At 39.5% G+C, this 72,089-nt stretch overlaps 1 protein-coding gene across 1 annotated transcript; it reads right to left on the reverse strand.

Annotated features, from left to right (window-relative positions):
• Positions 1-1,491: 1,491 nt before the first annotated feature.
• On the reverse strand, positions 1,492-35,319 carry LOC147628040 (uncharacterized). The gene is made up of 3 exons (XM_086814296.1): positions 34,948-35,319; positions 34,695-34,860; positions 1,492-1,562 (listed from the first exon to the last, which is right to left on the reverse strand). Exons 1-3 carry the CDS (start codon positions 35,317-35,319, stop codon positions 1,492-1,494), a joined length of 609 nt encoding a protein of 202 aa, XP_086670422.1.
• Positions 35,320-72,089: the final 36,770 nt, after the last annotated feature.

Consider the following 72,089-nt stretch of genomic DNA (forward strand, 5'->3'; position numbering starts at 1 on the left):
AGATTGAGCTTGTGTGTGTTAAGTCTATGTCAAGGTAGTGGTGTTCATAGCATTCTCTCCATTTGTGGATAAGCTTTTGTGCACCGGTACGGGTTGAATCCCTAGCTCCAAAAGGGATGCAAATCCCATTGGATTGAGCTACACACAGATCATACTACTCATGCTACAAGTGAGTCTTCCGTCTCTCCATTGGCGCCGCTGCCGGGGAAAAGACTCAAAACCAGTTGAGAAGCTTGCATTACTACCACTATTTCTTTTTGTTTTTAGGTTTAGGGTTAGCACGAGTGTGGAATCTCGGAGCTAGTGAATAGAAGAGAAAAAGTAGATTAGTACTTGTGCGGTTGAGATCTACTCCTCCTAATGTTTTCTCATTCATGTTTATGCTTTCCATGGTTGTTTTCATTGTTGTGTTCATGTTTTGTTCATAAATTAGCAACGAAATTTGCATAATACATTAAGCTCAATGCATTATGTGTGAGCTTATTTATTATGCATTAAACTTGTGCTTAATGTATTATTGCGTTATGGCATAAGCTGAAAGCATGAATGCATAATGTAATAAGGATAAAGCTTATGCAATAATGCATTAAGCAGAGCTCAAATAAGGCATGATTAGAGTCTCAAAATCTTAGTTTCTTTACTTGAGATCTGGCACCTGATATGCATTCAAAGGGTCGTGTACAGACAAGCCTTTTCAGCCCACGAGCACCCAGCTATACATAGCTGAAACAACCCTTACATACCCACACAGGCTCAGCCGATTTCTCATATACCTGCGCTCTTTCACCTGCACACCCCAGCATCAACACACACATACACCACAATCCTAGGCTTCCTAGCCGGCTCCCACAGTCAACAACCCACGCCCTTAGGCTTGCACACACATCCAAGCACCGAATCCAGAGGCACACGGCTTGCTACACAGTAGCTAGGCGTCACCAATGTTGGTAACAAAAAGAGCTCCAAGGGTTGAAAAACAGGAAGAGAAGGCGACAGCTGCTGCAAGAGAAGCAGAAGGCGAAGAAGCGCAGGCGGTGGCTGTATCTGAGGTGGCCGGCGAAGCTAAGGTGGCCGGCGAAGCCACGCAGGGAAGGTGACTCATGAGGAAAGAAGGTGCGGCGGAGTCTGAGCCTGCACAGCAGCAGAGAGGAGTGAGCGGGGCAGAGCCAACCGGAGAGCTAAGGTGACTGCACTGAAGGCTGGCCGCAAGGAGGTGAAGTGGCCGCAAAGAGGGCGGCTGCAGCTGCGAAGGCTGCAGTGGCCAGCGAGGTCAGGTGGTTAGGTGGAGGCGGCGAGCAGAGAAAGCTAAGGAGTGGCCGGCTGAAAGAAGAAGGAGGCGAAGGCCGCGCCTACGACGGCAGAGCAGAGAAGGTGACTGCTGCTTGGCTGGGGAAGAGAAGTCAGGCGGAGGAGCCAACTGACTGTAAGCGAGGCAAAGGTTGACGGAGGCCGGCAGAGAAGGCGAAGAGGCGCCAAATAAAAGAGAAGGCGTCAGGCGTCAAGCGGTGGTGAGCTGGCCATTAAAGGCGGTGGGTGAGCTGACTCCGCGGCGGCGAGGGGTGCTGCAGAGCAGACGACGTGGAAGTGAAAGACCAGGCAACTGCAGAAATCCCGGAGGCGATAAGGCTGAAGGTTAGTATTTTTTAATTTTTTTATTTTTATTTTTTTATTTTTTGTTAATTTCCATGTTCTTTGTATTTTTTTAAAAAAATAAAAATAAAAATAAATAAAGAAAAAAACAATAAAACAATAAAAATAATTTTAAAAAAAAGAAAAGAAAAGAAAAGAAAAGAAAAGAAAAAAAATTCTGTAAATTATGTGTTTTATTTTGAGTCCATATTTTTTGCATAATCTGTATTTTTTTAATTTTCTATAAAAAATTTTGCATAATTAGTGTAACTTGCATTTTTTTAAATTTTTATAATTTTGTGCATAATTAGTATTTTTATGTAATTAGTAAAAAATATTAAAAAAATAAAATAATAATAATAATAGATAGTTACACACATATTCATGTTAAGTTGCATTTAGTGGTTAGGTAGGGTTTAAAAATATATATATATATATACATAAATATATATATATATATATATATATATATATATATAAAACCTTAAAATTTGACCTTATGCACTTGCGGTCGGGACGTCATATAGACACTGCCATAGGGCCTAGGGCACCTTCTAGAGTACCTACGCGAGTACCTACGCAGGAAAGTGAGACCCAATCGGTAGGAAATTTGGTAGATATTGCTGAAACCTTTTTCGAATCCCAATCTAATACCCTTTCTAGAACAACTAGCTCATTGTCCATGGACAATCTAGGGCCGTCAAATAGTCATCCCTTAGCCCCAAATAGGACACCCACAAGATCTTTTAATCCATTTGAAGCCGACACCATGGGGTTACCACTCAATGTGAGGCTTCAATATGTCTACACGAATGCTCAAGGAGCTGAGATCTTTAGGGATCCACAACAACGGTATCTTGTTAAGATCGCAGACTTTTTCTCAGAACTTGATAGAGCACCTCTAGTCAATGACCAGGGTAACATGTACATGGGTGGAGATGGTGTTCGCTACGAAGTCACCTATCATCCAGAGAATGTAGAGAAATTAGGGGAGCTCTCTAAAAGCGAGTTCTTAGACTTATCAAAGCTTTCCAGAGCAAGGGAGTCTAGAGATGATTGGCTCATTGAGCTGGACATGCTTGGACCATCCAATGCCCAGTCCTCAAAGCCATCCATAGATGATTTACTTTTTGTAGATCTAAATTTGGAAAGGGATAGGAAAGGCAAGAGCAAAATGGATCAGGGGGGGCTGAGAACCAATGGGGTTTGTACGACAAATTCCAGTGACAAAGGTCTTACAGGATGACCCACTTCAAGAGGTCTATAAGGACTCTTTAGAAGGATATTATGCCACAGGGTTGTTGCAAGATCAGGGTGTCCAGTTTTATCCAGTTTCTGCTGGACTGGGACAATGCTTGGAGAGCAAATTTTAGGGGGTAAGGTACTTAAAATGAGATCAAGCAAATAATAGAAAATATGCTTGCCCTTAAATTAACCAAGTATAACTTAAATTAATATAAATTAGTCTAATTAATCAAAATTAATTAAAAATATGATGAAATGATAAACAAATGATCTTTCCATACTTAGAGTGATCCAATTTATTTTTCCATAGATGCACCATTATAAGTACACTAGTCCCTATAGGTTTTAGATGATTCACATCAAAAATGTAATTTTACTAATTAGATTATTAATATTTACAGGCCTTCTGATAGTCTAGAAGAATTTTGAAAAAGAGATCATTAAAAATCCAACCATTGGATTTGCAATTCTCACTAACCACCACACTCTACTAATGTCTCAGTATCTACCCACTCTTTTGATCTACAAGATTGAGGACTTTAAGTGGTACCTATTGTGGGTACAAAAAGTGGCGTATATTATAACACTTTAAAGACCTTGAAATATTTAAAGAAAATAGACAAATATCTTAAAATTTTCTCAAAAAATCAAGTTAAGCTCCATATTATGTGAAGATCTAAGGTACAAAGTGGGAATCTCATATGAGTTTATATGTAAAAGATATTAGCATTTTATGGAATCAGCTCAAATTTGGGACAGGACATTGACTTTGTACCTAAGAAAATGAGGACTTTTGACTATCTAATGCTTAATCAAATTATGCAACTATATTTCCAACTTTGAATATGATGTTTCAACAAAAGAGCTTGAAACAAAATTCCTTCATTTACTAGGAGAGATAAGCCACTAAAGGTAAACAAATGCCTGTTTTTTTACTGTTTACAGGGTGCCTGAGTGGACAAAACTGGGCACCCTGATCTTGCAACCACCCCACAACTAGATTGCCAGAGCTAGATCTTCCTCTAGCACTTGTTGTGGTGGTAGTCGAGAAGCTTGCAGAATACAAGAACCGAATCGTTGATAAATGGGCCAATGAATACCAAACCTTAGATTGGAAGGAGATTCGGGAGCTCACGTGGAAAGGACAACCATTATTCATGGAAGTGTTCTCAAACAAATACAGCTAAACCAAGAGAGACATCCTTTCTTGGAGAAACTGCTGCTCCTCCCCTATGAGAGTTCATTAGAGAGGGACCCTCAACATCAAAGTGGACCACTGCAAGTAGCCCAACTCTAGCACCAAGATATTATCCTACACCAAAAGTGCGACCACAGATCACACCACAACAACGTTTCTCTCACTATGACAATCGGAGGGTAGGGGAGCCAACTCGGCCTCCCATAAATGCACCTCCTGAAATGCGGGTAACAAGATCTTTGGAGGGGGTTGGTGAGGCAGGTAATAGGGGACCCACACCAATTTGGGATGCATGTGGACCGCCTTACCAAAGAGAGGAACAATTCCCACTGAGAGTGAGAGGCCGTAGGCCCTATGATGAGTATTCAAGACAAGTAAGGCCATCAACTCTTCAGAAAGTGGTAAAGAAGTACGAAGGGTCGGGAGATCCATATGACCATGTAGCAGCATTTAGGCAAGCAGTTCGAGCTGAGCAAGTGACTGACAAGCATACGTAAATTGAAGGATTTGGGCTCACTCTTGAGGGAAAGGCCCTTGCTTGGTTTCAGGCACTAGAGCCTTCAGACAAATCTTCTTTACGAGTTCTGGAAGAGAGATTCATTGCTGCTTTTTCCTTGATGGGGATGCAACATGACACGGTAACAAACATCTACTCTTTCAAGCAAGGCGAGACTGAGAGTGTTAGAGATTGTGTAAATAGGATGAAGCAGTACATTAATCGTTGCTGCCCAGAAGATGAGAAGCCCACCCAGAGTCGATTAACCAGAGTCGATTAATTTCTCTCTTCTTAAAAGGACTCAAAAATTCAACACTGCATACACATCTCTATGCAAAGAAGCATACAAATTTCAATGAGTGTTGCCATGATGCTATGGATTTCACAGATAACTTCAAATTCCAAGATGGTTCTGGCCCTGAGGTGCAGCCTAGGGATCAGTGGGGTGATGACCAAAGTTCAGGGTCTAGTGCGCTAGTAAATCCAGACCAGATAGCTAACCTAGTACTAAAACACCATATTGGGGAATATGGGAATTTCCCACAAGTTTAGGACACGTGGTCAAAAGTTTGGATTAACCATAACTTGAACACCACTAATCCAAAATGAGCGCTTTATAGCTCTTTAGATTCCATTTTTCAAGCGCTTTCCAACGATAGGTCATATGATAGGGTTTTGAGAAACTTAAAAACATGTTATCCATGTCCCCTTTTTTAAGTATTCAAAAATAGGAATTGGGAAATTCCCAAATTCACTAATATGGTGTTCTAAGGAGATTGGGACAAACCTATCGCGCCCACCCATGCAGCCACAACAACAGTAGCAGCACAGCGAATGAGGAGTGTACTACCTACAGGTCCTCATCTTTGTGGAGCATGTGGCGGTAACCATAAAACCGAAGAATGTAATACCTTTTCTCCTCTAGTCACAAACCAACCCACAAAGAAGTGGTGCCAGGCCTGTGCTTGGAACTTTACCCACACCACACAGGAATGTACTCGCATTGCAAGAATGAGACAGGAGCGTGAGCAGCAAAGGGGTGGAGTGACTCCACAAATGCATCAACAGTATACTAATTTTGAACGTAAGCCACCGATGGCACAAGAGCAAGCACGACCTGTTCTTGGAGCTCAACCTCCTGCTCCTGGGACTACTCCTGTGAGGGTTGTTGACTAGAACAATTCAAATATGTGTAGAGACTTGGTAAACCCAGGCTATGTGGAGGAGGAATATGCATCATATTCATCGAAGGAAAATCTCTTTGAAAGTCCCGCATATCCAAGCCAAGCATTGGAGGCTCAACCAGGGGAACAAAATTCTTTGATGTTGCTAGGCGGCTACCAACCTAGGACTCCAGGCCCCTCAGGTCAATGGGCAGCAAAGGAAAGTAGAAGCCAAACTACTGGGCCCTTGTTATGAGTGCGGAGAACCCCATTGGGCTCGTGATTGTCCACATTGCTCAAGGCAAGCAGCTCGATCCAATACAACAGTACCACAGTTTCCACCAATTGAAAGATATTATCTAGGGTGTTGTGTAGAACACTTCCCAAAGGATTGTTTTACTGAAACCACATGAGGAAGGCACCTCTCAACCAAAGGTCTCACTCAACTTTGTAGGGGCAGTTCCATCGCCACCTTCATCAGAGAATGAGGATGTCATGCCACTTAGAGTCATGACTAGATCACAGACACGAAATGTCGAAATGCAAACTGATGAGACACCTCGAACTAGGGATGCAAAGGCAAATCTAGTGGACAAGACCCTACATTCCAATAGAAAAAGGACCACAAGGAGGAAAAAGAACCGCAACAAGCGAACTAAGAGTGCATCCACTAGTTCTCAAGAAGTCTATAAACAAAACATGAGGGATCAAACTTTTACATCCCAAGAAGTGCATGAGGAGTATCAACCTCAACCTGGGCCTAGTGCTAAACAGGATGAGGCTAGTACGACCGAGGATAGTTCTGGGGGTTCTGTTTTTGTGGATAAGGTGAACGAGACTCTAGATGCCATCATTGATGCTCATAGAAGTCGCATTGCAGCTTTATCTGAGCTACCCAAGAAGCTTCAAGAATACCCAAACCCTCGTGAGTGAGGAGAAGATCAATCTAGCTGTACATCAGTAACTCATTTAGGGAAGCTCAATCAATACTTGAGGGACCACCTCCACCTATCCCTCGGGGCCCAACCTCTCTTAAGCCAACATTAGAAACCATACCAAAAGTGTCATCAATTTGGGAAATGAAAAGTGAGCTCATCTCACAATCTCATAGCGAGAAGTGTGCACCAATTGCCACCCCATTGAAAGAAGGTATTCTGCCACCACCTAGCCTTGCCTTCCCATGCAATGATGAAGTTATTGATGCTAATGAGGACATGGCAAATGAGATGTGGGCAGCAGTTCATGAGAAAGTTAATGAGAATATGTCCTCTATTATTTCACCTCCATTCTCTGAGGTGGATTTTACCAGGAGCACAGAAAACAACTTTAGACGCCCAAGCATCCAGGAGGAAGTTCAAACAATTGTTTCTCCTAGAAGTAAGCATACAATGAAATCCTTACCATCATATTTGGGAGAATATGAGAACTGTTCTCAAACCTTGAGGATACCCTCCATGCATAGAAGGTTGACAAAGGAGATGGATATGGGTATCGTGCAAGCTATTTTGTCAGCACCAGTGGCTTGTACCTTGCCTTTGCTTGATTTGATAAAGCTTCGACCTGAGTTGTGGAATGATATTGCCACATGTTTGTCAGAGCAGGTATTGCTACAAAAGGGTCACCATCATTGTACTATACACCCTGAGACAAAGCATGTTATGCCAGTTCCTATCAACAAAGTAGGAAAATTTTGTGAGGACGATCAGGGAAATGCTACCCTCCCATTAGAAGTGCTACCCTCCCATTAGAAGTGCGAAAAGTAGCTTCAACTACAATACTTGATAGTGGTGCAGGAGTGGGCATTGTGACAAGGTCCATTTGGGAAAAGTGGGGCAAACCAGCTATTAGGAGTACCAGGATGCACTTGCAGCTAGCAGATGGAAGCTTAGAACATCCCCTTGGGCTGCTTGAGAACATATTGGTCACCACATGTGGGATTGAATATGAGCACACCTTTGCAGTAGTGGATTTTGGAAAACATCCAAACTATGAAGTGATATTGGGTAGACCATTCATGCGACAATTTCAAATGATTCAAGATTGGGGATACAATTATTTGTACCTCTCCGACATGATTCTGTCATCACAAGGGTCAACCTAAAGAATCACTCATATCATGATGTAACAAGGTCTCCATAGATGAGTTTGATTCTGCTTCATCTGAGGGCTCAAGAGTTACATTGTCAGATGGGCGAGAGATCTGTGGATGTGTGCAGCCTCATGTTGTAAGATCCCTGTTCCCACCGAGCAACAGATTTGGGATACTAGCAGCGGAAGTAGCACTTCTCGTGCGGGACAGGGGTCCCACATTCGGGGCCTCACCCACACGGATACCCGGATAAGAGACTAATCCGTCGGTTGTTCCAAAACCGAACCCGGAAAAACTTCCTTTACCGGAAAGCACGGGCGATTCCACCAGGATAATTTTTTACTCTAACGTAGTCAAGAACATTTCTGATCGAGCTGATCCAATCGCATCTATAAGATACATGGTCAGATTAAGGAAGAACTTGCACTTGGATCATTGGGATCAACGCTTTTTTCCCCATTCAAGAGGCACAGCCGTTGATTCCTATCCATAGAACAGTTATTGTCCGGGATTTATTTTATCTATCGTAAAAACAAAAGTTTGAGTCTCGATTTACGGATCCATCAGTCCAGCCTAACCCCATCCAATCCCATGGGTTAGCCAACTGCCCAACCACTGTAGTGATGGGATCCTATTAAGAATTTGGTTAGGTTTTGTCTCGGGTACCAAGGAAAAGAGTTCCAAGGCCCCCTAGCCGGATGTTCATGCAAAATAAAACTAGTCACACCACTCACACACCCAATATGAAATTGCCTTTTCACAGATTCAACCAGCTTAAAACAATCGTTTAATAAAACCATAGTATCACTGATCACCATCTTCCAATTTATCCAGTTGATTCTTAATTTTTCCATCATTCCTTCATCAGAGTATCTATGGCATCATTGGCAACTAGAATGCTCAGGGGCCGTTTCGATAGTTCCTAGCCCTTAGTACTCGGCAATATAATCACTTATCAAGATGGACTCTCGTTGAAGATCAGCAAGATCAACCAATAGATCCATATAAAGGGCCATGGACTCATCCATTGAAGACCAGCAAGGTCAATCAACCAGATCCATGCCCGATTTCAAAAAACAACTCCAACTCTGTTCCAATATCTTCCTCGACGCACGCGTGGGTATCCTAGGCGACCCAGAGCCCGAGCACCGTATGGTCAGTACCCTCTAGGATCCTTCGCAGATGACCTAGCGCTTCACGCATAGGCCGCTTCCTTGGCCCCTCATCCACCGTACCGGAAGCTCACCATTTTAATCGCACCGAGGCTGGTCAAGACCTCGGCCGACCTTGCTACGCGAGACGTCCTTCATTGACTCCCCGTCAGCAGGTTGCAACTTTACCATCACGACTTTAATCACAAGACGGTCAAAATGCTCCCCCCAGCATTCTATACATAAAACAATCATTTACAAACAGCATTTACAAATAATTTACAATACAATTTCTATTTTAACTTTCATTTCTCCACATTATTCCTCATCAATCTACATTACTTATTCCATATTCCATTTATATGTATACTCATCCCATCACATCATTTCCATCTCATCACTTCAGATTCCCTCACATCACATATCGTATATTCACATCCATACATCCACATCTATATGCATACATTCACATCTACATGCATACATCTACATCTCTATGCATACATCCACATCCACATTCACATTCACCTCCATACATCTACATCTATATGCATACATCCACCTCCACATTCACATCCACATCTATACATCTATATCTACATGCATACATCCACCACCTCTACATCCACATCTACATCTATACACCTACATCTACTTGCATACATCCACCTCCACATCTATACATCTACATCTACATGCATACATCCACATCTACATCTATACACCTACATCTACATGCATACATCCACATCTCCATTCACATCTACATCTATACATCTACATCTACATCATGTATACATCCACATCTCCATTCACATCTACATCTATACATCTACATCTACATGCATACATCTATATCTCCATTCCAATCTACATCTATACATCTACATCTACATGCATCCATCCACCTCCACATCCACATCTACATCTATACATCTACATCTACATGTATACATCCACATCTCCATTCACATCTACATCTATACATCTATATCTACATACATCCATCCACATCTCTATTCACATCTCATCTACACATCTATTTCTACATGCATACATCCACATCTCCATGCATACATCCACCTCCACATTCACACTCACATCCATACCTCTACATCTACATGCAAACATCCATATCTCTATGCATAATAATATTCTTTTAATTAATCTAGGATGATAGTTCCTAGAATATGGTAGGAAGTCCTCTTTTTATGCTTTGAATGAAATTATTTTATGCGTAATTTCTATAAAAATTTTGCCATAGCTCCGCTACTATGACTGATAAGTCTCAATTTTTTCTAAGGGATAAGGTTTATCATTAAGGAAATAATTAGAATGGTCTCTAATTGGATCATCAATCCATAATGGATTGAATCATCAATGTGCATAAGCTAAAAGTATAGAAAAAAGCCATTAATTTGGCCTCAAGCATAGCTTAATCTTGGATTAAGGAAAAGCCTTATGAAAAGCTTCATTTGGATTGAAAAGGGTCATGAGTATGATCATTTCTTAAGTGAGAGAGAGAAATTACATAAAAACCATTAGAATTTAAACATAAATGGAAATTAACTTCAATAGCATTTATTAAATTATGTAACTCTTCACTACTATTCACCAATTAACTTCAATAGCATTTAAAAAACCATACCAATTAAGCTTCTCAAGCTTGAGAGGGGTTGAGAAGAGAGAATCATTGAGAAATTATAAAAAAGATCAAAATTCAATATACTTACCTTATAATTTGCTTGATTCTTTATTCACGGTAGAGGCCCCCAACCAATCAATTGGTTTAGTATGTTGATGGAGCCACCAATGGGGATTGAAGAAAGAGAGAAGTATCAAAAACCAGTGAATTATTAAAGAATTCACAGTTCTTGGCTTAGGTAGAGTAGAGTAACAATGCATAAGACACTATATTTTTTTCAACAAGGGGAGGCTTCTATTTATAGGAAAATTTGAGCTCCTAACCAAACAAACTGATTCTAGAATTTTCCAAGTCAGTTTGGTCACTTTTTGACCATTTTTAGGTCAGTTAAGCTAACTTTTTGGAACTAGACTTGAATGAGGAGAGAGGAGAGATGAAATATCTCAATTTTTATGAGTTTAAAACTCATTCAAGCATGTGAAATATGCACCTCCTTTAAAGAACTCCCCTTCCTTACATATGTGTCATAATGGAATCATTTTAATATTGCTCATAGTTTTTTATTAATAAACCTTGTACATTTTCAACTCTTCATCTTATGTGAAATATGCACCTCCTTTAAAGAACTCCCCTTCCTTACATATGTGTCATAATGGAATCATTTTAATATTGCTCATAGTTTTTTACTAATAAACCTTGTACATTTTCAACTCTTCATCTTATGTGAGCATTTAAGGGACTCCCCTTCCTTACATATGTGTTATAATAAAATCATTATTCCCAAAATATCTCATATTTTTAATATTGCTCATAGTTTTTTACTAATAAACCTTGTACATTTTCAACTCTTCATCTTATGTGAGCATTTACTCATTTTTGGGTATCTTCTTTTTACAATTTGGATTTATCTCCTCCCTACACATGGATTGATGCTATTGGCCCATAGGAACCTTAATTGGACCATAATCCAAAGATTTATGAAAATCTAGACCCTTAGACTAAGGTTCTTTATACCTATTTCTAATTAATTCCAATTGCACATTGGAAAATTCTTTTTGAATTTTTGTTTCAGGAGAATTCATCTTAATTATATGAGATATTTTTCTATCCAAAAATATTCAAAATCTGAATATTCTCTCTCTAGAATATTTTCTCTCTCTAGGTTAAAACAGTTAGAAACAAGGTCTTTATATTTCTGAAGAGTGATTGATTACAGGGGAAGATACTAGACATCAAAAAAAAGGGGGTTGGGGGAGGAATCTTACATTCTACCCCACGTAAAAAACGCGAGATGTCCTCATCTCGCAACTTGGGATAATTTCGCAAGATGCACGAATATGAGACTTAGAGAAAAATTTTAATCAAGATTAACCACCAAGAAAAGTCTTAAAGAGAGCAAGATTCAAAATAAGAACAAAATTTAAACTTTATTCATTCACGGAACTTATACAGTAAAGATAGAAGAACTCTTTACACTTCCATAAGCCCGTCCATCATATGGTCACAAAAGCAGTCCTCACAAGCTGCACAAGTATAGGGTAACTCATCTATGGGAATGATTATGTTGGTTATTGCCGCACCTATCTCAGTGGTATGAGGTGATCTAACAAAAGGACCTCTGAGAGGCAAGCCAAAAACGGGGTAAAGATATTCTGGTCAACCCAACAGAATACTGGGATAAATATCCCTTATATAAAACTCATAATTAAATAACAATTCATTCAGATCTTATCATTCATATCTTTAACATGATAATGGTCCATTAGACTGAAAAATTTCCTTCTGAACATTCCTTCACGGGAATTTCAGTTAAGCTAGTCCTCAATTTGACATCCCTTAACTTGATCTACCGGTCAAGTATTAACAGTAGCAATCTGACAGCACAACCCACTAATCTCATAGTGATTTGCTGAATTCATTATCATCATTCTAGTTATGAATATCATCACAGGGACTCGTCCCATTCCCCCTCATTGTGGTTTCATTATATTTCAACTAATTTTTAAAAATCAACATTTTCCAATCAGCATTTTCAATCAGAATCCAAATCAATTCATCAATTCTCAAACAGAATTAAAATCATATCAATCACATTCGAAATCATCATCTAGATAGCATTAACGCTTATAATTTCAAGTCTTAGATTTACTCGTATATACTGTCAGTAAAGAGCTGCAGTATACTCTCGGTATATACGGGTAGTCACGGCCCTTGGAATTATAAGGTAAATACTATCATGTCTAGGCCTCAAGCAAGTCAGGGATTCTATATAATTGTGGTACTTCCATCTGAAGACCCAATTACCAAATTACGAGTTTCAGTTTGAATATCAAATTGTATGAATTATCTCACACAATTATAACCTTTTTGTGTTTCTTGATAAATTTTTGATATAATTGTCTTCTCAATTGATCTTTCTTAACCAAATGCTCTGATACCAACTGTAAGATCCCTGTTCCCACCGAGCAACAGATTCGGGATACTAGCAGCGGAAGTAGCACTTCTCGCGCGGGACAGGGGTCCCACATTCGGGGCCTCACCCACACGGATATCCGGATAAGAGACTAATCCGTCGGTTGTTCCAAAACCGAACCCGGAAAAACTTCCTTTACCGGAAAGCACGGGCGATTCCACCAGGATAATTTTTTACTCTAACGTAGTCAAGAACATTTCTGATCGAGCTGATCCAATCGCATCTATAAGATACATGGTCAGATTAAGGAAGAACTTGCACTTGGATCATTGGGATCAACGCTTTTTTCCCCATTCAAGAGGCACAGCCGTTGATTCCTATCCATAGAACAGTTACTGTCCGGGATTTATTTTATCTATCGTAAAAACAAAAGTTTGAGTCTCGATTTACGGATCCATCAGTCCAGCCTAACCCCATCCAATCCCATGGGTTAGCCAACCGCCCAACCACTGTAGTGATGGGATCCTATTAAGAATTTGGTTAGGTTTTGTCCCGGGTACCAAGGAAAAGAGTTCCAAGGCCCCCTAGCCGGATGTTCATGCAAAATAAAACTAGTCACACCACTCACACACCCAATATGAAATTGCCTTTTCACAGATTCAACCAGTTTAAAACAATCGTTTAATAAAACCATAGTATCACTGATCACCATCTTCCAATTTATCCAGTTGATTCTTAATTTTTCCATCATTCCTTCATCAGAGTATCTATGGCATCATTGGCAACTAGAATGCTCAGGGGCCGTTTCGATAGTTCCTAGCCCTTAATACTCGGCAATATAATCACTTATCAAGATGGACTCTCGTTGAAGATCAGCAAGATCAACCAACAGATCCATATAAAGGGCCATGGACTCATCCATTGAAGACCAGCAAGGTCAATCAACCAGATCCATGCCCGATTTCAAAAAACAACTTCAACTCTGTTCCAATATCTTCCTCGACGCACGCGTGGGTATCCTAGGCGACCCAGAGCCCGAGCACCGTATGGTCAGCACCCTCTAGGATCCTTCGCAGGTGACCTAGCGCTTCACGCATAGGCCGCTTCCTTGGCCCCTCCTCCACCGTACCGGAAGCTCACCATTTTAATCGCACCGAGGCTGGTCAAGACCTCGGCCGACCTTGCTACGCGAGACGTCCTTCATTGACTCCCCGTCAGCAGGTTGCAACTTTACCATCACGACTTTAATCACAAGACGGTCAAAATGCTCCCCCCAGCATTCTATACATAAAACAATCATTTACAAACAGCATTTACAAACAATTTACAATACAATTTCTATTTTAACTTTCATTTCTCCACATTATCCCTCATCAATCTACATTACTTATTCCATATTCCATTTATATGTATACTCATCCCATCACATCATTTCCATCTCATCACTTCAGATTCCCTCACATCACATATCGTATATTCACATCCATACATCCACATCTATATGCATACATTCACATCTACATGCATACATCTACATCTCTATGCATACATCCACATCCACATTCACATTCACCTCCATACATCTACATCTATATGCATACATCCACCTCCACATTCACATCCACATCTATACATCTATATCTACATGCATACATCCACCACCTCTACATCCACATCTACATCTATACACCTACATCTACTTGCATACATCCACCTCCACATCTATACATCTACATCTACATGCATACATCCACATCTACATCTATACACCTACATCTACATGCATACATCCACATCTCCATTCACATCTACATCTATACATCTACATCTACATCATGTATACATCCACATCTCCATTCACATCTACATCTATACATCTACATCTACATGCATACATCTATATCTCCATTCCAATCTACATCTATACATCTACATCTACATGCATCCATCCACCTCCACATCCACATCTACATCTATACATCTACATCTACATGTATACATCCACATCTACATCTATACATCTATATCTACATACATCCATCCACATCTCCATTCACATCTCATCTACACATCTATTTCTACATGCATACATCCACATCTCCATGCATACATCCACCTCCACATTCACACTCACATCCATACCTCTACATCTACATGCAAACATCCATATCTCTATGCATAATAATATTCTTTTAATTAATCTAGGATGATAGTTCCTAGAATATGGTAGGAAGTCCTCTTTTTATGCTTTGAATGAAATTATTTTATGCGTAATTTCTATAAAAATTTTGCCATAGCTCCGCTACTATGACTGATAAGTCTCAATTTTTTCTAAGGGATAAGGTTTATCATTAAGGAAATAATTAGAATGGTCTCTAATTGGATCATCAATCCATAATGGATTGAATCATCAATGTGCATAAGCTAAAAGTATAGAAAAAAGCCATTAATTTGGCCTCAAGCATAGCTTAATCTTGGATTAAGGAAAAGCCTTATGAAAAGCTTCATTTGGATTGAAAAGGGTCATGAGTATGATCATTTCTTAAGTGAGAGAGAGAAATTACATAAAAACCATTAGAATTTAAACATAAATGGAAATTAACTTCAATAGCATTTATTAAATTATGTAACTCTTCACTACTATTCACCAATTAACTTCAATAGCATTTAAAAAACCATACCAATTAAGCTTCTCAAGCTTGAGAGGGGTTGAGAAGAGAGAATCATTGAGAAATTATAAAAAAGATCAAAATTCAATATACTTACCTTATAATTTGCTTGATTCTTTATTCACGGTAGAGGCCCCCAACCAATCAATTGGTTTAGTATGTTGATGGAGCCACCAATGGGGATTGAAGAAAGAGAGAAGTATCAAAAACCAGTGAATTATTAAAGAATTCACAGTTCTTGGCTTAGGTAGAGTAGAGTAACAATGCATAAGACACTATATTTTTTTCAACAAGGGGAGGCTTCTATTTATAGGAAAATTTGAGCTCCTAACCAAACAAACTGATTCTAGAATTTTCCAAGTCAGTTTGGTCACTTTTTGACCATTTTTAGGTCAGTTAAGCTAACTTTTTGGAACTAGACTTGAATGAGGAGAGAGGAGAGATGAAATATCTCAATTTTTATGAGTTTAAAACTCATTCAAGCATGTGAAATATGCACCTCCTTTAAAGAACTCCCCTTCCTTACATAGTGTCATAATGGAATCATTTTAATATTGCTCATAGTTTTTTATTAATAAACCTTGTACATTTTTAACTCTTCATCTTATGTGAAATATGCACCTCCTTTAAAGAACTCCCCTTCCTTACATATGTGTCATAATGGAATCATTTTAATATTGCTCATAGTTTTTTACTAATAAACCTTGTACATTTTCAACTCTTCATCTTATGTGAGCATTTAAGGGACTCCCCTTCCTTACATATGTGTTATAATAAAATCATTATTCCCAAAATATCTCATATTTTTAATATTGCTCATAGTTTTTTACTAATAAACCTTGTACATTTTCAACTCTTCATCTTATGTGAGCATTTACTCATTTTTGGGTATCTTCTTTTTACAATTTGGATTTATCTCCTCCCTACACATGGATTGATGCTATTGGCCCATAGGAACCTTAATTGGACCATAATCCAAAGATTTATGAAAATCTAGACCCTTAGACTAAGGTTCTTTATACCTATTTCTAATTAATTCCAATTGCACATTGGAAAATTCTTTTTGAATTTTTGTTTCAGGGGAATTCATCTTAATTATATGAGATATTTTTCTATCCAAAAATATTCAAAATCTGAATATTCTCTCTCTAGAATATTTTCTCTCTCTAGGTTAAAACAGTTAGAAACAAGGTCTTTATATTTCTGAAGAGTGATTGATTACAGGGGAAGATACTAGACATCAAAAAAAAGGGGGTTGGGGGAGGAATCTTACACATGTAGGGATTTCAACACTGAGAGACTTTAGGGTAATCGAAGTGTATCAGATGAGGCATACATTCCACAACCCTTCCCTGAGCACTTAATTGATCCACTAGAATGGAGTCATGTCCTTGCAACATTATCGACATGTGCTTTACCTATGCCAATTCAATTTTGTGACTCAGATGGATATGACATTATTCCTATACGAATGGTACAACCACATGACCTTCTAGATGTTCTGTACTATGGGGATGCATCCACAAAAACAGCACTGCATGTAGAGGAAGTCTCAGTGAAGGATTTAACACTCGAATCTGCTAATGATGCTGATAAGGAAGATGGATGGGACTCTGATTTTGATAATGATGTGATAATCCTTGAGGAAGAGTTAGGAAAGGCACGCCTCCTCTTGAGAGGAAGGGAGGTTCAAGTAGAGATCCCTCGAAGCCGACCTAAACGTAAATGCTGTAAGAGCCATAAGAGAATCCGTAAACAAGATGAGAGGGAATGACGTGAGAGACTACAAAAAGAAAAGGAGGAGTTTAAGAATGAACACTCTCGACCACCACCTCACTTCTCAGGAAAGAATGGATATCTATACTATGTCCAAGCATAAGATAGTATCAAAGACCAAGTAAAATGATCAGATGGATTCCAACCAGGAGAAAAGCTAAAAACTATTAGCAAAAATCACAAAAAAATGAAGAAACAAAAACCAAAACTCAAGTCTAAAACCAATTCAAAAGAGAATGTCGGAAGTGCAAAGATAACGGTTGAACAAAAAAATCTGATGCAAGATTGCAAAGGAGAGCTCAAAACCGCATGGTCTTCAATGAGTGATGACTCAAGTGGACAAGAACAAGGTCTCAATGTTCCCCCCAACTTCACACAGTAGTACACTCTTCAAGATCGGAAGATTGTTCTTCAACAGCCCATGCAACAAAAGCCAAGCATGCCAGGGGTTTCATATGATGGTCCAGAAGATGCAAAAAAATTTGATATCGCTAAGCCAAGAGAAGAGCCTCGCTATGTGTGGATTGCCACAGACTTGTCCTTAGATGAGGAGAAGTTATTAATTCAAACAATAAAGGAGTATCGCGATGTTTTTGCTTGGAGTTAGAAAGACCTCAAAGGAGTTGATCCAAGCATATGTCAGCATACAATTCCATTGCGAGAGGATGCAAAGCCTTCCAAGCAACGTCCTTATACTTACAATGAGAATTTTGCACAAAAGATAAAAGAAGAAATAGACAAGCTCTTAGAGGCAGAATTTATCTATGAGATTGAACACACTGAATGGGTCTCCCCTATTGTAGTGGTGCCCAAGAAAAATGGAAAACTTTGAGTATGTGTAAACCTCAAGAAGGTAAATACAGCTACTGTACGTGATCATTACCCACTTCCAATCACGGATCATGTTCTGGAACGAGTTGCAGGGAAAAAGACATATAGTTTCTTGGATAGATTCTCCGGTTACAATCAAGTGTCAATTGATCCAAAGGATCAACACAAGACGGCCTTTGCTTCTACTAAAGATGGCATCTTTGCCAATCGTGTTATGCCATTTGGTCTAACAAATGCACCAGCAACCTTTCAGCGGTTAATGCGTCATGTATTCAAGGAGTACCTTAGGCAATTTCTTGAGATCTTCATGGATGATTTATGTGTTCACTCACAAGAGCGTGATGATCATATAGAACACCTCAGACTTGTGTTTCAAAAGTGTCAAGTTTATCGTATATGCTTGAATCCTGATAAGTGCAAATTCATGGTAAGACAAGGAAAAATTTTGGGCCATATTGTTTCTCGCAATGGGATTTCAACAGATATGGATAAAATTGATGTCATTGTCTCATTACCTTGGCCTATCAACCCTAAAGGGGTACAAATATTCATGGGACATTGTGGCTATTATCGTCGATTCATCTACATGTATGCTGTCCTAGCCAGACCATTATATGCTCTTCTTGTAAAGTTTAATTGGACTGATGAGTGTGAGGAATCCTTTGAAAAGTTAAAGCAAGCATTAGTGAGTGACTGCACCCATCTTACGAGCACCAAATTGGAACCAAATCTTTCATGTCCATATTGATGCTTCAAACTTTGCAATTGGATGTATTTTGGCTCAATCGGGAGAACATAATAAGGATTTTCCAATCTCATATGCTAGTCGACAGTTGAACAATGCTGAGAAGAATTATACCACAACAGAAAGAGAAGGTTTGTCCATGATATATGCAGTGAAAAAGTTTCGCCATTAACTTTTGGCAAACAAATTCATATTTTTTGTGGACCATCAAGCATTGCTATATTTGGTGAATAAGCCTTCTGCAACAACTGGAAGGATTGTGAGGTGGTTTGTCATCCTTCTTGAGTTTGATTTTGAAGTGGCAGTCCGAAAAGGAACAACTCATCTTAGGGAAGATCATTTGTCTCGAATCACCTCTGGCGAAGCTCCTGTGGGTGTGGATGATGATATGTTAGATTCAACACTTTTCCTTGTAGAGACAGCTCCTAAATGGTCTGAATCCATCTTAGAAATTTTGACAAGTGGGCAGATACAACTAGCGGGTCCTAATGTGGACCTATGGTGACCATTCAAGTTAATCTCAGGGAGATTATATCGTCAGGGTAATGATGGAGTGTTGCGGCCTATACCTAACCCTGACCAATATGAGGAGATCTTGGAATGGGCACATGCGGGTATCAGTGGAATCCATGCATCAGCTACTACTACTTGTGTGCGACGTATATCTCAGGATGGGCAATGGTGGCCTACCATGCATGCGGATGCTGAAAAATTTGTTCGTAAACTGTGCTTCATGTCAAATTCAACAGCCAATTCATAATGTCACATTATTCCAAATTTCAACTACACCAAGTTGGAGTAAGTATATTGTGGACTATCTTCAGCATGGTCATACTGATCAAAAAATTCCTAAATATCGAAAGCATGCTATTGAAGTTGAAGCGGCAAACTATATGCTGATAGAGGGCCAACTCTACAAGAGGGACAAGGATGGCAACTTATGCATGTGTGTATGTGAAGCTGACTACTTGAAAATCTTCACTCATGCACATGCAGGTGTTGGGGGTGGACACTTTTTGGGCAATACCACAGCTAAGTTGATTAGGTGGTCTGGCCAACCTTACAAATGGATGCCGAAGAATATGTAAAACGTTGTGACGATTGTCAAAGGACCAAACCTCCCATCACAAAGGACAATATGCCATTGCGGCCTATGTCAAGCACACGTGCTTTTGCAAAATGGGGTATTGATTTTGTCGGTCCCCATTAAACCTCCAGCTCGTCACACGCATGTCGAATATATTATAGTCACAACTGACTATTTGACCAAATGGGTAGAGGCAAAGGCTACTGTTAAAAATGATGCCAGAACCACAGCCAAGTTCTTGTATGAGTACGTGTTTACACGCTATGGCTTACCTATTAAAATCGTTAGTGATCAAGGTGTGCACTTTGTGAATGAGGTCATAGAGTTTTTGCTTCAAGAATTTATGGTAATTCACAAGCGTTCTGCACCCTATCATCCCCAGACCAATGGACAAGCTGAGAGTACTAACAAGATTCTCTGCACAGCACTCACAAAGATTGTTGAGGGACATAGGACTGATTGGGAGCAAAAGTTGCACTCAGTTCTTTGGGCATATAGGACAGCCTATAAAACATCTGTGGACACAACCCCATTTGAGCTTGCTTTTGGGCTAGATGCAATTCTTTCCATTAAATTTCTTGTACCTGCTCTACGAGTTGCTAAACAATTGGACTGGACTGGTCATGAGCTTTCACAACGCATTGATGAATTGGAAAAGCTTGATGAGACCCGCTTATTGGCGGTAATGGGGATGTATGCCGAGAAGAGGAGACAAAAGCAATGGTATGATAGAAATGTAACAACTGGCCGATTCAAAAAAGGGGACCTTGTGCTCTTGTACACACTTAAGAAGCATAAGAGAAAGCTCAAGAAACGTGGCCTAGGACCGTTTGTGATTAATGAGCTTATTCCAAGTGGTGCAGTGCGTTTAGAAACACTAGTAGAAGGTGAGAAAATGCCTAACTTCATTAATGGAAGTCGTCTCAAGAAATACAATGAACCATTAACTGAAGCCATGCTTCAACAAATACATGCTGCACACACACGGAAAGAAGCACATGACCTACTTAAACGTCAGGCTCAAGAAGAGGCTAAAGCTAGAGTTGCAAAAGCCAAGGAGCATCGCAAGGCTTCTATGTTGGCCTTACAGCTGGCTACTGATGAACAATATGTCGATCCTTTCAATATTCAGGTGTGTCTTCATCTTCATGAGACTACCTACTTTGTCTCTGCCTTAATTAACTCTGGTGCAGATTATAATGTTCTCTCGTTTGACACATGGATAGCCTTGGGACAACCAACACTTGTGCACATTCCTATTGACTTACGAAGCTTCTCAGGTGAAGATAACCCTATAGAGGGAAAATGTGTCATTATGATGTCCATTCAGAATCACCAGATGTCAGTTCCCTTTTATGTGGCAAGTAAGTCCAAGGCAGTGGTAGAGGCTGTTCTCGGTCGATCATGGTTAAGTGCTACCAATTGTTCATTAGATTGGAAGAATAGACAATACAAATTGCAAATTGATTCTGATTGCATCTTGGGATCTACTACTCCACGAGCTTTATCATGTCAAAAGGGTGGTGTTTCTACCTTACACAACCCACTTTCAAAATCTGCTCTTGAAGCTCCAACACAAATGATGTGGATAATCGATGAGTCCTCAAGTGAGGGCCATGGCTGGCATGTTCCAACTACTCTAGTCACTGCTCAAAGAAGGCGAGGCAAGAAGGAATTATCAATTTGGCTACCCAAAGATGCATACAAACTTGTACCATCTAGCCTAGTTGCTAAGCCTCCTAAAAAGCACATCTTTTCCAAGCCTAAACCTCAGATTGTTACTCATTGGGTCCCAAAACATGTTCTTAAAGCACAAGGCTATTATGAGGGTGCAACAGCACTTTGGCTTCCCAAATGCCATGGTTTACTAGAGGTAAAAGAGTGTATCAATAAGATTCCAAAAGCCACCCTTGGTTTTCCATATCAGTGGGTGCAAAGGAAATCAACACAACCTCTTCAAGATAGGATAGGTGGTTGTGATAGCACCTACAAATCTCCTTGTGTTGACCTTCCCAAAACATGTATTGAATCACCAGTTGTCCCAATTTCTCCTTGTTACACAATTCCACCATCAACTTGTGTACCTAAGACAAATCCAACTTTACATGAGTCTCCTTTGAGCATAGATTCTAGCACTTCAAGCCTAAATCCTCTTATCATATTAGGAACTCAATGGAGTCTTCTTGGGCCCTTTAATTTGGACGTTTAGTGAAATGCTTAAAATGCTAATCCATCTTTGACCAAGCCTAGAGGCCTAGTCCTAAAAGCATATATTTGATTTTTCACAAAAATAAAAAAAAATAAAAAAAAAGAGATATTCCTAGATCTGGCCACCTAGGTGACTTTAAAGCTTTGTAATGGGCTGTCAGTCAGTAATCATAGCCTGCAGCAACCTTTTCGAACTCCAAACATTCCAAAAATTCGTCACTTTCTTCCCCCCTTTTTTGTGTGTACACCAGATCTCTTTCTCTCTCTAAATCTTCTCTCTAAAATGCCCTGCACTCCTTCTCCATGGAAAAAAGTGTCTTTCTCTACTCCAAAAGCTATAGCTAACAGATCTGTACTCCTAAATGAGCCTTCTCTCTCCAAACCCATAGTAGTAGCCATGGCTTGCAGGGAAGAAGCTTACCATGAGCATTCTCTCTGCAGTACTTGGTCCTCTCTCCATAGCTAGCAGGTCTGTACTCCTAAATGAGCCTTCTCTCTCCAAACCCACAGTAGTAGCCATGGCTTGCAAGGAAGAAGCTTACCAGGAGCATTCTTTCTACAATCCTTGGTTCTCTCTCCAAACCCACAGTAGTAGCACAGAAGAACCTTTTCATGAAGTATTCTCTCTCTATATTGCTTAGCAGCCATAGCTTGCACTAAAGAAGCTTCCCATGATGCATTGTCTCCTTTGCATTTTCGTCTCACCATTGCCAACCCTCTCTATGTTTCTTTGGCTCCCTTTTTGGCTTCTTTCTCTATCCACAATGCAGCTCTAGAGAAGCAACCCTCATCTCCATTCTTCCCATTATTTTTTGATACCATATCCTGCTCCTTCCACTCCTATTCAACCCAAGCTTACAAGCCTACTTTCTTGTAGATGGCACTACAAGACATCACCAATAAGCCTTCTAAGATCCGCCTTCAGGTTGATTTGGAGACAGAATACGCAACCCTACGCAGTAGGCATGTTGCACCCAATATTTCATACGATCAGCTTCGAATGCAAGGAGCAAAGGCCATTGATCTTTGGATTGATGGAAATCTTTATCCACCAGATCCAATATCTGGTGCCCCTCCACCATTCAAAAGCATTACAAGTTTTCTTATGTTTGTTGGTGATGGTTTCAATGGGCTTCTTGGCTATTGTAGGAGATTACACATGTTGTGGCTAGATGAGGCAGCTGAAAAGAGGCAAACACAATTTGCCTTCGACCAGCTTCAAGCGGCATCGACTAAGCAGATCAATAGTTTGATGCAGAGGATTAAAGAGCTCTCAGAGGAGCTTGAGGTGCAGAAGAATAATCTAGCGGATCGTATGCGCACAATAAATCAATTTTTCGATCATTATGTTCGTCTTCAACACTCCACTCGTAATCTTCGGCGTCGTGTTCACCATTTCACTCACCTTCCCATGGGATATCACGCAAGGCAAAGAAAACGTAAAGCTGTTGGGTTGCTTTCAAAGACAGCAAGCGCATGCAAGAGGCGTAAACAAACAACCAGGTAAAAATTTTTGTAAGAATTATAGCAGCTTTGAGAAGCAATTAATGAATAAAGCATCTCTCATGGTTGACCATTGTGATTGTAGGGCTTGTGCAACAGCTATACTAGGATGTAACAACACTGAGGACAATGTTAATGCCTCCCTTCTTCAGCATGTCCTTCAGGAGAAGGATATTATGGAAATGATAACAGGTTCTGGTAATGATAAGCTACGGGAGACCCTTCGTCAACATTTCTTGAAGGAAATCAAAGAAATTGTCACCCCCAAAGAGATGCTTGATATATGTGACTCAGCAGGTATTAGCCAGAAAGGTTACAGAGCAATGTACAGGTCAATCACTTTAGGGTTGCGAGCAAAGGGAGTTATGCAATCCTTGCTTCCAACACTTTATAGCTTACAGATGGCAAAGAAGTGTGCTAATGGTGATATTGCATCCATGTTCGAGGGTGGGTACAAGTGGGTGGAGGATATTATGCCAATGCCAACAATCAAACCCTTTGAATACAATGCATATAACAATGTCTACATTGACATGGAAGTGCTACAAAAAGCAATGATTCAGTACTATGGCCTCACACTTGAAGAGACAGGTGGAAATGCCGTGTTTATCTTGAAGCTGGATGAATGTCAACAAGTGGTTAAAGGTCAAAGACTGGAGCGTGTTAGTTTAACCTTGATGAGCCGAGCACTTAGAGGAAGGCCTTTAGAGACCCAAGAGTTGGATGCAACTGAAGACAGCAACAATAGGGGTCAAGGGCATAAGCAAGACTACTACGGCATTCAATCAGAGAAGAACATCTGGTGGCAAGCAGCATGGGTCCTCCCAAAAGAGAACCATGATACCTTGAGGTGGTATTTTGAACGGTCTGGCATTCAACATGTCGTCTCTTGTCAGGTCAATGGTCAGAAGCTTGATGTTCCCAGAATAGGCTGCTTTAACGTTGAATGGCACTTGGGTGGCGATCTAAAAACCTTAAAGTGTATGTTGGGTTGTAAAACAGGTGCGAATACTATATTCTCATGTGTTTACTGTTGTCATTCCAAGACAGCAGTAGACTCAAGAGTAAAAGGGAAACAACCTAGCAAAGGCAAAAGTCAAAAACAGGTGGGTGCAAAAAAAGCAATCGTTTTTGATGCTGAACAGAGGAAAGGATCAAAGGTATGGCATAATGGCATATTAAGTTGTGACCAGAGCAAGCCACCTAGTCGTGACCAGGAGGACAATGCTTGGAACCCAATCTTGGAAATTCCACTATGTCAAGTGCATGTGTGCACATTACATGCAAGACTCAGGATTTTGGATAAGCTATTGATGCTCCACATAAACTATGTCTGGAACATGGAGCCCGAAGATCGATAAGAAGAGTCAATACGTGCACTAGAGGGTGTACTTTCCTCTATGGGATTACATGCTGGAGCAGTGGTCTTGACAAAGGACAGAAAATCAAACCCTACACAAGACAACCCTAATAAAATTTGCATGGGTGGATCAAAGGCAAGACACTTGCTATCAAACCACTTGGGTTCTCATAGCCACACTGACTTTGAAATTTGGAAGAAGATATGTGATGTCACAACATATCGAGGAAATGATGCCAGGCTTGGCCTAAAACGTACACATGTATGGGAGGTGTGTAATAAAATGGTCGATCTTCTAGAGCGACCTCACCTGGATGACCATGGTATTGAGGCACTTAAACAAGCCACTTGTAGATTCACAGAAGAAATGGTCGAGGCATGGGGAGAAACACACATTACTCACTACATGGTAATGTTGTATTTCTTGTGTCCTTGTAGTATGTTCTTCATACTGTTTGTTGACTTTTTGTAATTTTCTATGCAGCATATATTGTATGCACATGGGCCATACTTTCTCGATAGATATGGCTCTTTAGCACTTTGGAGCAATCAAGGCATGGAGAAATCACATTACCAAGCAAAGGCCGTGTATTTTAAGGGCACTCGCCATGGTGGTGGCAAAGTCAAGAGTAATGCACTCCATGAAATGTTCAACTGGTTCTATCGCGTTCTGGTTGGCAAAAAAAGGCAGAAAAGTCGCGGTAATTTGTCTCTTAGGCGTCAAATAATGAAAACTGTTAATGCAAGAAGAACTGAAGGATACAACAGATCAAATGCTAGGGAGAGACTACGGCAGTGGGTAGCAAGCAAGCGTCGGTGTGGTTCCTCATGGGCTTAAACTCTCTGATTATAATCTTTTTGTGTTTTTAAATTTTCTAAAAGTTTTAAAAAATTATATTTATAGACATATTTAAGTCATTTTTCATTTATAGCCACCACATTTCAATTTCTTCTTTGTACTCTACTCTCTCTTGCCCTCCCACTATCTCTACTCTCTCTTGCCCTCCCACTATCTCTTGCACTCGTACATACCTAGGCCATGCCAGAAGAACAGGAGCAAGACTTGCGGTTTTTCAATCAACTCGGCCCACTACCTGCTCTACAGCAAAAAGGACAAGTCTACCTATCGTAACAGAGCAAGAGGCAAAGGAGATGAGAGAAGAAGAGCGCAGGAAGGAGGCCGAAGAAGCGCAACGCAGGAAGGAAGCTGAAGAAGCAGAGCCTAGTAGAGAAGCAGAAGAAGAGCGGCGTCAAAAAGAAGCCGAGGAAGGTCAAGGGCAACCACCGGAGATTGTTATTGAGGCCGACACCCTAGAACAGCTAGAGGTTATCTTACAGAACAGGGAGGTCGAGCTCTTGTCCTACGACATCATGAAAGATACCATTGACAAAGAGTTTGCTCTTGTGAGGGCAGCTTGGGAGACAGAAATGCAAAAGAGACAGCAGCCCAAAGAGGACGCAAGGAGGGCAAGCCAAGCACAGCCAACAGGCAGCCACAACATCCAGACGGCCAGTCAAGAAGTGTGGTAAAAGAATGGAGGGCAAGTTTCGGGACCAACAAGAAGAGGAAGAGCGTGCACAAAAGAAAAAGAAGTTCAGGTCTGAACGACCACCGTGGGAGAATCAAAGACCACCACCGCCTCCACCAGTTACAAAGAAGAAGAGAAAATGGAGGCCAGGGACAGTCGCGCTACGAGAGATTAGGAAATATCAGAAAAGCACAGATCTTCTCATCCCCAAGGCACCATTCTCTTTCCTGGTGAGAGAAACAATGGAAAAATATTCTGACAGGGTTGACCGCATACAGAGCACAGCTCTTGAAGCTCTTCAAGAAGCTGCTGAAGATATTGTAGTTTCTGTTTTTGAAGACTCAGTGCTGGCTATGGTACATGCCAAGAGAGTTACTTTGAAGCTTGTAGATATGTCCCTAGCCCTACGTCTACGTTTAGAGCGTAGCCTTCTACCTCAATAGGCTAACCCATTTTGTAATTCTCCCTACAAAATTTTGTAATGTTCCCAAATTCCTTTGTAGATTTTTCACACATTAATGAAAACTTTGTGAGTTGTGTTACATTCTTTGTTGAGTCCATTTTTTTTGTATGCTCAGTGCCAATGAACATATTTAAAAAATATAAAAGCACTATACACACAGGAAAAAACACACACAAACACACACACACACACACACACACACATATACACACACAAACATATATACACACACATATATATACATATACAAATATATATACATATGCACATATATATATATATATATGTACACACACACACACACACACATATGAATATTTATATATACAAAAAATGTAGATCCTATAAAGTCAACTAGAGAAACTTATAGAGTGCCTTGTTGAGATATCGAGCTCGTCTAGTGAGGCGGTGGCCACTGATGACCCGCCTGGGGGATAGGCCCCACATTTACACCACTGGCATGGTTGGTGAGATCTTGGGTGATATGCGGCCAGTGGGATGACAGGCTGTGTGACAGCCATTCTAGAGACTGGCATAGTTATAGCGCCAGCTCATTTAGTCGGGTTCACACTATAGAGAACCTGTGTATGTATTGGTTGAGTACCTTTCATATTGTGTGTACTCTTATCTTGTATATGGTGTGTTGAGTGTTGAGTAGAGAAGAAGAAGATTTTCAGCCTCTCACCTTGTGTGTTCTCTATTAGGGTTTTGTGAGTGTGTGTGTGTGCTTGCAAGAGCTCAAGCTCTCTTCCCCCCTGCATCTTTTCATGGTATCAGAGCCTGGTTCGTGCTAAGGGCTGAGGTGCAAGCAAGAGAACCACAGAAAGCGGTACGAGGGTAAGAGCTACAACTACTCTTCCCTATTGTGTTGGTGACTACACCCTTGTCGGGAGCTCTACGGGAGGCACCGGCAAACGGTCTCTGATTGAGGAGCTTTCTTCGCGGGAGTGAAGCTATAGGGCAACTATATAGTCCTTCCGGACTGAAATTTCTGGGGCAAAAACGCGTTTCGGGCGCGTCTGGACCTCCGTTTTTCAGAAAACAGGCGATTTCGAGCACTGCGGGTAAGTCATCGATTCTCTGCAGAACTCTATTTTAAGAACTGCAGGAAGACAGATTGACTGTGCAGACACTGTGGGTGCTGCAAAGAGGTCTACAATTGCCATTGGGTGTATGTATGCACATTGAAGTCACTGGTTGTGACATTTGAGTACTACAGTACCGCTGTGCAGAAAATACAGCAGGTTGTGCAGAAAAACCAGAGTGCAGTTTCTGGTAAAATTGTGTGTTTGGCAAGATGTCTAATGATGGCATAACACAGATTGTGGCTGAGAAGCTGGACAAGAATAACTTCCATGCTTGGAGGTTCAGGTTGACGAATTTCCTGATGGGAAAAGGCTATTGGGACTACATAGAAGGTGAGCATGAAGAGGCACCGGAGATACCGGATATAAATCCTACTGCTGCAGATGTGAAAGAGTTTAAAGACTGGAACCAAGGAGCCAGGAAGGTTATGTATTGGCTTTTCATTAGTATACAGGACACCATGATTGGGCACATTCAAGATGCCAAGTCCCCCAAGGAGGCGTGGGACACCTTGGTAAAGCTCTATGAAACAAATACCAAGGCACGTAAGATACAGTTGAAGAATGAACTTCATACTGTGAAGAAAAAGAGCATGTCTGTGAATGACTATGCGTTGAAGATAAAGGGTATTGTGGAATCCCTTGCATCTATTGGTGTGTCAGTAGATGATGATGACAAGGTGGAAGTCTGTCTACGTGGTCTCGGGCCACAATACAAGGCGTTCAAGACGTCTATTCAGACTCGGGAAAACATTCCCAACTTTACAGATTTGGTGTCTATGCTGATTATCGAAGAGAAGAGCTTGGGTGAAGACCAACAGTCTTCACAAAGCAAAAACAGCTCAGAGCAACAGGCCTTCTACACGAGTTCAGGAAGAGGACGAGGTAGAGGAGGCCGTGTACGCGGTCAAGGAGGTGGCCGAACAGGTAATCAGAATTATGGTCAGCACAGCAGCAGCAACAACAACAGTCCCAGAATCAACAACAACAACAACACGCAGGTGGAAGAGGCAAATTCAGAGGCAAGGGGAGTCAAAGAGGCCGTGGAAATTGGCAAAGGCAATATAATGATGCACGTGAATGCTATTATTGTGGTAAGCCTGGACATTTGCAGGCAGAATGTTATAAGAAGCAGGCTGACATGCAAAATGGGAAAGTGCAGCAAAACAACTATGCATCCTCAAGCAGAAATAATGAGGATAATGAAAGGTTGTTTGTTATGCAGCATGTCGTGAATGCCATGTCTGAAAATGTTGATGCAGCACAAAAAGATAATGTATGGTATGTGGATTCAGGCGCTTCGAACCACATTACGAGTCATGGAGAGTGGTTCAAGGAGATGAAAAACCCGGAAAGACCAGGTTTTGTGGAAACAGGGGATGACACGGCTCATCCAATTGCCCACGTTGGAGATGTGCCATTGTCTATGCAGGATGGCAAAGTGAAGTACCTTGCAGATGTACTTCATGTACCGAACATAACAAAGAATCTGGTTTCAGTTGGCCAGATGATTGAGCAGGGTTTGCAGGTTCGGTTTAACCCTGATGGATGTTATGTTGAAGATTTTAAAGACAAGTGCAGGTTGGTTGCAAAAGGCAACAGAGTGGGCAGAATGTTTACGTTGGATGTAGACATGCCTGAAATGAGTGCTGCAATGTTTGCAAATGGTTCAGGAGTTGTTGCAGACACAGACATATGGCATAAAAGGATTGGTCATGTGAATGTGCAGAGATTGAAGTCTATGCAGACAAAAGGAATTGTGACAGGGCTGCCAAAATTTAAAGTGGAAGGTATGCAGAAAATATGTGAAGCATGCCAATTTGGGAAGCAAACAAAGCATGTGTTTCCACGTAACAGGTATGTGAGCAGAAATGCACTAGATGTTGTGCATTCAGATGTATGGGGTCCTACGGAGACCATATCTATGGGAGGCTGCAGGTACTATGTCACTTTCATTGATGACCACACAAGGAAAGTGTGGGTATATTTCATGAAAGAGAAGAGTGAGGTGTTCACTCACTTTCAGAATTTCAGAGTTTTGGTTGAAAAGCAAACAGGGAAATTTGTCAAGTGCCTAAGGTCAGATGGAGGGGGAGAATACTTCTCCAATGAGTTCTCTGAATTTTTGAAGAAGAATGGTATTCGGAGACAGTACACATGCAGATACACTCCGCAGCAAAATGGAGTTGCTGAGCGAAAAAACAGGCACATTGCTGAGATTGCGCGAGCATTGATGGAAGAGAAGAATATGCCGCATTGCTATTGGGCTGAGGCTGTTTCTACAGCAGTATACATCATGAACAGGACTCCAACTGCAGCCATACATGATGTAACTCCAGAGGAGAGGTTTACTGGCAGAAAACCAGATTTGTCTCATCTGAAAGTTTTTGGATGCATTGCATATGTGCATGTGCCAGATGAGCTGAGAACTAAGCTGGATCCGAAAGCTGAAAAATGTGTGTTTATTGGATATTCCCTTGAGCAAAAGGGATACAGGTGTTATAACCCTGCTACACGTGAGTTGAGGGTAAGCAGGGATGTTGTCTTTGATGAGATGAGCAGCTGGTATGCTGCTGAAAAAGAAGCTATTGGGGCTGATGTGAGTGGAAGTGTGGTTGCACAGAATGCAGGTCAGCAATCACAGTCTTTGAGTGGACCAGGAGAGTCCTCATCTAGTGGGTCTGTTGATAGACCATGGAGTGGCAGGCTGCGTCATAATACCAGCCCTGCAAATGTGATTAGTACATCACGAAAAGGAAAAGAGAAAGTGGTTGAGCCCCTTGGTATGCCTGACATTTCTGCAGGGCATTCTCATGTTGATGGAGAGTCTAGTGGCTCAGATATGAGCCTTGATGAGGAGCTTGGGATCCCAGTTATGAGAACACCTGGTGTAAAGAAGGCTATGGAGGCCATGAATGAAAAGCTGCGAAGATCAGGGAGAGTGAAGAACCCTGTGCAGAGATTTACATATGATGGTTATGTGGCACATCACTATGCATATATGGCAAAGGTTGTGCAGGTTGTTGAACCCACATGCATTGATGAGGCTGTTGGAAATGTGAATTGGGAGAAAGCTATGGATGAGGAGATGGATGCACTATATGGAAATGAAACTTGGGATTTAGTGCAATTGCCAGAAGGCAAGAAAGCCATTGGATGCAAGTGGGTGTACAAAGTTAAACATAACAGTGATGGGAGCATAAACAGGTACAAGGCTAGATTGGTAGCCAAAGGATATGCGCAGACATATGGGATTGATTATGAGGAAACTTTCAGCCCAGTTGCCAAGATGGCAACGGTGAGAGTTGTGATAGCAGTGGCTGCGTCAAAACAATGGTCTTTACATCAGATGGATGTAAAGAATGCATTCTTGCATGGGGATTTGCAAGAAGAGGTGTATATGTTGCAGCCACCTGGATATGAGGATGTGGGTCACCCCGAGCATGTTTGCAGGTTGAAAAAAGCCTTGTATGGCTTAAAGCAAGCACCAAGAGCATGGTCTGACAAGATTTCTGAATATCTTGTCACTATTGGCTTTCATGTAGCCAATGCAGATTTCTCATTGTATGTGAGACATGGTGATAGAGGGGTTGTGCTTGTTGTCATCTATGTAGATGACTTGATCATTACGGGGGACCATGATGCAGAGATCTTTGATGTAAAGATCTTGCTTAGACAGAAGTTCGAGATGAAGGATCTGGGTGAGCTCAGATACTTCTTGGGCATTGAGGTGATTAGGTCACCACATGGTATTGGATTACTGCAGAGACAGTATGGCTTGGACATGTTGTCCAAGTATGGTATGACAGGCTGTAAGCCTATTTCTGTGCCATTGGATCAGAATGGCAAGTTGAGTGCAGATTCCGGAGAGATCTTGGAGGATCCTACTATGTACAGGAGCATAGTAGGAAGTTTGATCTACATGACGATCACCAGACCAGATTTGAGCTATGCTGTTGGGTTGGTGAGTCAGTTTATGCAGGTTCCACGGAAATCGCATTTAGATGCAGTGAGACGCATACTGAGGTATGTGAGGTCTACTTTGCATTATGGACTATTCTATGAGACTGGGACAGAGATATGTGTACATGGGTACACAGATGCTGATTGGGCTGGTAGTATCTCAGATAGAAGATCTACCAGTGGATTCATGTTTTCTTTGGGGAGTGCTGCTGTGACTTGGAGCAGCAAGAAGCAGCCTACGGTTGCTCTATCGAGTACAGAGGCCGAGTACAGAGGAGCTGCTATGGCAGCATGTGAGGTAGCTTGGTTGAGAAAGCTACTTGCAGATTTGGGTCTATCAGTGGATAGACAAGTTGTCATTTTTTGTGACAACATTAGCAGTATACAGTTGGCCAGGAACCCAGTCTTTCATGCTCGTACGAAGCACATAGAGGTCCACTACCACTTCGTCAGAGAGAAGGTCTTGGCAGGGGACCTTGACCTTGTTTATGTCAGCACAGAGGATCAGGTAGCTGACATCTTCACCAAAGCATTGGGTTCAGAGAAGCTCCGTAGATTCAGGGCTTCGCTTGGTGTACATGAGATGGAGTTGAGCTCGAGGGGGAGTGTTGAGATATCGAGCTCGTCTAGTGAGGCGGTGGCCACTGATGACCCGCCTGGGGGATAGGCCCCACATTTACACCACTGGCATGGTTGGTGAGATCTTGGGTGATATGCGGCCAGTGGGATGACAGGCTGTGTGACAACCATTCTAGAGACTGGCATAGTTATAGCGCCAGCTCATTTAGTCAGGTTCACACTATAGAGAACCTGTGTATGTATTGGTTGAGTACCTTTCATATTGTGTGTACTCTTATCTTGTATATGGTGTGTTGAGTGTTGAGTAGAGAAGAAGAAGATTTTCAGCCTCTCACCTTGTGTGTTCTCTATTAGGGTTTTGTGAGTGTGTGTGTGTGCTTGCAAGAGCTCAAGCTCTCTTCCCCCCTGCATCTTTTCATGCCTTATGAGCCTCAAGGCAAAAAAAATAAAAAATAAAAAAAAATGCCATGTGCGCTACGGCGCGTTAATCGCTAGTTTGACCAGGTCAAAATGGAGATTTACGCGCCGTAGCGCACATGGTATTTTTTTTATTTTTTTTTGATATCTTTGGTCTGGTGAGGCTCATAAGACCCTTTAGGTGCCCTAACAGCCCCAAATCTTATATATTTATATAAGATATTATTTATATTTATATATATCTTATAATAGCCTTAAAATCTTATAATATCTTATGTCTTATGTATATATATCCTATATATCTTTTATATATATATATATTATATATATATATATATCTTTCAATAGCCCCAAAATCTTATATATATATATATATAGGTGCACACACACACACACACATATATATATACACACACAAACATATATACACACATATATATACATATGCAAATATATATACATATACACATATATATATATGTTTATTTATATATACAAAAAAGGTAGATCCTATAAATGCACCTAGAGACCCTTATAGAGTGCCTTATGAGCCTCAAGGCCAAAAAAATAAAAAAAAATAAAAAAAAAGCCATGTGCGCTACGGCGCGTTAATCGGTACTTTGACCAGGTCAAAATGTCGATTTACGCGCCGTAGCGCACATGGTATTTTTTTTTTGATGTCTTTGGTCTGGTGAGGCTCATAAGACCCTTTAGGTGCCCTAACAGCCCCAAAATCTTATATATTTATATAAAATATTATATATATTTATATATATCTGATAATAGCCTTAAAATCTTATAATATCTTATGTCTTATATATATATATATCCTATACATCTTTTATATATGTATATATATATCATTCAATAGCCCCAGAATCTTATATATATATAGGTACACACACACACACATATATATATGTATATATATACATATATGTACATATATATATACATATATGTGAGTGTGTTTACATCTATAAATACAATATTTTTTCATACCGCTCTAACCCAATCTCGATTACTTTTTTAATCACGATCTCAATTAAAATAAATCCTAAACAATTTTTTCTATGAACACACGAACAAAATCTTAAAATTGCGAGGCTTGAAATGGTATATCACAAGTACGCCAGGAAAAATCACAACTTACAATGCACAACAAAAAAATTTTATTAAACTTGGAAGAGAAGTTTGCATTACATCTTTTTAATAAGCTCTTGGAAGAGCTCAGGAGAGAGAGTTCTAGAGGCTGGTTTCTGGCCTAAGCTTTGGAATACATCACTCGGCTCATTGATTCCTTGAGCCTGAGAAAGGGCACAATGGCTTAAAACTGAGCCGGGATGGTTGCCCGTGAAGCAATACAAGGCAGCTTCCGTAGCTACCAAAATACATTTATTTATGTTCGAGGCTAAGGGGTTCTCCGACAAGACTGCACTAAGTGCTTTACATTTTAGGAGCTCGGCATAGGCAATCTCTGCATATTCTAAATGAAAAACCCGCACTATGTCGGCTCTGAGGGCAGGTATGTAGTGCCAAAGGGATGCATCTCGACCCTCTGACTTTGGCCGCGTTCCTCCTACGCGCATAGCAAACTTGTCCACTTCAAAAGCAGTCTGTCAACATGTCAATATAGAAGTTAGGAAGCGTGAAATGATACAACTAAAAATAATTTGCTTTACAACTAAGAAGTAAGGACATACCTCAGTTGCATCGTCACTTGCAACTAGTTGCTCATTCGTCAAGTTTATGCTTCCTTGGTCTTGAGCATCGCCAGCAACCAAGGGCATGTGTGGTTCAAAGGCAGCTACGCTCTCATAGAATTGCACTTCTTGCTTTATTTCAACGAGCGCTTTGGCCACTACAACTTCCAAGGTACTGCTACCAATATCATATGCAAGCGCTTTTGTGAGGTTGTCATCTTCAAAAGAGATTTTCACTTTTCCTTTGTCTTGACCCCCAGCATTCACGGCAATAATAGAAAGTGCCTCATCCTCACGAAACCCGAGTGTCTTGGCAATGTCATCCAAAAACAAAAACTCTTTCCCATCAATAATGATTGGATGCAAAGACATGATAGCAAGGTCTGGGACCTCCTCGAGTACTTCATCGCCCTCTAGAGCTAGGTCCGGAACCTCCTCGAGGACATTATCTTGTAGAGCCACCAATGCCATTGAGGCCTCCCATTGTTCTGTAACATTCTCTTCCTCAGCATGGGCCTCTTGGACCTGCTCCATTAGCTTTACTTTGCCCTTTTCTTTTTCCTTGCCACTTTCTTTCGCCACACCCTCTTGTAACAGAAGGACCAAAACCATGTCCCAGCTTAGGAAAGAAGTGCCGATGTTGCCCATTTGTAGATCCAGGAGTAAGTCTTCCTCCTCATTTCTGTAGTCCTTTTCTGTGAGGGATTTTAAAAACCTGGATAGGCAAAATCTAAAATTCTTGTCTTCCCTGATGAGGTCAACTGGAACCCATAAGCCCTCATCACCCTCAAACATGATGGAGTACGTGCTGATGTGTTCATCCATATACTGAATGACATCAGTAAAAGCATCCGCGTGTAGATGCATTGTTACACGTACATCAATTGCTCCCTCAAACATAGGGACGATCTCATCAACCCTATGAAGTAACTCAAGCTTTCCTAGCTGTGCAATAAGTGCATCAAGTAGAGGTGCCATGTCTATGAGTGATTGGAGGAAATAGAGAGTGTGTGATACAGAAAGGTGTGCGAAATTGAGAGCAAGTGTTAGGAGAGAACGATAATTGTCAATTGATGTAAATGAGTAAAGTATCGTTTATAAATGGGCGACCTTGTTATAAAATTTTTAAAAACTTTTAAAATTTGTAAGTACCAAAAAAATTTTAAAAAATGGTATGCGAAAGCAAGAACGTATCCTTCCATCGCAAGGTCATTTCCAATTTACTAGTGGCTCACGCCATAGATGCTTGTGTGACCAACCTTACACTATCACAAAAAAATAAAACTGCACAAGACAATTGAAAAACCTTAATAAGACAGTGAGGCAAAAAAATTGAAATTGTATTTACTTCAATTCAAGATTACATATCCAGTGGTTATCTGATAGCTACACAGCCAGGGAAAGTAATTTCTCTACAAAGAAAAGATCGTTCCTGCCTTTTGCGCACTACTCTACCATTGATTATCAAAGCAAAATCACCACTGAGTGAGAATCGAAGAACTAAGTAGTCACGTAAGTTGGCAAGGGACCAGTCATCATCATTCATAGTAACATCTTCTACATCCCCACCTTGCATGGATATATGTAGCACACCCTGTTCTGTAGAGGTTGTGTCGGAGTCTAATGCCTCCCATTCTCCATTTGTAAGCTTCCATCGCCTGTAAGGAAACGCAATGGACAACTGTTGCTTGGCAATATGATAGCGCATCACAACCTTCTCAACAATTACTCCGCATCTGATGGTGTCTCCATTGTGTTGAACAACTTTTTTATCCCATGCAAGTGATAAGAAACAAGTCAGAGCTCTCTCCCCCTTTGCAATCCATAAAGTTGGGGTACGATGTGTGTCACTTGTACGGAACAGGTACACAAAGAGGTGTAGAGGTATGAAGCAAGTTATGGTTGCTTTGTGAGATCCATATGTGCACTTCATAGCATTTTGCACCTTGCTTTTGATCTGCAAACAAGCCATGGCCACTGAAGCATTGTCTGGAATTGGCCATTCAATAGATGTGAGAGTTGGCATAGGTTTTGGAACTAATTTTCCAGTACCATTTGCTGTCGTGGGAACCACATATGTATCCTCATAGAAGAAGATGTTTCGTGCAAGAAGTTGTGCAGCTGGACACCCTCCAAAGATTAAACTACCAAGCTCGACATGGTATGCTTCAAAGGTTCCTGAAATTGCCTCCATAGGCTCCCATTCACTATAGTTTGAGGGAAAAATATCTACGCACAGGAACCCAAGAACAATCGAAGCAGTGCTCAGTATACCATTATTAGCACACAATTGATTTAAAAACAAGAATATAAAGTGGTGAAATAACTTACAATTTGCAGGAAATCGTTGACGTTGGTCATGGTTTGCTAGTTTCAGCTCTGTTGCCTTGTAAACATGTTGCACCTTGGCTAGCTTTTTTCCATCACGATCTTGTTTGAGCTCCAATATCCGCCCTTTCCAATGGTGACTTTGTATATCAACGTATCGCTTTGACACCTTGTGGCTTCCTCTTGTACTAGGCTGCATTGTAATCCAATTCCACTTCTCGTACTGTTTGATGTTCCAGTGCCCATCCTCATCTTGACCACTGCTACAAGAGAGAGATTGAATACTGATCGGAGGCCTTCGAGCTCTAGAAGAAGACATCAGATGTATATATTAGAGAGATTATAAACCTTGATGGCAAAGAAAAATAGAATGGTGAGAAAAAAACTTAGACTAGGGAGATGTAAAAAAGAGAAGGAGTTGTAGAGCAAGTTCCAAGGGCTTGGCTGTGCTATTACTGCACTTTGAAAGAGGATATTGGAGGGGATGAGAGGAGACAATGAGTAAGATTATGAGAGCCAAAGCATTTGCAACTCAAGCTTCCATAGCTTGTCTCCATTGTTACACTCTATAAAAGGAGGTTAGACAAGGTAGAAGGATGTAAGTGAGGATCAAACTTCCCTAGCTTCTGAGAGGAGGTTGCAGATCAAGCTTCCATAGCTAAGCTCTGCTGTTACACTCTGTAAAAGGAGGTTGGACAAGGAAGATGGATGAAGTAAGGAAATGTAAGTGAGGATCAAACTTCTATAGCCTCTGAGAGGAGGTTGCAGATCAAGCTTCCATAGCTAAGCTCTGCTGTTACACTCTGTAAAAGGAGGTTGGACAAGGAAGAAGGATGAAGGAAGGAAATGTAAGTGAGGATCAAACTTCCATAGCTTCTAAGAGGAGGTTGCAGATCAAGCTTCCATAGCTATAGATCTAGGTTTCTGAGTGAAGAGAGAGGTAGATCAAGAGGTAGATAGCTAAAAGAAGTAGTCTAGAGAGTGAAAAACGCCTTGCTATGAGAAAGGGGGAAGAGAGAGCATTTTGGAGGGAACGTGGGAGAGGGGGATAGTGGAAAGTGAAGGGGAATGTGCATTGAATGCATGGGAACTCGTTTTTGGGCCTCTATCACTTTAGAGACCTTAGTTAATGATGGCTGCTGGCTGCTGGCAGGCTGCAGCTATCCTTTTCTATATAAAATAGGGGAAAAATGCATATACGTTTTAAATTTTTAAGTTTTAGTTGATTTTGAAAATTTAAAAAGAGCCTATTTAGCCTATTATTCTAAGTTTGACCAGTACCTTCTAGGCTCTTACAAACCATTGGTTTCAGTCCACATGTAATCTCCCTATTTGTCTATTTCTTAATCACCTCCATTAGGCAATGGCAAATTAAAGGGCCCAAAAAGACTCCATTGAGTTCCTAATAGGCTTGCTCAAATTCCTCGACAATTGCTAACCTTCCCACCTCTTAAGAAGGACATACCCAAAACCAAAGGTAAGGCATTAACACTACAATTGAAGCTTTTTGGTAGATCAGTGTTTGAATAGTCTCACATTTACTAATGTGGTTCCTTATACCTTTAGAGGATTGTGTTCTTTTTGAGATGATCTTATCTACAATGTTTTTGATTGGGATTGTAATGATGGATATGAGTGTATAAAGTTTGAAGTTTCTAAATTTCATTGTTCTACGACCAGATACCTCCTTGGCGAGATACATGTCCACCATGCATTGACCCTGATAGTACTCAACCTGAACATCGTGGGGGTTATAGTGCTCCTCCTTTTCAAACTCATTCTAGGTACTTTTATGCTCCCTTAGGTGAAAATTGCTGTGGGCATCACTTTGTCACTTTATTCTATCAACAGCATCACCCATTTCCACATTGTCAAGAGTGTGCACGACTCGTATTAGGAGAAGCTTCACACATTTGTTGGCTATGCCGCTCTTACTTTCGACGATATGGCACGGGCTTAATGAAACAAATTGTGGGAATTACACCCCAATGCCATAACCTTATTAATGTGAGAGTACCATACCGAGCTTGAAAGTATATATTTGGCACTGATCAGCACTCTCCAGCAGCCCCGCAGCTACTTGAATCATCTTGTTGTGGTGTCTATACAGTTGGAAAGATATGTTAGAAATTGTTAACATCTGAACAAAACAAAATTATTCAATAGGTTCAAAGGCATAGCATGAAATAGACATCAGTAGGGGAAACGACTTTCTACCTCTAAATTTATTGACTCTATTGAATCCAAAAGATTGACATTAGGAGGACAGTGATCCAATGCATCTAGAAACCTTCTAATACAACTGCAATACATATTGAATACAAAATATTGACATTAGGAGGACAGTGATCCAATGCATCTAGAAACCTTCTAATACAACTGTAATACATATAATTCAGTTAGTGTGCATTAAAACAAAATAATAAAGTTTAAAGTTAAAAATAGCACACACACCACTTACAATTTCAGCTCTCTGTGTGTGTTTTTAAGAGAGTTGAATATAAAGCATTGCTTCTGTTGGATATCAATAGAAGCAAAGCTCCAGTGGTCACTGTGTAAGGAAAAAAGCATTAAGAAATCAAAGGCTACAAGAGTTCTCAATCTTAAAGAAGAATCCCAAAAGAAGCAGTCACCCACATACCTGTTATGGTATGGAAGTAGCAAAACATCGATAACATCAAAATTGCAGTGTCTGAACCAATTGAAAATATCCATGGGAGTTTCCTTTGCATCTCTTAACCTGGAGGAAATGGCAGGATCAATAATATGAACTGTATGTTGTATAGCGTGGTTAAGCCAGCTTCTCATCATGCTGCATTGGACCAAACAATAATTAGGGTAGGGTGTAAAGGAGGTACAAGAAGGATTGTTTTGCAAACAAATGTAAAATAAAAGACACTTACTAGAGCATTGCAAGAATGATAGAATCTAAGCAATACTCATTCTTATGAGCCAATACTGCCAAGCATGGTTTTGTCAAGTCAAAATTATTCACTGAAGTTTCATCCTCAATATGGACAACTATGTTAGGGCCCCAGCTCCTGCAACCTTCTCTGTATCTGCAGCTCCCTCTGTACAGTCTCCACATCTATAACAGATTTGAATGCTTTGATTTGCTGCTTCAGTGACTCCTCTCATAAGTAGCTTTCCCTCTGCTGGTGTTCTTTGAGTGGGTTACTTCAACAACCTTAACCTCATCTACCTTCAACTTTCTTGTAGGTGGAATTAATAATATGTCTCTCATCTTGATGTCCTGCCATACATTTCATCTTCAAAATATTTCTCCAAGTAATCCTCTGCCATTTCCTGTAAGGAAAGAATGGCAGTCCTGTTCCACCTGAAACCAAGGTGCCAACTATCACATATGTCTTTCACTAGTCTCTAAAAAGGTGCCTTGGGGATTGCAAAGCCTATAGCTTTCTATTGCTTCCTGATCTCCTTTAGCACACCTGCACCATGTTTCAATCTCTTGGCCTTTGGCTGGAGCAGGCTCATTGGCTTCCCCTTCCTGCCATGTGCAACTCTTCTCTTTGGAGGCACACTAAATTCCTTGATACCTGCCCCAGCTGCTGCTGCTGCAAGCCCTGGCCCCTTGCCAGCACTCCTTGCAGTTGACTTGGTTCTAGCCATCACTCTGACAAGCTGCACACAAAGCAATGGAAAGAGATTACAGCCATGGAGAACATGGAATGATACAAAAAGGCAATGATAGGGGTGGATGAAGCAACATTTATAAATTTGCAACAAAACGCGATTTCGACAGTTTGAAATTCCTAATAGCTCACTCTCGCGTTTTCCTGCAAATACTTGAAGTAACATGTTGGTACATTCCTACAGTGATTTCTCTATCTTTACAACTAAATACAATACATTAGGAAAAAAGAAAGCTCATTTTGGGGCATTTTAGAAGAGAGAGAAAATAGGCTCTCAACCAATCAGGAGTGGGCCAACGTTACGTTGAAAATTCAACAAAAGAAGATGAAAGTAAGAAAAATAAATAGTACTGTATGTTCATAGAAGCATGTCACATTAATAAGGTGATCCAATTTGAATCTTTAAAAATTTTATTTTTTGTGCAAAATTTGGTGATTCTGACATTGCAAACGCGTCCGAAACGGCCCAAAACCCCAAAAACGGCACTTGAAACGCTGGAATTGGACATCCGGAGGCCCGAAAACGGCCAAAAAAGGCCCCAAAAGTGAATTTGCAACAAAACGCGATTTCAGCTGTTTGAAATTCCTAAACCCTTCTCCTCGCGTTTTCCTGCAAATTTATGAGGCAACCTGCTGGAACATGCCTTCAGTCATTTCAACCAGCCCAATTCAAAAGTCTTTCTGCTTGTGGTATTTATTCTAATATCTAAGCTACATCACATCCCAAAAGTATGTGTTATACTATTAAACAAGAAGATAAGGATATAGAGAGTCTTACTGACCTGGAAGCTATCTGTGGGTGTGCTGTGCTGTTGATGAGTACCCTGTGCTGGGGATGAACCTGTGCTGCTGGTCAGGATGCTGATGGTGCAGAGTAGGGAGGTAGGGAGGCAAGAGAGCTGAGAGGGGAGGGCCAAGACAGGAGAGATTAAACAAGAGGGAAAAGATTAGTGCAAAATACAAAAAAGGCAGCTACTAAATGATGGAGCCGTTTTTTCACACGTGTGGATGGGACCCAGATCTCTTGGAGTTTGAAACTTGGCACTGTGAATAGGACACTTTTTGCCTTGGAACTTGTGCCAATCATGATTTCATAATCAGTTCCATAACCACTCTTCCCTCCCCGTCTTTCATCCTTGCCAGCACCCTCCCATCATCCTTTTCCTTCCCTCTCTAATCCCTTCCTACCCAACACACTCCATCCAGACTACTGCAACCTGCCTGAAGACTACTACCACTGCCAGATCTCCAGGTTACCTAGGCTGTAGCTCAAGTTTGGGAGAGAGCAGAAGATTCACCAGTGCAACTCCAACAGCATGGAAAAGGAAAAGAAAGGTCAGAGTTCTATATCCTTTTCAATGTTTTTTGATATATATTTCTTCCATCCATAGAATTCTTGATGTCCAGATATCTGGGCAATTCCCATCCACCACATCCCATATCCCAAATTTCCACATCCTAGTTTTATATTTGCAACAAAACGCGATTTCGGCTGTTTGAAATTCCTAAAGCTTTCTCCTCGCGTTTTCCTGCAAATTCATGAGGCAGCCTGCTGGAACATGCCTTCAGTCATTTCAACCAGCCCAATTCAAAAGTCTTCCTGCTTGTGGTATTTATCCTAATATCTAAGCTACATCACATCCCAAAAGTATGTGTGTTATACCATTAAACAAGAAGATAAGGATATAGAGAGTCTTACTGACCTGGAAGCTATCTATTTGATTGGAGATGGATATCAATAGAACCTAGAAGTTTGCAACAAAATTCGAGGAGAGTGCTTAACATTTTCCAAATAGCCCTATATCGCATTTTCCTGCAAATTCCTATATTTCTTTTGGTTTTCATTTCTTCCTCATTGTTTTGCTTTCTTTGGCCCTGGGGAATTCTTCCTAGTATCATCTACTGTCCAGGAATCTTTGAGGTGATCCTAGCATTTGATTGGAGATGGATAGCAATAGAAATGGAAAATTTGCACAACAAAATGCGAGGAGAGTACTTGACATTTTCCAAATGGCCCTACATCGCGTTTTCTTGCAAATTCATGTGTCCCTTTTGGTTTTCACTTCTTCCTCATTGTTTTGCTTTCTTTGGCCCTGGGGATTTCTTCCTTGATGATGAGAAAAGTTTTTGCTTTGGAACAGTTGATTCTTAGGCCCCTCCTTTCAAGAGAAAGTTGGACTTTTCTGCTGCTATACTTAGACCACAGCAATCACCAGGTCAGTCATGTGTGCTCATGAAGGGAGTTGTTTCGTGATATCCTATACATTCCCTGATTGCATATGTCAGCATATAGAATTCATGATATATAAATTTTGGTTCAGGCAAAAGGAAGAGACTGGAGCAGAAAGCTGAGTCTTCCCTCTCAAAACAAAAGAAATCAGAAGAGCACAAATCTCCAGATTTGCTCCTATTTGACTTTCTTCACAAATGCAAGGCTCAGAAGAACTTCCACATAATATACCACAGTATTTTCAAACAGGGAGTTCACTATGAGCTCTGTACTGGAGCATCACACAGATTTTCTTTCAGATCATTGGGATACCTTCAAACAACTGACAGAGGCAGGAAGAATTGTGGAAGGTGAAAAGGTTTTTGTGCATATAAATCATATTGTCTCCATTGACAGGCTGAGGTACCATGTGAATAGAAGATTTGATAGCCTGCCTGAGAAATATAAATTCAACTATAGCTTGCACACCAGAAAGTGTAGAGTGCTTGAGGAAACCATGGCATTCCTTATGTACATTGTCTTTAGTCAGTACTCTCTAGAAGAGCAAGGGCAGGAGGCTGAAGAACAAGACACATTTGAAGCAGAGGAAAAAGAGAATGTTCCTGTGGCAACAAAAATGGCAGAGCAAGAATTAGATATCACTCTCCAAGAAAAAGAGTCCAATCAAGATCAAAAAGAGAGTTCCGATTGGTAGGCCCTGGGAGTAATAGGATTTAGTCATCAAATATAGCACAAACATTATGTTGAAGTTGAACTGATTTGTACAAAGTCTTTGATCCTCTACCTTTCCCTTTTGCATTTGTCCCATCACCGTACGACACTTCAATACTCTTCCCACACTCAGTAGCTTCTAAAAGCGTTTGACACTCAGTACTCAGTACACACTTAGTAGCTTCTAAAAGCGTTTGACACTCAGTACCTTATTGGTAAGGATCAATAGTGTGTCTAGCATAATTAAGTAGTATTGATTGAATTTTTTGTGTGTAGCTCATGGATGTATTGATGCTTGTTTAATATAGATCACATGTTTCACAAAAGAAATACTTTTGATGGAGTCTCAAAACATATAGGCATAACACCAAGAGTCACTTGTTCCACAAAATAAAAATCTATTGATTGAGTTTGAAAACATGTGGACATAACACCAATAAGTTACAAACTAACTTGTCCATTTATGGTTTCTAAATATCTTCGAATCCCTCCATTGTCTATGTCTCTCTGCTGCCATTGAATTGTCCAAAGTTTGTCTTCGTCTTTGCTTTTGGGCTAGAATAAAAGCAAGCTTGACTTTGGAGCTAGCAACTTTTCTTTTAGCATGCAGCCTCTGTAGTATGCCTCGGTAAAACCATTGGAAGACTTCCTTCATACTATTTGCCTTTTGACTCCCTCCATAGTGTTGTGTGTGTCTGAAAAATGCATTACGTGCCATGTAGTGAGACTTCTCCATGCCTTGGGTAGACCAAATTACTAGGCATCCATACTTTTTGACAAAATAGGGAAGGTGGTTGTAGATGATATGCTGTTTTCACAGAGACATAAGAATGCATAGTAAGTTATAAAAAAAAAGAGGATCACACTTAAGTAAAAGAAGAAGACAGAACTTTACCATGTAGTGAGTTATATTGCAGGCTGTCCATACGTCTTTCATTGACTTCCCAAAATGTTTAATTGCCTCTTCAAAGTTCTTGTAATCACTTTTTGTCCATGTTACATTGTCACAGAACATGAAGAGTTGATCAAGAGACCTCCACACCTCTGCCTTCACATTTCGTGCTTCTCCATCTGCCTCATGATCTTTCACGGCATTATGGACTTGCTTCCACAATCCATAATTAATCCTTGAAACTGTTCTACCTTGCCTTACTTGCTTACTATTGTGGTTGGGTCGAGACAAGAATCTTCTTGCCTTAACACCACCAATAGAGGGCTTGATTGGTACCTCCATGCCATTGGTAGACTTTTTAAAATCCTTTGTGATATGAACATCACCTCCATGCAGACCTATATCAGATAACACTTTTTCCAATGCTTGAAGAGCATCCTTTCTATTTTTTTTGGGACGAAGTTTTCAAGCAAATCCAATATACAAAAATACCAATTTCTCAATAATTCGACATAGACCATGCAATGAGCATATGTGAACATTACATAGTGGAATGTCAAGAATGGCCTTGAAGTCATTTTTTTTGGGACGAAGTTTTCAAGCACATCCAATATACAAAAATACCAATTTCTCAATAATTCGACATAGACCATGCAATGAGCATATGTGAACATTACATAGTGGAATGTCAAGAATGGCCTTGAAGTCAGGGTCAACTTTATCTCTATTAGGTGCTCTCTTCCACCATTTGGAATCCATTACTTGAGCTGATTCTTTGTAGTAAAGACAAGGAGACTTTGAGTTGCCTCCTTTACTAACGTTATACATGCACTTAAGTGTTTTAAGATCCCCCGCCATGTGCCACTCTACTTGAAAATCACCTTTTCCTGCAACATGGAGATTCTCTCCTCGCACTTGTCTTTTATTTATTCTTGGTATTTCCATGTGGTGAAACACCCAATCTAGTGTTTCATGGTCTTCTATCTTTACCTGTGATTATAGAAAACAAAAGTCTTACTATAAAAGATTTGAAAACAATGACTAAAATCAAGTACGAAACAAAAAAATGATCATACCTAGAACGAGCCTAACCACCATATGTGTTTCTCTGACTGCACACTAAAATACTTCAAACTCGCTTCAGTCTCAATGATGTATCAAGTGCTCCATTCATCAATGTAATAGTAATCCTTTCCATTTTCTTTTCCTTTACAACCTCACACTTATCCAGTTTGATAACAAATTTCAAAATACCTTTGCACTCCTCAAATGTTATTCCATAAAACTCGACCATTCTTCTTTGAAGTTGTTGTAGATCTACAAATATATTGTTCCAAGGGTCATACACAGTGGTTCCTTTACCACCATGAAATATTTCTTCAATATGCTTGTCAATCTCATAGTCTTTTTGTAACATGAATCGTGGAAGTGTGGCAGTATCCATGTAAATATTTTGAAAAAGTGTAATCATCAAGTTCAGTGATGGATTCTTTATGAGAGGCCTGCACACGTCGTCAAAAGAGATGCGGAATCTTCGGGAAACAAAAAAAAACTAAGGAGATATTTAATGCAAAATCGTGTTAGTTAGACAAAAGATTATCTTATTCCTTTCTGAACTGACAGTTCTGTAGTCCTTACTGACAGTTCTGAGCCACGTTTTCGTATTTTACTATTTTTTAGGTCTTTTTACAGGGCCCCAAAATGAGCTCCCTTTTTTCCTAATGCTTTTCTCCCACTGGGTTTTTCCCCTCGGCTATATTCGGTGATTGACACCAATAACAAATTGTATTCCTTCCTTTTCTTTTCTTGTTTGTTAATAAACATTTTGCAGAAATCTCAGCTAAACAAGAGCATACAAACACGCCCCAAGAGTCCACCTACCATGCAAACAAATTAGGAAGGGGGGAGACATGCAATGCCTACAAAGAGCAAAGAGAAGCAATCTGCACAACATCAGCAATGCATCAATGCAAACACACAACATCAACGAGCACTACAACAGGTGTATTCAAATCATAATCTTTTGTTCTTTATGTGCTTTTAACTTTTGGATATATTATTTGCATGTTCATACACAGTTGGCTGGTTTAAGTTTTAAATTAGTTGTTAAAATGTGGTGAGTGATTTCTAGATTCTTAGAGGACTTAGTAGAAGGTATTTCTATTTGAAGACGGTGTAGGATATATACCAATGGAGTATGCCAAGTTCTTATGCTCTCGAAGTATATTAGTTATCCCTAGTGGTATCTACCTCTTAGGTATGGGCTAGGTGCTAGGATTAATAAAAAATTTACGAAAATCATGCCCTAAAAAATATATACAAGTGAATCGAGACATGACGTGTCTACAGCCATGTGGAATGCTTGGTAGGACCTGGGGTTGTCTTAGCACCTTGGGGCTGATGCCTTGGTTTCCATGGGGTGAACACTGACGTCTAAAAGGTTAAGAAAAACCTTCAAGGACTCTATCGCCTTGATGGATGCTGGTAGGACTTTGGGGTATATTATGGGCCCTTGTCGAGACCGATGCCCTCATCTTCATGGGGTACTCCTTATGTCAAAAAGAAAGAAAAGGGTCTGTCGCTCTTGAGATACTTAGCGGCCTTTAGATTCTCTTGGCGGAGGTCTCTTGGGCCATTGCTTGGGTCTCATTGGGATGGAACCTTCCTCGTTATTCAACTTTTACACACACACAAAAAAATAAAAAAAAATAAAAAAGAGGTCCAATCACCTTTGCTCATATTTAGGAGTCTGGTTGCCACGTAGGAATAACTTAAACAATTGTAGAACATTGAGACTACGGTCATAACCTGTGGTGTACAAGCACACTTGCCTTTGCATAGCACTATCTACCACCTAGTCTCACTTTGACTAGTCTTTACTCACCTCTTTTAGCACTCTTTAAAACTCTAATCAGCCTTTCACTTGTTTGCTCACGTGTGAGATTGTCATTACTGTTTTTTTTTTCAATAAAAGGCTTTACTTGTATCCATTGTTTTTTGCAACTTTTGCTTCTATCGTGCTCGAGGACGTGCGCAAAATAGGAAGGGGGGAGTGTTGTGTGACGAGTGGTGATCAATGCAAGGATGCAACGCAAAGATGCAAGCAGGAAAACAAGAGACTTGACATTCTTATTTAGGGCTCTTGTAAAGAGTTCCAAGTTGTAGATGAGTGTGGGAGTGGGCTTAAGAATAATCCCACATGGGAAGTTTTGGGAGTTTTAGGAGTTTTAGTATAAAAAGTGGCTCATTTGAGAGATTAGGGACACATTGGGCTACACTCATGTTTGAGCTCTCGAGATTAGCTCTCCCTCTTGTTCATAGAGGTGCAAGCTCTTCTCTCTCCCCATCTACATTATTGTATGAGCAATGCTCTTTTTTAATTCAATGCAATGAGATGATGTTTGTCTCTCTTCTCATGTCTATTCTCTAGTGTGCATGTTTCTTTGTTGATGCTTGTGGATTCTCTATTAGGCTTTGTGTGGTAGTGGATTCAAGCTTAAGCTTCTCCATAGCTTGTAGCTTATCCATGGGCAAGGCATTGCTTGAGTAGTGATTAAAAAGGCATTGCTTGAGTAGTGATTGAGAATGCATGTTTATTTCAAGTTCCATTAAGCTTCAAGGTTTGTATGCATGCTAGGGAAGTAAGTGCTTGAGAATGAAGTATGCTTTGAGCTTGTGTATGCATTAGCTTAGCTTTCTTCTTGTATTGGATGCATGAATGAGTGGGATGATGAGTGAATGAGCAATGGCAAGATTGAGCTTGTGTGTGTTAAGTCTATGTCAAGGTAGTGGTGTTCATAGCATTCTCTCCATTTGTGGATAAGCTTTTGTGCACCGGTACGGGTTGAATCTCTAGCTCCGAAAGGGATGCAAATCCCATTGGATTGAGCTACACACGGATCATACTACTCATGCTACAAGTGAGAGAGTCTTCCATCTCTCCACCCCTTTTCTTTATGGACTTACGAGTTTTTGTTTTTCAAAATCGATTAAAAAAACCCTTTTGTAAATGTATTTCTAAAAATTTACCTTAATTTTTTTAATTTAAAAACTCCTTCATTTGAACTCATGTGCTATACTTACATATTTTTAGGTGAACCCCCCGAGTGTGTGTCTAAATATCACCATAACATTGAGATTTGGACACAAGTACAAATTTCCTCCTACCTCATTGAGATTTGGACTTATGTGTCTAAATATCACCATAGCATTGAGATTTGGGCACAAGTACAAATCTCCTTACACCTCAACTTGTTACCAAATCTCAATCACATAGGAGATTTAGACTTGTCTCGTCCTTACTCATTGAGACTTGGATGCAAGTCCAAATATTCTACCTCCTCTTTGAGATCTCTTGATAATGTGGAAATAGATCAAATCTCAATGTGTCAAAATCTTAATGTAGAGGGAGAAGATATGCTACTTGTGTCCAAATTTCATCCTATTGCACTGAGATTTGGACACAAGTCCAAATCTCCTCCCTTAGCATTGACATGAAATCCATATGATGGTATATTTTGATATATAGGAAGTAATAGGAAAGATTCCATAAATTAAATTTAATTTTGATATCATGACAATGTGATTAATTATTTAATGATTCTTGATGTATGTACATTAAGATATCATGTGACAATGTGCTTAATTATTTAATGATTCTTGATGTATATAGGTTAAGATATCTAAGAGAAAGTCTAGTTGTACACCAAAGAAAGTAAGATCAAGAGCCAATCAGATTTTAATGGTGAAGTGAACATGTTAAAATTCTTGGTCTTAGTGTATGGGCTTTTACAATGCAAAAGGAAAAAGATTGAAGAAGATTCAATTGTTCATGCTCAAACCAAAGGATAATGCATTCAAGGGGGGAGTGGGAGTAGTGGAGAAACTGTATGAAGGGAATGCAAGAATTTGTGAAGGGCATAAAAACAAGGCAGGCGTGCCATGTGTCCAAGTCAATGTAAAAAATGTGAAATCATATTTAGTATACCATTCATCTTATGATCCCACATGGATGAAGACAAATGCTAATGTATGTATGGGGATAGGATGTAGATGAATGTGGTGAAGAATCGCTAATTACGTAACTCTTCTTTCAATAAGGTGAATACAAATCTCCTAGTAGACAACCCAAAGAAGTCAAAGACATGTTAGAGTATAGCTAATCAAGCCACAACATTAGAGGCAACTACTGGAATCATTTAAAATGAGCACACAAGAAATTGTTCCATTTTCAGGTACTAATTTATGAGTGGTTTTTAATGAGAGTAAGAAGAAATTGGCTATGAAGAGTAGTGCAAGTCGATCTGGATTGATGAAGTATGAGCATTATTATCCCTTTGCATTGGATACAACATTTAGAATCTATGTGGACAACTATAAGCCAGATCACCTCAATATGTTGTAAATCATTGAACAAGGCTCACATAAAAAGTTGGTAATAGATTTTGGACTCAATTCTAGGGAGCCCTTGAAAACAGAATAACTTTAAGGCAAGTAAGTTTTACCTCACTACATTGAAAAGCAAGTTTTACCTAACTACATTGAAAAGCAAGTTTTACCTAACTACATTGAAAAGCAAGCCATTTTCCTCTCTGCAAACTCTAGGGCTATCTTCATTGGATCAAAAGGCAAATCTAAGGCCTTTTGATCCAAAAACTAATAACCCCTTAAAGAGTGTGCAAAACAATTGGTTACCAATTTTTCTTTAGATCTTGTTTTCAAACATACAATCAATTTGATGGCATGTGATTTGGATAGACGTCCAAATCTTGTCCTATTGTATAGATTTGGACACCAGTCCAAATCTCTTCCCAATGCACAAAATTTAGATAGAAGTCAAAATCTCTATGCAAATTGCAATAGATGAGATTTGGGCATAAGTCTAATTCTCTATGCAACAATAGGACATTTTGACTTTTTTCCAAATCTTTATGCATTAGTAGGATATTTGGACATGTATCCAACTCTCCTCTATGCAACAAATGTATCCAAGTATTCTCTATGCATTAGTAGAATATTCGGACATGTATCCAACTCTCCTCTTTGAAACAATATGAGATTTGGACAATTGTCCAAATCTCTATGAAATAGTAGGATATTTGGACATATATCTAACTCTCCTCTATGCAACAATATGAGATTGGGACATTTGTCCAAATCTCTATATAATAGTAGGATATTTGAACATGTGTCCAACTCTTCTCTGCATTGATATTTTGATAATGGATTTAGATACAACTCCAAATCTCTATGTTATAGTAAGGTATTCAAACATGTTCTAACTCTCCTCCAAGTGAATTGAGATTTTGACACAAGAGATATAGATTTAAGTCCAAATCTAAATGCACTTAGAGAAGAGTTGGGACTCATGTCCAAATGTTTTGAGATTTGAACTTATGTTCAAAACTCATTCTAATGCTCATACCATGGGCTAGGGATTTAGACGCGTCTAAATTTCACAACACAACACAATAATATCAAGATTTTTAACATATTACATGGAGCACTTGGTTGGTTGGCTTATATCCCATTTTTCTCTTTGTGTGTGCTTGCTTTGTCTAACCCTTGTTATGCTCATGGTGGTGGGCTTCTAAATGCTACATGTTGACCTCTAACTTGTTTTAGAATGTCAATGTATGGTGATTGCCTCATTGTATTTTGTGATTCCAAATTGGCCATCTTTGAGATCTCCACACACATTCCTTTGGTGTGGGGGGAAGTTTAGCACAATCTTGGCTACCTTATTCACCTAGAAGTCTTTCAAACCCTTTCCAATACTTTGTTTTAAAATTCATTAATTTAATCTTTAAACTCATTATTCGCACGTATGTAATAGACATTTGTTAACACGACAAAGACAGCCTTCGAGACCATCGTAACACAAAGGAATCACACATGATAATAGTTCTAATGATATATTTCAAACATGGGTCAATATATTGGAAGCTTACATAAATGGAGCCAACTCAAGTGGTGCTCAGTCTAAAGGTGGTGAAAGGTAGCTGACTATCTCCATGTTTAGATACCTATAGGGGTTGGATGAGGGTAGTGTGAGTATCATTTATAGGAGTTTCTTGAATCAAAAAAATATTGGTGAAGTATAAGATGGTGGATTGTGATAACTTGAATATGGCCAGACAAGGCAAAACAAATTAAGGAAGATAAGGTGTTGCAAGGAGAGATTTAGTAGTTTATCAATTCCAATTCAAATAACAAATAAGACTTGGAAACAATGTGAAGAATATTACTACATCACATTGGAGTTATTTTAGAAGATTGATGGCTACTATCAAATATGGATAAAGAAAAAACTTACACGACACATGGTCCATTCTAGATGCTACAAAAGGGTACATTAAGTGGATAATAGGTCATAAAGAAGGCACAAGATTCCAATGCTATGGGAGATATCCATGGAGTGTCTTAGGTGGGGCCCAACGTAGATCTCATTCCTATGAAACACTACTAACTAGACTAATGAACATTGCTTTTTCTCAGGTCCAATTTATACTCATGGCATGTCTTTGTATGCAACAATTGTTGGTAAAACTAACAAATGCATTAAACAAGGTGGCAGGTGGGTATATGATGGAGACTATTGTTGTGTCGACTTCAAGGATGAAAGTGACACATTTGTTGTCGATGATGCCATATCACCTTTTTCCTAGTAGAAACTTAGGTTAGTATAAGGAGAATGAGTTCAATGATCTAAGAGGCTATGTGAAAAGAGGTTCCAAGACTTTAATTCTAGATCATACAAAGGTCATGTCTCAAGATGGTGAAAATGAGTTCTTTAATTCTAGAGCATATAAAGGTCATGTCTCAAGATGGTGAAAATGGCAAAGATTTCAATAAAGAGGAGGTTGTTACTATATAACAAACTATACAAGGATTTTGTAAGGAAGATAAACATGTCTTTAATGTGTTTATAGGAGGAAAGGTAGCAATACAAGATTCATTACACAAAAGAAGGATTGTTGCGTTGGTGCCTAATGTTCATGAGCTGTAATCATTTAACCATTCAGGTTCTTTAGCTTTTAACTTTGAGTCTACCAGATTCATTTTAACAAGATAAATGCACTGTTTCTTTCTAAGTCCTTTTAGTAACTTAGAAGCCTTTACTAACTGCAGACTTGGGGATCCTAAAATTCTGGTTCCTTGAACTCTGTTTCCGTGAAGGTCACGGAAGGAAATGGTTCCATTATGACAGCGAATGTCAGCTTGATTTTTGTGGAGCCAATCCATTCCAAGGATCCTATCAAAAACTCCCAAAGGTATAACTCTGAACTGACACTCAGTTAAATTCCCATCTAGATGGAACTGAATACGATCTGTCTCTCAAGGTGAGTGAAAAGAATCTTCCCACTTGCCAATTCAACTTGCATAGATTTCCCTGATTTCTGATCTAAGACTAGCGTACGCAAGCATCCAGGGGAAATGAAAGAATGAGTACTACCTGAATCAATCAAAAGCTTAAAAGGCTTACCCTAATACTCAGCTGGAGTATTGATGACGGAGAATTGATGATTTGGCCCTTGATTTTCAATTGCTGCATAAATTTGGCCTCTTTCTTCTTCCACTACTTCTGCTATTGTGACTGCTCTGGCTACTGCTGCAGTCTAAGGCGGAACTCTTTCTCTTTGGTTGTCCCAATTCTGGGAAGGAGTTCTAAGGCTACTCTAGACAGAGGCAGATAGCTGAGCTGGAGTTCTCCTGGGATTTCCCTGATTCTGGCGTGGGGGACCCTGATTGGACTGATAAGTAGGAGTTTATCTTGGAACTCTGGGACCCTGGCTTCCTTGGCCCACAGAAGGAGATGGGAAGTCCTTGAGCTGGTGCCCCAGACCTTGACATCCGAAGCATCTGTTCTCGCTTCGAAGGTCTTCTCTTTGCATTTTGGAGAGAGCCGGAGTACTTCGGGGAAAAGGTCTCCCTTCATTTCTAAAGCTTCCCGTCTCCACATTCTGGTTAGGACCTTGGGAGGCGAAAAGTTGGAAGAACTTCCCGGTGTCTGAAATCTCTTGAAGGATGAGGGAGCTGGCTTTGGCGGAACTTTTACGATGAAGGCTTTGGCAAAGTCCTTTGCCATTTTGACAGCTTCAGCCATGGACACTGGCTTGGCATTTTTGACCAATGTGTCCAAGGATTCGTTCATTCCCCGAATGAACCTCGCCATGAGTTGCTCTTCATCTAGAGGTGGTGAATATTTGAGTAGAAGAGCAAAGGCCTGGTGATATTCCTTGATGGTTTTGCTCCGCTACTTTAGCTCTAAGAATTTGTTCATTTTGGTTTCCAAAAATCCAGGGAGAAAAAATCTCTTTCTCAAATAGGTTTTTAGGTCGGTCCATGACTGAGTATTTCTGTCCAGACTGTTGGTGTCACAGTGGTTCCTCCATGCTACCCGAGCTATTTCCACTATTTTCAGCCTGGCAAGAGCCATTTTGCTCCGCTCATTTTCTAACTTGTGACATCAAAATATTCTTCCATGGCTTCCACCCATTTCAGCCTCACCTAGGTTCTCCCCTTCTCCTTTGAAGGGTCCTGGGGCTGAGTCCTATGAAGAGCCTTACGAACATCAGGGTCAAGCTCGTCATCTTCAAAGAGAGGGTCTGGCTGATGGCCACGGTTTCCTCGTCTCATGATTCTGCCAAAAATTATATATTATTAAATTTTTATATTGATATCGTTGTGAGATCCTAAGACTTAAGAGGTTCGGAAAACAATTTCTTAAACAAGACAATGATCTTATTGGAGATCTATGACATATGTCCGATAACAGATTTTTCTTTATCAGATCCTTTATAAACAATCACTTATACAACAGGGAATTTTTCTCCAGAAAACATTTCTTTATTTATATATAAGTTGCAATATGTACATAGAGCAGCTTGGCTCCAGAATTCAAAATCTCCTCAGTAGACGCATATGACGACGGTACTGGGCCATAGCCATGCCCTGATACAAATGTCCACTTACTAACAAGGGAGCTATTATCTTCCACTTAGGAATAAAGAAACTAAAGAGTCTGTAGACTTGACATGAAAGTCTGAAATTTTGAGGCGTCGAATGATATAGAATGACACCACGTATCATTTTCAGCTTTAACAGAATCATTGCCAATGAGAGGTTCTGCCTTAACATTGCACGCCGATCACAAGAGGCGTGGATATACTGCCCTGCAAACCACTTATGCTGTCGTCTCTCCGCTGGGTCAGGAAAATATAATTCCTCGAAATGGCTTGCGAGTCTTGCTCGGCTTGTTCGAGTTGAAGCGGAAGAGATGAGATGCTCGAAGGCGAACGCAGTCATATCTTTAGACTAGGTGAGGTCGGGAATACCGGATAAGTATGGAACTTCCATCTATAGATTCCAATTCAATTTATAAGTATTCAAATTTTGAAGTTCAATCAACATAATATTAACAAGAGAAAACATTATTTCCCAGACTTATTTTAAAAATTTTAAGTAATTTCTACTGCTGAAACGTAAATTTACAACAGCGCTCTGATACCAACTGTGAGATCCCTCTGCCCCCTCCGTGCACCAGACTCCTGGTAGCTGACAATGGAAGCAGCCCCCTCATGCACGGGGCAGGGTTTCTCACTCGAGGCCTCGCCCACGAATGTCCGGGCACGAGACTAGGCTGGTGGTCACTCCGAAAACCAAAATCGGGAAACTTTTCCATGCCCGAAAGAGGGGACGATTCCACCTTTTTGAATTTTATTAACAAATTTTTCTAACGTGATCAATTCTAAGCTATCCTTCAACTAAAAAAAACAAAATAGAAGGAAACTATCACTGATATAATTTGATCATTTTAGTAAATTCAATGCTTTTTTCCTGATCAAGATCAGGCAGCACAGTCGTTGATCCACTCATTTGAGAAATTTATCAGGGAATTGACTAGCTACTCGAATCCTAGCGTAATCCTAAGATTTTTCAATTTGATTATTAAAACTCCATTGATTCCAGCCTATGGCCCATGGGTTAGCCCACCACCCTACCACTGGAATCGGTGGAACCGAACAGGTACTCACCCACCCATAATTGAAATGCCATTCTTAACTTTAGCTTTAGAAAACAGATACGCACACACTCCTCTTTAAAACTTTAATCTATAAAACAATCCATTGACAAACAATTTATTGGTTATACATGTCATACTTCAAAATTTCCATTGAGTCTTTGTTTCTCACAAAACAGTATCACTCTGGACTCTCCGTTGAGACCAGCGAGTCAACAATGAGATCCAGTGATAGATTACAATAAACATAGGTCCATCATATAATATCTTCCTTGACATACGCATGGATGTCCACCGCGAGCCCGTGCATCTCCTGGTCAGACCCTCCACGATCCTCCTTAGGTGTCCTGGCACTTCACTCAGGGACCGCTTCGTCGGCCCTCGTCCATCGTCCGGAAGTGCACCATTTTAACCATACCAAGGCTGGTCAAGACCTGGACAGGCTTTCCCGCGTGTGCTATCCCTTGAACACTCCCCGCCAGCTGTTACAACCGAACTTCCCTTAGAAAACATAAATGCCAAATGCTCCCTCCATTCTGGCGTAAGACAGTCCTTTTAAGAAAATAGGGTTTCTATGCAAGTTTTCAGTTTAGATTTTGTTTGAAAACCATGAATAATCTTAAATCCGTATCCCAATACTTCTAGATCCAGGTCTGAATTCCAAACAGAATTCCTCAAATTCTGTTAACTTGATCCTCAGATCAAAATCAAAGTCTTATTTTAGTTTCAGATTCGATGGGTGTTTTGAGTGCATTTTTCCTGGAGCTGATCACATCGTCATTGACGAAGGAATTAGATCTTGGTCAATAGTCTGAATCAGAGTTTGGGTCTGGAAAGGTTCTTCCTAAACTATCTTTCTCGAAAGGTACTATTTCAATTTCTCTTTTTCTAAATTTCGTTCGACGAATATTTACTTACAGATTTCTAAAACATGAATTTCTTATGAGAGGAATAAAATAATCATTTATCTCCATCTCTGACTTCGATAGTTTAATTGAACTTTCTCATTACCATCTTAGTGAATATGAAACGGTAGCATTTCTTCTCACATATTATCTACTTATTCTTTTTTTTAATTTTTATGGAAATTAAACAGAGGATTAAGGAGAACCCTTATTTTATTATAAAGATTCTATATGCAACTATTTATGCATAAAATCTATTTCTGATGAAAGTCACACTTTTATCATCATAAAATCATTTATGTTGAAAATCGCTCTTTTATCATGAAAGAATTTCTTTTATGCATATGTTTATGCATATAAATCATTTATGATGAAAATCACTCTTTTAATATAAAAGAACTTCTTTTATGCATATGTTTATGCATAAAAATAATTTATAATGAAATTCACACTTTTGATAAAAAAAAATATCTTTTATGCATATGTTTATGCATAAAAATCATTTATGATGAAAATCACACTTTTAATATAAAAAATTTATTCTTTTATGCATACTTTTATGCATGAAAATCAATTGTGATAAAGTTAACACTTTTATAATTAAATAATAATAATCTTTTATGCATACTTTTATGCATGAAAATCAATTATGATAAAAGTAACACTTTTATAATAAAAAAATATTCTTTTATGCATACTTTTATGCATAGAATTCAATAATGATAAAGGTAACACTTTTATAATAAAAAAATTATTCTTTTATGCATACTTTTATGCATAGACTTCAATAATGATAAAAGTAACACTCTTATAATTAAAAAAATATTCTTTTATGCATAGAATTCAATAATGATAAAAGTAACACTTTTATAATAATACAAAAATATTCTTTTATGCATAAAAATCCATTTTGATGAAAGTAACACTTTCATAATAAAAAGAAAATTATTCCTTTATGCATAAAAATCTATTTTGATGAAAGTAACACTTTCATAATAAAAAGAAAATTATTCCTTTGTGCATAAAAATCTATTTTGATGAAAGTAACACTTTCTTAATAAAAAGAAAATTATTCCTTTATGCATAAAAATCTATTTTGATGAAAGTAACACTTTCATAATAAAAATATTATTCTTTTATGCATAAAAATCTATTTTGATGAAAGTAACACTTTCATAATAAAAAGAAAATTATTCCTTTATGTATAATAATCTATTTTGATGAAAGTAACACTTTCATAATAAAAAATTTATTCTTTTATGCATAAAAATAATAATAATAATCAATATGCACCTTCTATGCACACTTTTAGAGTATAGAAATGATAGGAATTACTCTTTTAGCATAATAAAAGATAATTCTTATTTCTAAAAATTTCGCCATAACCTCCTTTGTATGGCTGACCATTTTTTAAATTTTCTTACTTAATTTGTCTTAAAAATTAACTCTAGTTGATTTAAAGTAATCTATACTAATCAAAATTCACTTATAAAAGAGAAAACATTATAAAAAGTTTAATTCCAATAATTATCACTTAACTAGGATAAAGAAGGGTTGATTCTAAGAAGAGAGAGGGGGAAAGCCTTTCGATCAAGGCATAGCATCCATTTATCACTTCAAACAATCATAAACATTAGAAAAATATAAAATCAATAAAGAGAATTACAAGGATCTCTACTTACATACTTCTTGGAGCTTTCCTTTGGCTTGATGGTTTGAGGGTTCAACTCTTGTTTGTAACAAGAGTGGCCACCAATCTTTGGAAGAGGGAAATGTCAAAAACTAGTGAATTATTAATTAAATTCACAGTTCTTGGCTTGGGAGGAGTAGAGTAACAGTGCATAAACACTATTGTTTTTCAACAAAGGGGGAGGCTTCTATTTATAGGAAAAATTGAGCTCCTAACCAAACAAACTAATTCTAGAATTTTTCAAATCAGTTTGGTCAATTTTTGACCATTTTTAGGTCAGTTGAGCTAACTTTTTAGAACTAGACTTGAATTAGGAGAGAGGAGAGATAAAATATCTCAATTTTTTAAGATTTAAAACTCAATTGCACATGTGAAGTAGGCGCCTCATTCATGAGGGGGGAATACCCCATGCAGAGGTGTCAAAAATTACTTCTAAATATCTCCCCTTTTTAACTATTAACCTTGTCCTTAGTCAACTCTTCATCTTATGTGAGTATTTACTCATTTTTGGGAGATTTTTCTTTTATTTCTTCATTTATCTCCTCCCTACATTTGGATGAATCTTATTGGTCCATGAGAACATTAATTTAAATTTTTGAAAAAATCTTCACCCCCCCCAGGATAATGCCTCTTGAACAGATTATACTTAATTTCTAATGCACCTTCTGAAAATCTTTTTGAACTTCTGTTTCAAGTGAACTTATTTTAATAAGGAGAGATATTTTTCCATCCAAAAATATTCAAAATCTGAATATTCTCTCTCTAGAATATCTTCTCTTTTTAGGCTAAAACAGGTAGAAACAAGATCTTTTATATTTTTGAAGAGGGAATTGATTTACAGGGGAAGATGTTGGACATCTTGAGAGGCTGGGGAGGAATCTTACATCCAAGGCATACTGATGCTGAAACATCCATGTATTATCTCCATCCTTCACAACCTCTATGCTAAGAAAATATATGAGTACCTTAAGATCTTTCATTTTAAATTCTTCCTGCAATTGAGCCTTCACCTGAGCTATGAGAGATGCTCAGTGTTCCCGGTAACTATGAGGTCATCAACATACAAAATAATCAACACTTTATCACTCCCCCCGAACTAGTGCAAACAAAGATGAATCTAATGGACATGCATAAAAAACCAACTGCTATAAGTACATGTGATGTGATCATGCCATGCTCTTGGAGCTTGTTTTAGTCCATAGATTGCCTTGCGCAATCGACATACTCGATGTGGGTATCTCTCATCCTCATATCCAGGTGGCTGCTGCGCTCAATCAGCTGTCCATTCAAGAATGCATTCTTAACATCCATTTGATGTATCTTCCACCTATTAGCCATAGCTAATGCAACCACCATATGAATTGTGGCCATCTTGGTGACTGGGCTAAATGTCTCCTCATAGTCTATGCCATACTGTGAGCATAGCGATGACTAACACTGCCATCTACATTGTGTTTGATCTTATAAACCCATTTGCAACCAATGACATTCTTGCCCTCAGGCAAGTCCACAAGTGACCATGTAACTTGCCGCTCTAAGGCATCCATCTCCTCATCCATGGATGTACCCACTTTGGTTGTTCTATGGCATCCTCAGACTTCTCTAGCTCGGTGTCTTGCAGTACATTTGTCATATAGGCATGATGTCTTGCTACAAATCCATCATATGTAAGCCTCCTCACTGGATATCTCACTTGAGTAGATCTGCGAGGTAAAGTAGTCTCCACTGAACTTCTTGCAAGAGGTTGTACACCAATCTGCTGCTCAAAATCAGCAATCCCTGAAGTCACACTAGTGTTGTGAACTCCATCAACAAGTGGCTGTACATTAGTACTCCCTCTACCATGTAACTTTGGGCTATTTGGGGCTGATTTGGAGGCCGTAAACTCAAATCATGTGGGCTGATTTGCGGCTGTAATATCAGCCATGAGTCGTGCATTTTTGACCATCCTAGAGCCACATGCATGTGCTCTCAACAACTGCCCAGACCATGGACTGCTAGAATCCGCTGTAGTCACACCACTTCCTAAGGTATGTGCACCTCCAATTTGTGCCTGTCCTTGCACTACATTGCCATCCATATCATTGAATGTATCATGTGTGGTGACCACTGGGGAGAATACCAACTACTAAGCTCATGAAAGACTACATCACGGCTCATGCGAAGCTCATGAGTGACCTGGTTATAGCATCTGTAGCCTTTTGTTTCTAAAGCATATCCAACAAAGACACATTTTTTTGCCTTGAGATCAAGCTTCTTCCTCTTTTTGTCTGGCACATGTACATAACAAATACACCCAAAAACTTGACATGGGACACATTTGACTTTTGCCCCGAGTACATCTCCTCCGACATCTTATTGTGCACTACCGTAGTGGGTATCCTATTCATGATGTAAACGACACATCGCACTGCTTCTTCCCAAAAATGTCTAGGCATGTGTTTTTCATTTAAAAGTATCCTTCCAACTTCAGCAATACTGTGATTCTTCCTTTCTGCCGCCACACCATTTTGATGCGGTGTATACGCACATGATACCTGCCTTTGTATGCCATGCGAATCCAAATAATTTGTGAACTCCCTAGACATGTATTCTCCCCCTCCATCCGAACGGATGGTAACTATCCTCTCTCTCTCAACCATGGTGTGAAAGAGCTTGAACTTGTCAAACACCTCTTACTTTTCCCGCAAAAAATACACCCAAGTCTTCCTCGTAAAGTCATCCACAAAAGACACATAATACTTCAGCCCACTCATGGTAGGTTGAGAAGCCGTCCATACATCAGTGTGCACCAACTCTAGCACTCTCCGTGCTCTCTTCCCCTCCTTGGGAAATGGCTTGCGGGCTTGCTTGGCAAACTAGCAAGCACCACATACGCATGGAGGCCCTGTGACTTTAAACTTGGGTACACCTGTAACTACATTTGCGGTCGGGAGTCCTTGTAGACGCTGAAAATTCATGTGACCAATTCTTTTATGCCACATATCAATGTCAAAAATTTCAGCTGGAAGCATGGCCAAATTCTCCTGCCTCTCCCTAGGCATAATGGCACTCAACTTAAACATACGGCCAACCTTCTTTCCACGGGCCAACCACACGCATGTTATCCTATGTATATCCAACACCATACATCATACATCCATGCTTATTGAAGCAAACATACATGTTATCCTATGTATATCCAACACCATACATCCATGCTTATTGAAGCAAACCTCAAGTCCTCACTCAATAATTTGGCCAATTGACACGAGATTCTTGGTAATACCGGGCACATACATCACATCTCCAAGTGTCTGAGAAACTCCATTGTCACCCTAGATAAGCACATTCCCGGTATGTGTAATCTCGTGCTTTGTGTCATCTCCTGTGTAGACATAGTACATATGTGTCATTGGCTTCATAGTGTCAAAACCACTCAACATGAGGATTCATGTGGTTGGACACACCGGAATCCACATACTTGTGCATAGCACCAAGGACATGTTCCATAGCCAGTAAGTCTCCACCATGTGTTTGATCTCCTAAAGCATAGTTGCTCTGTGGGATCTTTCCCGAGCGTATGTCCACTTGCTTCTTCCAACACTCATATGCATAATGTCCTACAATACCGCAGTAGTTGCAAGACCCAGGTTTCCTTCCTTGTGCCTGGCCTCCACCAACGGCCTCTATTGCTCCCCCTGCCTCATGCATATCCACCCCGATTTTGGTTGTTCTAGGCTAATTTTGATTACCCTGGTAACCTCCACGGCCTTGGCCTCGACCTCGGCCTCGTGCATTTCCACCACGGCCACCTAAAACTAATGTATGTTCCCCTTTCTTACTTCTACTGTGGAGGCACCACTTGTGCTTGCAAAATGACTCCTTCTTTGGTCAGCCTGGTCTCCTCACTAATCAACAAGGGGATGAGGTCATTGAATGATGGGATGTTCTCTCTCACAGAGATACTAGTGACTCAAGTGACTGATACTCCTTGCCCAAGCCATGCAAACATGCTACAGCTAAGTCATCATCATCATCGAATGCTACCAAGCTGGTCGGTAATTCTCTTGATCTTCAAGAAATAGTCTTGAATACTAGATGACTTTCGGTCCACATCATGCAGCTCCCATTTTAGCTGCAGCTTTCGAGCCTTAGTGCTTGTCTCGCGACGAATAGCTTGGCAATTGGATCCCAAACATCTTTGGTAGTAGTCTTGTCCTGTATATGCCCAAGTATGCTGTCCTCTATGGTAATGGACATGTAATGAATAGCCTCATGAGTCTTTTCACCCATGCTTTGACTGCAGCATCATCATCCTATGGTCTGGCCTCTGTGCCATCTACTACATCCCATAAGTCTTTGCCAATAAGAAAGTTCTTGATTATGAATCTCCATGTAGGATAATTATTCTTTCCGAGCTTCTTGCTCGTAATCACACTGACATTCGTGCTCTCCGATGACATGTTTCACCAAGCAGAAAAAATCCCAAAAAAATTCGGTAGAGTCCCCAACAAAATAGGCAAAATTTGACTGCACACCTCTATGTCAAATGTGCATAAACATTATCACTACATCCACCAAACAATGTCAATACATCTGCTCTCTCTCAACATCAGAAAGCATCCAAAGAAAGCATCCAAAGGGCCTCCAGGGTCAGAGAGGGTTTCCTAAACCCGCTAGCCTCTAAGCCGGCCTACTGTCGCTCGGGGAGCCTACCAACCCATGATCCATCCCGTGTCACTGATCTCTGCCTAACTAGGTGTCCAACACGGACAATAAGCAACGAGGATGTCCAACAGGACTCAAATGCAATGAACCAATGAGCAATCACTGCTGCTCACACTGCAACCAAGACAAGCTGCATAGTGCACAAGCACGTGATGTCCCAAAAAAAGGCAATGACAAAATCTGTAATCCGTCCAAGAACCACCTCAAATTTGAGCTTTCTCACAGCTGCACGTACGTTGTAGCATACCATACATCATCCCAAACACCAAAGAGCATTATTAGGACATTTTGGAGATCATTTGTAGGGCCTTCTAAGAAATTCACGAATTCCTATTTTCTCTCTCTAGAAAAAATGTACAAATATAAAACAACTGCATTTTAAGATGTGATTATTCTACTCTTGCATTTATGAATAGTTGCAAGCTTTTCATAAATTTGAATCCTAATATAACCTTATTCTAATATAATTCTTGTCAGCTTGTCATCATAAAGTAGTTTCGTATCTTATACACCAAGATAGGGCTCTTTAATGAAGCATTTTGCGCTTAGAATTGAAATTCTAATAAACCCCTTGATAGTATAAGCAAGATATTATCACCCTATCTTCACCCTTACACGTAGTCCATGGAGAGAAACAGTGTAAGCAACCATTCTACTACCGTGCTTAATGAAGTAGATAATAACAGAAAATATCATCTCCACATTGATCTTGATAGTGAGTATGAGCCCATTCAAAAGCGCATAAAACAATCTGCAACGCTCTCAAATGATAAGGCAAACATGAGAGGGTTTGGTTTGCAGCACATAGATCTTTGGTGTGATGGATCAATCTATCCTATCAACCCTAAAACCGCTTTTTCCATCCTCCATTCTCTAATTCCACAACTCTATTACATTTTACAGGGGATGGAGTCAATGGATTGCTAGGATACTGTCAATCCATTACTACCTATGCAAATAGTGAAAGGCAATACTCTCAATACCAAGCAGGTCAACTCTTTCGTTCAACAAAAGAATGCAATGACAAAGGAAGATAAAGCTCAAGAACTTTGAGAACCTGAAGCTTGGATCGGGTGGGCTAAAGAAAAGAATCCAAGCAATAAGGTAAGAGATGTATTTAAAGCTCTGTTTATTTTGTGTTCTTGATGTTAGAACTTATCATTAGGTGGCTTAAAGAAAAGAATCCAAGAAATAAGGTATGACTGTGTTAGAAATTATCATTGACTATGTTCTTAATGTCAGATATTATCATTGTTGTAACTACAAGGTTGTACTACGTCCTGACAAGGAAAATATTAATCTGAATATCCATCCATCAAAGCAATTTAAACCTCTGCTTACATCAAGAATGGCAAAGGAAATGTTTGGCAGGAAAAGAAGTTCAAGGTGGTTAAAAGAGATATAATAGAACAATTTGTCAATAGTAATGCAGCAGCAAAAATACAGGATGCTATGGATAGTAATGGAGTCAGTCAAAGAGGTTACAATGCTATTCAGAAGTCACTATCTTCAGTTCTTGATGCCAAGGGAATCAAAGGGAAACTACTTCCAACTCCTATAGATGTCTGGAGATTTCGGGAAAAGCTGAATGCAGAAGTATTACAATACATCAGCAAACCCTACCACATTGAAGAGGAGTTCAGTGGAGAAAGTGGCAGCATTCAATACAATCAATTCAACAATATATTCCTAGATATGGAGCTTTTGCAAAAGAGAATGGTAGAGTTCTATGACATCACTTATTACGAGGAGACAGGGGGTGTGCTTCAATTTGTCATCAAGCTTGATGAATATGAGATTATCAAAATGAAAAAGGTAGAAAGAGTGACAATAACACTAATGAATCAAGCACTCAATAAATGCATAAAGGATGATAATCCACAATATTTCAACGTGCAATCTGAAAAAAATATTTGGTGGCTAGGATCATTTGAGGTAAATCATATTGCATTTATCTACAGGCTTGTTTTTCTCTTGTTTAGGAAGAAAGTTGACATTATCTATTTATTTGTACAGGTCAAGAAAGAAGTTCATGAAACATTGTTTTGGGTGTTTCATCATACACCCATTCCTAAATTGATTAGCAAACAGATGAAGGGAAACAAAATCATTAGCGTCGATAACAAGGGAGACTTCCAAGTTTAGTGGCATCTTACAGGTGACCTCAAGACACTCAAGTGCTTATTCAATTATAGCAAGGGAGCTAACGCAAGGTCACCCTGTCTTTATTGCATGGATTCCGCAAAAGAGCTAGACTCTAAGTGGTTGAAAATACCACCAAACCGAAATTTGATTGATGAGAACTTTCGCCCTGTATTTGAGATTCCTCTCATCAATGTACATATTTGTACCCTTCATGTGTTGTGCCGTATCATTGAGAAATTGGTGTTTCTCTACATTGGATTTGCTTGGAAGATAAAGAAGGTGCTAGAGAGAAAAGAAGCCCTTTTCTCATTGGATTTGCTTGGAAGATAAAGGTGCCAGAGAGAAAAGAAGCCCTTTTCTCATTGGAAAAGGTGTTGTTTGAGATTGGACTACATGGAGGGAAGGTTCGTATTCTGAAAGACACTAAGAAGTCAACCAATGAGAAGGATTGTGAGATCCCCCACCCCATCCACGGTGCCCCCTCCGAGGGCGCTCGCGGCGGCGGAAGCAGCATCAGCCTCTCACGCGGGGCAAGGATCCACACTCGAGGCCTCGCCCAACGGATGTTCGGACAAGAAACTAGTCCGAAGGTTCCTCCGAAATTGAGCCGAGAAAAACTTCCCTCGCCCGGAAGGCACGGGGATTCCTCCACATAAAATATTGGAATGGGAAAATTAATCTAACGAGTCAAAGTCATCACTATTTAAACTGATCCGATCGAACCTGAAGTCACATGGTCAGATCAAGAAGAGACTTGCACTTGGTCCATAGAATCACCTCTTTTTTCCTCCTTTCACGAGGCACAGCCGCCCGCTGATTCCCTCCCACAGAACAAGGGTCTTCTCAGGACTTAATCTAACTAACACAACTAATCCTATCTTGATTGTTTCATAGGAATCCCCCGATCCAGAGCCTACCCCAACCGGTGGCCCCCATGGGTTAGCCAACCACCCGACCACTATATTGGTGGGATTCTTTTAGAAAGATTTGGTTCTGTTTTGCCCGAGTATCGAGGAAAAGAGTTCCCAGGCTCCCTAGATGGCGTTTCAAGTAAAATTTAAAGTAGGCATACCACGTACACACCCAATATGAAATTGCAATTTATAACAGATTCGGCTGGCTTTAAAACAATCCTTCAATGAAAATCATAATATTCCTGATCATCATCCTCCAAAATTTTGAGTCTTCTCAGTCCATTGTATTACAAAATATGTCATCTGGACTCTTTGACCAGCTAGCCAACCAACTAGATCCAATATCCAAAATTTGATTCACAGAAGTCATTCTTTTTTTTGTCCATCTGAATCTTCCTCGATGCACGCATGGGTGTCCTAGCAAACTGGGAGCCCGTGCATCACCTAGTCAAAACCCTCTAGGATCCTACTTAGGTGTCCTAGCACTTCACTCAAGGACCGCTTCATCGGTCCTCGCCCATCGTACCGAAAGCGCACCATTTTAACTGTACCAAGGCTGGTCAAGACCTCGGCATGCTTTGCTCGCGAGTGACGTCCCTCGAGATGACTCCTCGCCAAAGCTGTTACTGCACACACAACGAACCTCCTCTTAGCAAAACACGTGTCAAATGCTTCCTCCAGTATTCTGGCGTAAAACAGTCCTTTAAATGAAAATAGAGGTTCTATGCAAGTAAAATTCCCAGTTTGAGATTGGTTCCACACAAAACCCTTTTTCCTTATTCCGTAATTTGATAATGAGAATCCTTGATCTCTCATCAAGGTAATCTACCCATCATTTGAGTGACTCTCCAACTAGATTCTTGGTGATTTCAGTCAAGGGAAAACTAGTTAATTCAACAGTAGTCTATTCTTTGTATTTAGGAACTGGAATCGATCAACGAAGTTTTTGCTTGATTCAGATCGAGACATTTACTGACCGTCCCTCTCATAGTCGTGGTCTAACCAAAATCATCCGGTTTACTCCTAACTTTGATTCCAAGGATTTTCTTTAGATAAACATCTACCGAGAACTTCTAACCGTAAGGAAATTCCAATCTCATTCCTTCTTAGAAATGGTTTTATATGAGAATATCATATTTTAATGAAAATACTCTTCTTCCATTTAATCTATTTTTGGGTAAATACTAATTGGGTGATTTAACCACATAAAATATCAAAAGATTTTCTTTCTACCACTTAATTTCTCAACCTTAATTCCCTAGGTGGAATTATGGTGAAAATTCATCTTTTGACACCAAAAATTAATTCAAATGTTTCTTTACTTAAATATCATTAAAAAAATCTTCTTTTAACTAAATACCAATATCGATTTTTTTGAATAAGCTTAAAATTCCTCTTTTTCTCATAAATTACAAATGTCATGGGAATTCCTCTTTTATCATAAAATAAATCTATCTAAAAATCCTCTTTAAATTAAATAAAAATATTTAATATTCCAAATATACCAATAATTCCACTTTTACCATTTAAATGATTGAATTCCAAATATGATGTGAATTTCTCTTTTATCATTTAAATTTTTCTTATGCATAAAAATAAATTTAACTAAAATTTTCTTAAAATTAAATAAAAACACCCATTAATCCAAATATGACAAGAATTCCACTTTTACCATTTAAATGATTGAATTCCAAATATGATAGGAATTCCTCTTTTATCATTGAAATTTTTCTTATGCATAAAATAGTTTATCTAAAATTTCTCTTTAATTCTAAATAAAAATATTCATTATTTTGATATACCTATTTTTCTCCTTCTCCATTGAAATACATGGATCTCCATTATCATGGGAATTTCTCTTTTTGCATAAGAATGAATTTACTAAAAATTCTTCTTTTTTCTCTAATTAACTATTTATGCATAAACATTAAAAAATATTTTTCCATGGATGTGATGAGAATTATTCTTTTAACATAGGATGACTAATCCTAGAATATGGTAGGAAGTCCTCTTTTCACATTATGCATAAAAATGATTCATGTGTTAATTTCTAAAATTTTTGCCATAGCTCCGCTCTGCTATTTCTGATAATTTTTAATATATTTGAAAAGAATAAAACTTAGTAATACAATTATAATAGATTAACTATCAATAGATCTAAATCCAATTTGTGGATCTAAATCATAAGTTCATCATAATTTATGTAGCATAAAAGCATTAAAAACCATTTCTTTAGCCTCTAGCTTAACTAGCATAGAGTTTGATTTCAGAATTGAGAATTGCTCCATGAGAAGCATCATTTGAATAGAGAATTGGTCATAGGAATGACCATTCTTTGGGGAGAGAGAGAGATATACTTAAAAAAATATCCTAAGCATAAATGTAAACTTTTTGTGATTATTCATTAAAATTCTTTAGAAAGCTTAATTTGCATTGAAAAACCATTCGATTCAAACTTCTCAAGCTCGAGAGGGGTTGAGAAGTGAAAACATTTAGAATATTAGAGAAAAAACCATAAAATCACATCTTACCTCTTGATTTGCTTGCTTTTGTATTCTTAGAAGAAGCCCCCAACCAATCAATTAGTTAGTATGTTGAGAGGAAAGCTCCAAGGAAGGTTGAAGAGAGAGAGAAGCTCCAATCTCTTCAAATTATAGAGGATTTTTAGGGGATAATAGAAAATATACTTATTCTAATGTAATACTGGCATGGTCTAGTTCATAGATGAGAATACAAAAGAATGAGGGTCTATTTATAGGTGAGGGAGGCCACTAACTGAGTCCAACTAAGTTCTAGAATTTTTTAGGTTCAGTTTGGCTAAATTTGGACAAGATTTGGACCAGTTTAGCTCCCATTTTGATCTAGTTTGATTCAGGAGAGAGGAGAGATAAACATATCTTAATATTTTTGAGTTAAAAACTCATTCACATGTGTGAAATAGGCGCCTCCTTGAAGTCTCCCCCCTCCTTATACCAAGGTTTCAAAAATGTATCATTATACCAAAATATCTCATTTTTTAGTAATATCTCATAGTTTTTAACTAATAAATCTTGTACTCAGTCAACTACTCTTCATCTTATGTAGGCATTTACTCATTTTTGGGTATTTTCTTTTATTCATTGGATTTATCTCATCCCAACACTTGGATTAATCTTATTGGCCCATAGGAACCTTAATTGGACCATAATCCAAAAATTTCAAAAAATCTTGACCCTTAGGCTAAGGTCTTTTAAATCATTTTTAATTGATTCCTAATGCACCTTGGAAATTTTATTTTGATTTTCTATTTTAGGAAAATATATTTTTGATATTTGTAGAATTTTTATATCCAAAAATATCTCAATATTGAATTACCACTCTCTAGAAATTTTCATCTCTCTAGGTAAAAACAAGGAAAAATAATATTTTCTTGTTTTTAGAAACAGGGAATGATTACAAGGGATTGAAGTAAAGGCTTATTCATAATTCAAGCTGATGAGGAATCTTACATCTTCTCCCACTTGAAAAACGCGAGATGTCCTCATCTCGCAAAGTGGGGGTAATCCTTTGCCAACTCTTCTTCTTTCTCCTAGGTGGCATCTTCTAGAGGGAAGAACTTCCACTTTACTAAAAATTCTCTGAGGACTCTGCTCTTGAGAATCTTCTCCCGAACGTCAAGGATTTCTTCAGGTTGGAGTACCACATTTGGCCTTGAGTCGGAGAGATCAATTGTCCATTCATCAAGCACGTGACTCGGGTTCGGTACATATTTCTTAAGCAAACTGACATGGAATACATTATGTACCTTGAGATGGGGAGGCAGAAGAAGTTTATAGGCTAGATCGCCCACTTTCTTTATGACAGCATATGGCCCAGAGTATCTAGGAGACAGCTTCTTGTACTTCCCTAAGGATAAGGAACTTCTTTTTGGTCGTACTCGAATGAAGACCATATTTGATTCTTCAAACTCTCTCTCTCATCTCTTTTTATCTGCATACTGCTTTTGCCTATCTTGGACTGCCTTTATATCTTTACGGATTGATTGCATTTGCTGGTCCATGTCATCAAGCATTTGTCTGGACATCTAGACTCTGATCAATGGGTCGGACCAAGTCAACGGTGTAAGGCAATCTTGTCTATACAAAGCTTTGAAAGGACTCATCCCAATGCTTTGATGATAAGAAGCGTTGTAAGAAAATTCAACCAGATGCAAATGGCTTAACCACTTCTTGGGTTCCCTGCTGTGCCAGCAACATGACTGAAGGATATCTTCTATTACCTGGTTCACTTTCTCAGTCTGGCCATCTGTTTCGGGATGATAGGCTATGCTGAGATCCAAGAAAGTTCCTACTGCTTCGAAGAATGCAATCCAAAATTTCAATTGTGAATTTGGGATCTCTGTCACTTACTATCCTCCGGGGTGAGCCGTGCAATCTGAAGATCTCTTTAAGGAAAACTCTGGCAACATCCATTGCAGTGTATGCTTCTTTCACTGGAATCAGATGGGAAACTTTGGTTAGCCTGTCAACTACCACAAAAATGGAGTTGTAACATGATTGCACTGAAGGTAATCCAGTGACAAAGTCCATACTGATACATTCCCACTTGATCTGAGGAATGTCTAGAGGTTGCAGTTTCCCTGGCATCTTGACTCTCTGACACATTAAGCATTTTCGCACATGATCAAGTACATCCTTTTTGAGTCCTGGCTAGAAGAAGCTTTTCTTCACAGACATATAGATTTTTATAAACCCTAGATGTCCAGCTATCATGCTATCATGGGCTTCTCTCAGAATTCTTCCCTTTATTCCCTCATCATTGGGAATACATAGCTGATTATTACAATACATGCATCCTTCATCCAATTTGTACCCAAGAACTCGACTCATTTCCTAAGGAGTCTTACTTTCTTGCATCACAAGGGTAGTAATAGGGGCAAAGAATTTGTCCTGCATGATTTTCTCCTTTGCTTCACTGATCAATGGATTTGACACCATTGATCAATGGATTTGACACCATTGTAATTGCAAGCAAGGAGTCTTTTCTGATGAGCGCATCTGCCACCATATTTTCTTTCCCCAATCGATACTTAATTTGACACCATTGTAATTGCAAGCAAGGAGTCTTTTCTGATGAGCGCATCTGCCACCATATTTTCTTTCCCCAATCAATGGATTTGACACCATTGTAATTGCAAGCAAGGAGTCTTTTCTGATGAGTGCATCTGCCACCATATTTTCTTTTCCCAATCGATACTTAATTTCAAAATTGAATTCCTGTAGGGTCTGTATCCATCTCCTTTGATGCATGTTGAGATCCCTTTGGGTGAAGATCCACTTCAGACTTTGATGATCTGTCACATCAAGGTGAACCTTTGTCCCAAAAGATAATGTCTCCACAACTTCAGAGCATAAATTACTGAGAGTAACTCCAAGTCATGGACAAAATAATTTCTCTCATGTGTTTTGAGTTTTTTGGATTCATAGGCCACTGCATGACCTTCCTCCATAAGAGCACCGCCTAAGGCAAACCCAGTGGCATTAGTAACTACCTCAAAGGGTTTGGTAAAATTTGGCAATTTAAGAATAGGGTTGGTTACTAAGGCTGTCTTTAGTTTATCAAAGGCACTCTGACACATTGCAGTCCATTGAAAAAGTGTACTCTTCTTGAGAATGTTAGTTAAAGGGGATGCTATCTGAGCATACCTAGGTATAAAGATCCTATACCATTCCGATTAATCCTAGGAATCCTCTGACTTCCTTTACCGTCTTGAGTTCCGGCCATTCTACGACTGCTTGGATCTTTGCAAGGTTAGGAGAAATCCCATCTTTTGACACTATGAATCCCAAGTATTCCACTTGGTCAACAGAGAAAGAACACTTGCTCTTTTTAGCAAAGAGTTGGTATTTCCTTAGGATTTCCAAGACCTTGCGCACATGATCTTCATGATCTGCAGCATTCT

This window comes from Cibotium barometz, chromosome 20 (assembly GCF_041138505.1).
Source record: "Cibotium barometz isolate CiBa-2024 chromosome 20, ASM4113850v1, whole genome shotgun sequence".
Taxonomy (NCBI): Eukaryota; Viridiplantae; Streptophyta; class Polypodiopsida; order Cyatheales; family Cibotiaceae; genus Cibotium; species Cibotium barometz.

Bases quoted from the DNA above. Each gene is read 5' to 3' on its own strand.
- LOC147628040 (XM_086814296.1), bottom strand. From the start codon at position 35,319: ATGTCTTTGCATCCAATCATTATTGATGGGAAAGAGTTTTTGTTTTTG. The intron at 34,861-34,947 runs GTATGTCCTTAC...ACATGTTGACAG, and splicing joins CAAGTGACGATGCAACTGAG to ACTGCTTTTGAAGTGGACAA. The intron at 1,563-34,694 runs GTAAAGCACTTA...TCTGCTCTGCAG, and splicing joins CTATGCCGAGCTCCTAAAAT to CACCCCTCGCCGCCGCGGAG.